At 37.3% G+C, this 60,948-nt stretch overlaps 1 protein-coding gene across 2 annotated transcripts; it reads right to left on the bottom strand.

Moving 5' to 3' along the window:
• Positions 1 to 1,030: 1,030 nt before the first annotated feature.
• LOC109073574 (kinesin-like protein KIF26A) lies at positions 1,031 to 48,577 on the bottom strand. Of its 2 annotated transcripts, XM_042746523.1 has the most exons (14): positions 48,452 to 48,577; positions 44,412 to 44,891; positions 36,905 to 37,068; positions 21,485 to 21,674; positions 17,298 to 17,489; positions 16,080 to 16,173; positions 15,067 to 15,329; positions 14,011 to 14,191; positions 12,769 to 12,928; positions 12,045 to 12,207; positions 8,182 to 11,209; positions 7,373 to 7,563; positions 4,820 to 4,970; positions 1,031 to 2,648 (listed from the first exon to the last, which is right to left on the bottom strand). In XM_042746523.1, exons 2-14 carry the CDS (start codon positions 44,730 to 44,732, stop codon positions 2,467 to 2,469), a joined length of 5,280 nt encoding a protein of 1,759 aa, XP_042602457.1. In that variant the 5' UTR covers positions 44,733 to 44,891; positions 48,452 to 48,577; the 3' UTR covers positions 1,031 to 2,466. The 2 variants fall into 2 exon arrangements, with proteins under 2 accessions (XP_042602457.1, XP_042602458.1); XM_042746524.1 differs by lacking the exons at positions 36,905 to 37,068; positions 44,412 to 44,891; positions 48,452 to 48,577 and adding an exon at positions 24,466 to 25,313.
• Positions 48,578 to 60,948: the final 12,371 nt, after the last annotated feature.

The following is a 60,948-nucleotide window of genomic DNA, read 5'->3' as shown; positions in this document are numbered from 1 at the left end:
ATTCTGCAGGCTTTTCTGCTGGAACAGATTCGGTGTGCTTCTAGTCAGCAAATTTGAGAGGGTCACTTGGTGACTCTCAGTGACACATTATGACATAAATGATTAGTTGTCTTCAGAGATACTGATTAAAACATCTCGATCCATTTGATGAGACCATCTGCTGAGGAGAACAGGAGAGAGCAGTTGGAATAACCCATCAATAGAATCACACAAAGTGATTTTACCCTGTTGGGCCTTTGCAGCTCTCAGATGTCTTCTGCGTCTATAGACTCACAATGCCCAAGAGCCTAAATGAATCACAAAGCCAGTATACCATTGTTTATAGAGCTGAAAACTTAATGAAGATCAATCTGTGGTATGATTAAATTCTCAAATTTGTTTTGGCTCCAGCCATCTGTGTAGGAGCATCTTTTCATCGCCCCTGTGACCAGTAAAACATTTAACAAGTCCACAGTGGATGCTTGCTTTAATGTCAAATCATCATTACTTTACACAGTCTCTTCTCCTGCATATGTGAAATGTGATCTTGTTCATACTGTTGGTAACTTGTACTGTGTTATTATACTGGCATATTACATTATACACTACTATTTAAAAATTTTGGATCTGTAAGATTTTTTAAAGTTTTTGAAAGAAGTCTCTTAAAGCTAAAAATACAGTCAAATCAGTTATAAAACTTTTCTATTTTAATATATTTAAAATAGTTTTAAAAAGTTTATTCCTGTAATGGCAAAGCTGATTTTTCAGCAGCAATTACTCCAGTCTTCAGTGACACATGATCCTTCAGAAATCATTCTAATAATCTGATTTGGTGGACAAGCTAAATTTCTTATTATGAATAAGAATATAAAACGTAGATGACATTATTTTTAAGTGTTATCCTTTGTTAGAAAGAAGTATTATGGAATTCATTCAGTTGTGCTGTCTGCTTTGCAGCACAAAATATTTGTGCCATTTGTACACTGGCCTTTATAACAGAAGAAATCTTAATATTCTTTTATGTAGAAAAATGAAATAGCCACACAAAGAATTATAAAGAGGAAACATTCTTTTTATTCATAACTTTATGTTAATGCAAACTTAAGAGTCTATACATGGTTTTTAAAAAGGATAAAAAACTGTACAATACAAAGCAGGAACACTGATAACGTCATAGACATTGAAAAAGTCTAAATGCTTGGCAAATCTGCTAAACTTAAATTATTAGTAGAAATCACAGACTAACATACAAAACAAAGAGGAAAAATGTAATACATTTTACGAAGAACAAACAAAAAATATCATGCGGCAACTTCTCTGTTTAAATAAACAATCATTCAACAACAAAAACAAAGAAAGAATTTTAAGATGTAAAAAAATAGCCACATTTTCTACTTCAAACCCTTGCAAATCCCAATAATCTCTTCTATTTGTTTCTTTATGAGAAACAGCAGTCACACTTCTCTCCAGAGACACTTTAAGGATTGACACGACAAACAAAAATCATCAAACATTAGAGGCTGAAGATAAATCACGGGACACAGTGAGGAGAAGGTCCTGTGCTGTGATATTGTCAACAGATGATAGCCGTTTGTATATCTGAACATATTCATTTTCAGTGTAGAAAGGCATCATTTTTTGAAGTTCAGGTAGATAGAGTGAATTTGTTTACCATCCTAAAAGAAACCAGCTTAAGGCTGGATGTTGCATGATCAGAGAAGAACAGACACATGCATACGTTACAGTATGCATACGATACAGCACACACTGAAATTCATAAGTACAAACTCACTTCGGTTTGATGTCCTGAGAAGTGTTTGAGACAAGCTCTAATTTCTGATTTGCCACCAGCTGCACCAAAAGTAGTAGATCTGTATCAGAGAGCCAATCATTATGCAGAGCGACTGTAACTAAATGAGACAGACGACAGTGCCACTGCTTCAGCATCTTTATCCAATCGAGTGACATCACATCAGTCAGGGGCAAGCACGTTTCTGCAATATGCTGAAGAAAGAAGTTGAAGAGTTCTAACTGTGGTCATTTAGGTATAAGAAAAGGCAATGGTATGGGGAGTTTTTTCTTAACTTTTTATAGTGTTTAATACTTAAAACTATATTTTACACACTTTAGCTCTTATAAATACACTATACGCTGCATTGCAATGCAAAATACTTTGTTTTTCAAAGTGTACTTGGGAAAGTTGGTCTCAATACTAGCACCAATCATAAAACAAAGATAGTTCTTGGGATTTTATTTTTATTTTTATTATTATGTATTATTATTATTTTTGGTTTAAGGCACTTCCTGGTAAAGTTTAACAAGATCTCAGGACACGGTCTTGCTCTTATTCTATTCAGTCTTTTTAGTTTCTCAGCATTTCAGGGAGTTTCTAACCATGCTTATTCAATATCTTCACTTGTCTCAATCCCAGAAAAAAACAAACAAACTCACAGCTAGCTTCAATACAACATCCTGTTTTGTTCTCTCCTAGACCTCCATCTCCTGTTGTCCACTCTGTCCTGGGATCATGGGCACAGCGATATCGAAGCAGGTTTCCATCATCACACGAGACTTGCATAGGTTGACACAAAACTCCAGGTCTCCTGTGGCCTGAGCCAGAGCCTCCAGGTAGTCCTGCGACTCCTGGTCCAGATCAGGGTCCACATCAACTGATGGAAAAAAGGGGGAAAAATGCAAACAAAATTATTATTTTAAAACTTAGGGATGTAAATTTACCATTTATTTTGACGTTTAATTAAATTAATTTAATTTTAAAAAATGTTTTAAATAAATTACATGCCATGGTAGACCAATTTAACATTCTAATTTTGTACAAAATTCTTTAAATAAAAGAAAACTAAAATTCAACAATATGGACAGAAAATGAATAACAATGTATACTGACTAAATTTATGTTTATGTTTTTAAATCTATGACTAAATAATGTTTATTCAATGAGTTACTTGTCCACCACAATAACCTAATGTTTAATTTATCTTTATTTGGTGACTTTTTTCAGTAAATAATCATTTGTGTGGTAAATTTGTTTTTAATTTTAATCTAAATAATTAATTTGAATGCCTAAATAAAATGTGTATAAATATAAAAGTCAAGCAATCTCTAAAATAAATACACACATAGAAGCCCCATTATTGTATTACATAACAAAGATGTGACTAGGTGCTGTGCAATGCAGCCCTATTGATACACCTAGATTGATAGTTTTATCATTCAAGGCATAAACAAAAATCTCTGCATGTGATGGTTGGTTGGTTTTGTGTGTGTGTTTGTGTGTGTGTGTTCCTCATTTTACTAGGCTCTGAAGAGGGGCTGATTTATACAGCATGACAGCCCCGATCACAGCTTTACCCAAGACAGCATTCACACATGAATGGTAAACATCACCTGGCCAGTGGGCAGGTAGTGATTGCAGAAGAGAAAAATAATACCTTATTGATTCAAGAACACACACAGACACACATATTCACTCCCTCTCTCCATGCAACTGCCATTTTCTCTACATTATTCCTTTACATCCTGAGATTTTTCTCCCACATACTGTTTACAAAAGTGTTTCTCCTTACAAAGTGGAGACAGATACTTTGCAATATCAAGGTTGTTGTATTGGAGCTTTGTAATAGTTGTTATTCAAATACAGAATAAAACAGACTCCTTGCTGCTGGCAATGTTCTTTTTCATTCTCGGTAGAGTAAACAGTACTACAGTAATAACATGATTCAGCTTCATTTTCTTCACATCATTTTCTTGCTCTGTTTGATACTGAAGGTCTTTACAAATGTATTTGAAAAAAATCCTGAAATATAATAAACTGAGTCTAAGATCCTGTCATTGTTTTAAAGTCTGTGTCCAGAGTTAGCTCTTACAGTTTAAGCGTTGAAAGCAGTTACACAATTACACTTACTGTACATAAGCTCAACAAATTGTTTGTCAGTTTACATTTATGGAGAATATTCTAAAAAGCCAATGTTATCCATTATTGTAATACATTGTCTCAGGCAGCAATTCAAAGTAGCCAATGCTCAAGACATTTCTGTGAATGCACCATTACCTCAGCATTTTCTTGTAAATCCTCTGGCACTAAGTTAAAACACTTAAATTAAAGTCATAAAGGGAGCCATTAGTCTACATCACATTACTGGGAAACTTATGCTGTGTAAGATGCATGGTAAAATTAACCATTCCTGACCTTGATGCATGGTAGAGTGTCACAGTAAAAATGCCAAAAGAAAGTCCTTTTGGCTAAAGGCTTCTGAAATGTGTACCATGTATACCACTCCACTAAGTTCAGTCAAATAAAAGTGTGAATAATATTTTTGTGTAATACTTAATAATATTTAGTGTCACATAAATTAGAGGTTTTCAAATTGAGGTCAAAGGGGCCACAAGGGGACCAGTAGAAAATTAGCATCAACGAGGCAAGTTAACTTGTCAACTTGAGAGGTTAAATATGCTTGACACAAATTTTCAGCTTTTTAAAGTCAGAAATCATTAGATTAATTACACTTATTCTGTTCTATTGACAGTCCTAGTTTTTAAACAATAAATAGATGGAAAAAACTGTATGAACTTAATACAAAGTAAATATTCTCCAGATGTTTTTTTAATAAATTGCTTTGAATTTAGTGCAGTAACAACAAAATTGCAGGATTTAATTTAGGATACAATCATGTGTAGCTGAGTCATACAATAAAATATATGTTTATCATAATACTTTAAAAAAGGTGTCTTTCATAAAGGGAAGGTCATCATTTGATATTCATTAAAATAGAAAATGTGTGAAAACCCCTGACATTAGACAAAAATACACTTGGGAACTTACATTCTCCCATCCATTTGCTGGGGTCCAGCATGAGACGAGTCTTGGCGTCCTCTAGCTCCTTTTTCAGCTTCTCGTGCTTGGCTCTTAACTCCCTGATCTGCTGCTGCCTCTTCTCCAGCATCCTAAGGCGGGCGTTAAAGTACTGCAATCCCTGCAAGTGTGGAACAGCAGTGTGAGAGTTCAACCACAAACCTCTTGCACCTATTACATGCACCTGCTAGACTATGTGTGGCCGTCCTCAAGGCCGATTTAAAGTGCAATGGCTTAAGCTGAATTGATTCAATGCTCGTAACCTGTACAGAGGATTTAGGTCCTCAGCCCTTTGGTCAGATTAATTAGGGCCAAGCTGGAAATAAAATTAGCATCCAGGTTAAATGCTTGCTGGTCTTCAAGATGCGCGTTTGCTTAAGTGATTAATGTTCAAGAGGAACATGTTAGGTTGAATTACAGTATAGATTACCCTCCTCTTATCATGTGTATTGTGTCACTACCAGGTGGCCATTAGAAAGTAAATGAAAATGCAAAATAATTTCTTTTCTGCAAATATCTCAGGTTTGTCAACTACAGATGAAGACAAACTCATTCAGTCTTTTATGCTATGCCCACTGCAAACAGAATTTAATTTCACAAAACATAAATAAACTTAGCAGTTATACAAATTCCTACCCACATACATACAGATTCACATAAAACAAGAGGTTGAACAGCCTAATTCTTCATGAGCATCTGCCAGACTCTAATATGCGGGCTGAGATCATTTTTTCTTAATTGAAAATAAATCAGAGCGTCATTCGACTGAGTTAATGTCTTTTCCTCTCGTCTTCTCCACACAATTGCCTGTGTGATCAGGGTTAGAAACTCACAGAGAAATGGTTAATGATCCATAGACGTGCTGTGTGGAGTGGGCTATAAAGACCGATCAGGCGGGCCACAGATTGTGGAGCCACACCTCATTCATCACAGGCACCCCTGACCCCTCCCCAATGCTCTCTCTCTTTCTATCTCTCTCACCATCTCTTCCTCTCTCTGGAGAGACCTAAGCTAATCTCACTTCTTTCTGTCCTACAACACCAGTCATCCCTGTCTAACTAAAGCTATCAGTCCAATCTAAAATCAATTAGCCAACATAAGTAATTGTCACAGAGATAAGCTTCATTCCTGACGGCTGCACTTGTCACGAGATGTGAGAGAAACATCAGAATCTAATGCTACAGTATGATGCTTTTAGACAGAGGCAGACAGTAACTAAGTACATTTACTTGAGTATTGTAGTAAAGTACAGAGTATCTGTACTTTACTTGAGTATTATTTTTTCTGGAAACTTATGACTTTAACTTCACAACATTTAAAAGACAAATATTGTTCTTTTCACTCCACTACATTTCTGTCAAGGTCCTCGAAGTAGAAAGTCGGCACTTTGTAGCAGCTTTGAAAGTCAGTGGGTGATTTTTTTCTTCTCTAAAACGTGACTTATTTTTTTTCAGACAGTTTATCAGCAATCACTCTTGTAGGGCTACATTAGACAGCATTTCTAACATTTTTGTTTTGATGTCAAATAAGTCTTGCTGTTTTACTTTTTAGTTAAAGCAGTGTTGCTATTGTAAAGTTATACAGCTACAGTTGTGTTGCTGGGTTTTAAAGCAGGTTTGATTTTTTTTTCTTCCTTATCACTCTGTATTTACAGTAAATTTCACTGTCCACTCGGTTCAAATGTGGATGAATGGCTACACATAGATGTTTGCACACACTACCAGAGCTGTGTGAGATCACTACCATCCTGCTTTTGTGGGGGTGGGTAGGGGTGTTAAATATTATTATACATTTTTTTCCCCCATAGGTTTTTAACATTCTAAAAGCTCTTTATTCCAAAGATACTTCAAGCTAGTCAGTGTATTCAGTAGGTGTAATATATTGTAAGTTGCTTCAGAGGTATTGCAATTAGTACATACAACAATAATAAAACAGTGGAATGACATAAAAAAGGAAATTTACTTTTGGTACTTAAGTACTTTTAAAAGCAAGTACTTCTGTACTTTTACTTGAGTAAAAATCTTTACAACTTTAATTTGTAATGGAGTAATATTTGACCAGCAGTATCTGTACTTTCACTCAAGTAATGGAGTTGTGTACTTTGTCCGCCTCTGCTTTTAGGTTTAGCATAAATAAAACACTGATGTTACTCCATGCTGAGATTGTGCCACTAAAGACATGCTGAACACTAAAGTGAAAAGGACTGAAAATTAATTGTAGGATTGTTTTACGAAGAATAAAAATAAACTGAATAAAGTCATATATAGGGGAAATACCTTTACTCCACTTCTACTAGCCTGTTAGCCTCATGCTAAAAGTTTTGTTTTTAACCAATTACCAATTTTTAAACCTTTTTTTAATTTTTATTTTAACCAATGATTTAGCTTTTTTTGGCAAATAAACTACTTAAACACTACATGAACTTTTGATAAACACTTCATATATGAACCAGTATGAGACTGAATTCAGAGATTAGCATACAAACAGCATAGAATGCACTTGTCAGACATACTGTCTTCTTACCTCTGTCAACCCTTCTTTGCGTCTCTGAAGGCGTCCCACATCATCAATTTCGTACACTTTGATCTCAAAGGGCTCCTTCATAGCACCCCCCATTGGAGGTAGATCGACCCACTGGCCTGCTGCACCAACCTTCCTGCCCAGAGAAGAGGTGTCTGGCAGAGGAGCAGGAATCAGACGGCGTCGCTGCAGGCCTGGAGGGGTCACACAGGGTAATGCTCTTCATGTGGGCCAGAAATGAACAGCAGAGTTTGTTGCCATGCTTTTAAATATGTATGAGGCTTGCAAGTGGTTACAGGATTTAAAGCAAAAATTATTTTTGGGTAAATGCAGATTACAGAATAGGGTGAGTGCATATTAAACACCAGATATGCCTAATTGGGTTTATACATTTAAATGGCCTAAATATACTGGCTAGACAGGGATGCTTTATTAATATTTATTGTCCTGGTGGAATCTTAGGTAAAAGCTAAGGCACACTGTGCAACATCAATGGTCTTTTATGTCAGACTGTATGAAACATCATAGTGGAGATTTTGGCCCCATTTGTCTCCAATGACTGATTGTAGGGGCAGTTATACTAGAAGCCTGTGATGTAAACCTTGGCTAAGACACTCATGTAAAACCATTTTTGGATGGAAATAATAAGCAATTTTTTAGTCTTTTTAAATAGTCTAGATACTTTACAACACATTTTACAACAACCTTCACTGTACTACCTATTTTCCATTCTAACATTTGAAGGCCATTTAATAAATCTTGAATTTATCACCATTAAATAATGCCCTGAGTGGTTTCCCAGTAAAACTCACCATTAGATCTCTTTTTGGGAGATTTTGAGGCCTTTGTTCGACTGGACGTGGACACTCCACTCTCACTCATGGAATCATGGGCAGAAGATGCACTGCCTGTGGTTTCACTGTCCCTGATCATGCTCTCATAGCCACTGCTGCCTCCACTGTGATAAAAAAGCGCAGTGCGACCCATGGCAGGAGGCAGTTCACCACTAAGTACACTGCTGTTGTCACTACCGTGGCCACTACTATAGCGCTGAGGACGGCGAGGGGCTGTGATCTTGCTGTAAGGAGAAGGCAAAGGAGCAGCCAGTGGTGTCTCACTGGAAGTTCTAGCATCATTGTTGCCATCTGCTTGGTCAGAGCCCCTGAAGTGTTTCTTGGAGCTACCAACTGCTAATTCACTGACCCGACTGTTGGCTGCACGAATCGCTTGCTTTGTGCCCATTATAGTGCCCCTTCCTTGTTTAGTATTGGAGCTTGTGACAGAGCGAGTTGGGGGCTTTCCAGTTGGAGGTAGACTGGTGTTCCGAGCAGCTGAGACAGCAAGGAACTTGGTGGAGGAGCTAAGAGACTTTGAACCAGTACTCAACAAGGTCTTCCCTTTGTTGCCATTCCCAACAATGGATCTAGGAGTTATACTGGCTTTTATCTGTCCAAGCTTACAAATTCCACTAGTAGATGGAGGGGAAGTAACAGTTGGTGTAGATATTGAACAAGGTGTCCCAGGTTTTGGCACCATTTTAGCAGATTTGCCAGTGCTACTGATACTGATATTACTGTTTTCCCTTGATGTTATTGGTTTGGAACCCACTGAGGTTAAACTGTCAAACCTTTCAAGCGACAAAAGACTACCAAAATGCCTTCCATTGTCTCCTTTAGCACTATGTGATCTGAGACTAGAAGCTGTCTTCAGGCTGGATGACTTAAAGCTAAAGGATTCCCCTTTAAGTCGAACATCAAAGTCCTCCTCAGAAACCGATGCTTTGGAGGAAGACAATCTTGTTCCATCATTACCTACAGACTTTAAGGCACTAGGAGATAACAAAATGCGTGTTCTGTGGTCGAGGCTTGAATTTCGGACAGGTGGAGCAGGGGGTGACATGCTTCCGGACTTAGGGAGCATACTACCCTTCTGTCCATTAGCTCTCTTTCCTAAGGATGAGAATTTCAGGCTACCAGTTGTTTGAGAGGCATCATTACCCCATTTAATCTCAGAGGAGCTATGGGGCACTGAGACCATGCCGAGAGTGGTAGCTCCTCTCCTGAGCTGAGGCATCTTGCTCAGGTCCCCTTTCTTAACACTCGACTTCTCACAACCATCCACAACCCTTTGAGATGTGGACGATACATGCATTTTAGGAGGGCGAGGTACACTGTTGCTATTCCCACTTGTCTTTCTGGACGGAATCCCGCTCGTGCCATTTTTCGGTGGTTTGCTAACAGAGCTAAACTCAGAATTCCTGGCCGAGTGTAGCCCACTACTAGTGTGGGTCCATTGTTCATCTATTCTGCTACCTTGGCGTTGTAGCTCATGGCTATAGCTATTGCTAGAAGAAGCAGTTTGGGTGCTCTTTCTAGGGAGTGTCGAAATGTATGAAATCTGGGCAGACTGTGAAGTCATGAGTCTATTAGATCTTATCGACTTTGGACCACCAAGGGATGCTTTGGTACTGTCATGAGATAGAGGGCACTTAGATATGGACAATTTATCAATGGTTGCAGAATAGTCTTGTTCTGAAAAGCAAATTCCACTGTCACCCAGTGGACTATTTGTTCTTTGTTGGGAGAAAGACTCAGTGTGTAAACCACCAGGTAAATCCATCATGGAGCTGCTGACTGGTCCCTTGCGCACTCCCTTTGATATCTCATCACTACTTGGGGTACATATATTTGTCTTGCAAGACCAGGAGCCAACTGAAGAGTGTGCAGTTGCATGGCCAGCTGTAAATTCCTCCTGTGTCTTGGAAGTAGCACCTTGGTTCAGCTGGGACCTGTTCATCTGGCATGTGTACGCATCAAACTCATCGTTGATGCTGCTGATAATGCTAACAGGCCGTGAGTAAGATGCCAGGGCCTGCAAAGAGCAGTCTGTGTTGAAGTTAATGATGCTGGATGGTCTCCCATTGTCTGGAACCAGACTAGCAGGTAGCTCTTCGACCACCGTAAACACCAGCTCATCCTCTCCATTGAGCTCCACAGGCTGCTGCAGTGTAACTGTAGTCCTTAAAACATCCCTATCGAGACACCTGTTCCTAAGAGTAGCACGTAAATGGCTCACTTCCATAGGACTTCTACTGAGGTGATGGGATCTGTCAGTAATTGGGGAGTCATTGCATTCTCCCTGCCTTAGGGCTTGCTGGCTCATACCTACTGGAGGTGTCCGTGTGGCTAAGCCATACTCGGTATTCAAAACTGAGGTCTTTGAGATGTTCTGAAAGGATGAAGAGGCATTGGGTTTTTGAATAGGTCCTCTACTAAAAACTTTCTCTCTCACAACAGGCTCTGAATCTTGTCTTAAAGTGGTGTTAATTTCAGACATTGCCCCATGCTGCAGGTACGCAGGCTTCTGAAGAGAACACTTGGCGGTCCTGTTTGATTCAGAAGCCCCTTCTGATACTTTTTCCATGCCACTTTTGGAAGCTGTCTGTTCGCCTTTTCCTTCACTGGTGAAAATAGATGTGCTCTCACTGCCATCAATACACTCAAGCCGTTCCTGTAACTCTGCAAAGGTGTTGCATTTGAGGTGGTCCCCATCAGATTTAGGTCCCTCTTTTACACGCTTCTTGTTCAGAGAGGGAATGATAGGAACAAATGCAGGTGGGCCTTCATTGTCGCTGAGTTCACGATCAGAGATAGGGGTCCCACCAGGCCCCACATAGATCACTGTATCACATGAGTGCTCACTGCTGGAGGAGTAATCTGGGTCACTGGATAACATTGCAGGGTGGTCTGGGTCAAGAGCCACAGTCCGAGGGTAGAAAGGTCTCCGTCTGATGTGTCCCTCTTCACAGGAGCTCTCCCCTCCAGAGGAACTTGATGCATACTGAACAAAATAACATACCAAACTGACTTCAATATATCTTTGCAGACAGCTCTTTCACAGCACACAATATATTCATAGAGACATCCCTTCATGAAACAGCATGTCAATATCAACAAAGGTGAAAAGTCCATACCAAAGGAGAAGCTAAAATAGTTGTCAATACTATGCATACGTTAGAAGGAAAGTATTTTTTAGGTTGATAAAATGTTAATATATTATGTCAAAACAGCTTAATTATGGTGAAAATTGCCTCTGTGATGGGAAAGGTTACATGCTGTTCTCCCTCTGGAACAAATGCATTGATTACATTTGTTGATTACATGACAGGTCACAGAGAAATTCTGCAGTTAAATTATCACTGTAACATTTGTTTCTCTGACAAAGCATGAATCATTATTTTAATTGTGAATGATTCTGATGAATAAAGGCCAAAATGTAATTTAGGAAAATGACAGTCCTGACCTACTGCAGAATGTATAAAGACAAGAAGAAAATGTAGAAAAAATGCTGATAAAAATAAAAACTTTTAGAAAATATCAGTTAATATAAGTCAAAATAAATTATTTACAAAAAAATATATTAAAAACAATCTGGAAAATGTTATTATTAATTCAAATAATTATAATATAGTTGCTAAGCATTTTTACAATAAATAGTGGTCCAAAACATCTTTTTCTCTTTTTAATTTTTTACTTTTAGAAAGGTTTATTGCAGGACTTACTGCCTTATATGATTATCTTGGTACCATGAATGAGTGTCAGTTATTTGTTAAAGAACTATGAATACATAAGCATACACTATTCAAATTATCAATACATCAGTTTGAATCACAAACCTTGGATTTCTTCTTTCTCATGCGGTGAATACGGGAGGCAAGCTGCACAGTGGTGAGAGATTCAGCATAATTGGCGGGCGAGTCAGAGATGTGGGCGATCATGGTGGTTCTACAGTTGATGTTGCCCAGCGATTCCCTCAGCAGCATGGTAAGCTTGCTGTCCCTGAATTATACATCAAAAAATATTAGCCAAACAGGAAGCTAGGCTTTACAATGTTCTGCTTTTCCCCTCTAACATCACTGAGAGGTTGTCTTAAAATAGAGGATTATGAATCATTCTTGAATAAAAAGAATGCAAAGAAAATTATGCTCACTTTCTGGTGACCTAATTTGGAATTTTTTTATTTTACTCTGTTGTGGAGGATGTTTTTTTCTGGAGCCACATTTAAAAGAAAAAAGATACATTTTCTCTGCACACGTCACTGTATTTATTATCCCACCTTCCGGTGAGTATTTCTTTATTTCCTTTTAGCATAAATCCCTGACCCACATTCCTATCAATAGGCCTACATCCCACATCAAGTCCAATTCACCCTGGCTGCTTTCTCTCCCTGCAAAGCTGGCTAATTGGCTTCATTGATCTGAGGACTGTGAGAATGAAACCCTTGCAGATGCAGATAAGGAGGACTCAGTGTGTGCTCAGAGAAACATTACCACCATTAACAGATATATATCATCTCCCACTATTGGTTTATATTGATTAATTGAACCACAAAACACATACCTGTATGGCACATGCTTGGCTCCATTGGCCAAGGCTAGGATGACATTTCCAAGGGCACCCAATGACAGACACTGGCCTCTCCCTCCATCTCGCGTTTGACTCAAATCAGACTCACAACTGCCCAAGTCCAGAAGATGCAGACGGCTACGACTCCCAGACACTGCAAAGTTATACACAGCCTGTTAAAACAGAAATTGACTCCCAATGTTGAAGACTCTTTGGGCTTAAAATCCCATTTAAACGCAACCTACGAATGATGTCGTTGCTCTGCGCATTAAGCTGAGACAGAAGAAAGTATTTTATCATCAAAAAGGCCATAGGTACCACACATCACAGTGTTGCAGGGGACCTTATGAGACAGCAGTTAGATATAGGATCTCTGCTAGGTAAGTGGTGATTCAATATCCTTGGCAGTCCATCAAACAGCAAGCAATAAAAGTAAGTACAGCTAGTTAGATTACAGACCCATGTAGGTCACTAGAGTAAAATTCATTCAGCATTATTACAGAAGATGCATTTATTTCACACTGAGATGGAGGCCATTAACCTCACGTCGGCAGGATTTACAAAGCCAGCGCTAGGAACCGAAACCCTCTGTGGAGCGGGAATGCAAACGAGCTTCTCATTTCATGCTGGGCTCTATAAACATCTCTGCAGAAGAGACTCCAGCCTCATTACATATTAAAATCTATTCTGGCTAGTGTCAATGGCCAGAACCCAGACTGCATTGCAGCGACGGGACTGCAATACTAATGATTATTCTAATGTTGACATGCTGACTTGACAGGATGGCTACGCCCAGTAATGAAAATGTGCTAACCATTCTTGTTAGCATTCTCGTAGAGCCGTTATCAGCGGGACTAAATTGAGGTAACTGATACTGTCTGTGAACATGGAGAGCATGATAATGGAGAAGTCAGGTATCGTGCGCCCTCAGTAACAGTTTTCTCAAAATACTAATGATGCATGAAGATATATGGTATGAATTCTCAGACAGTTATAAGGTGGTATAACTAAATTTTTGAGGTGGAGGTAGACAGCCTTTGAAGTCGTTTTATTTTAAATCCTGGAAGTTAAGGTATGGCTGTTCAAAATTTTATTTTAGAATTTCTTCTCAACATTGAAAGTAAACTATTATGCTCTTAAAAGACAAACAAAAATATAAAAAATCTTCTGTCATAAATATCACATTTCAATAAGGCTTTCCTAAATAAATATGAAAATGAGCACAGTAAGCCATACTTCCTGTTTTGGTGCTCTTCTCCATACGGTACTGGGAAATGTGTAGGGTGAAGAGCATGTGAGAATTCCGGTGGTCCTCCTTACAGTCAGATCTGCTGGTGCTGCGTGCTGCCAGAGCTGCATCCAGGAAGAATGCTGCCCTCTCTGCAGAGTATGCCCGCAACTCGCTCTGGTTCTGCAGCTGGACGCATTTTAAAGTGAGAGTTAGACACAGTGATAAAGAAAGAGAATGGAGACAGAAGCAATTTGATGTTGATTAATTCGATTAAAGAAGATTTTCATTTTGACAGTAGTCAAAGAATGGTGACTTGCGATTATTGTATGCTACCGTTCAAACGTTTGGGGTCAGTATGATTCTTTTTATGAAATAAATTAATACTTTATTTGGCAAGGATCCATTAAATTGATCAAAAGGGACAGTAAAGACATTAAGAATGCTTAAAAATATTTTTGTTTTTAAAAATGCTGTTCTTTTGAACGTTGTAATCATCAAATAATTCTGAAAAAAAAATGTATGAGGGTTTTCACAAAAATATTAATCAGCACAACTGTTTACAACTTTGATAATAATAGGAAATGTTTTTTTCAGTTTTTTAAGATTTCCGAAGAATTCTGTGAAATTAAAGACTGGAACAAACATGTATTTATTTAAAAATATGTTAATATATATATATATATATATATATATATATATATATATATATATATATACACATATATATATATATATATATATATATATATATATATATATATAGTTATATTGTAATAAAAAAAATTTATAAAAAGTTCAATTGTAATAATATTTCGCAATATTACTATTTTTACTGTATTTTTAATCAAATAAATGCAGCCATAATGAGCATGAGACTTTTGAACATTAGAGTATATAAAAAAAAGACATTATGTGGCACCTAATTATGTTACATTTAATATTTTCAATATTTTTTTTCAATATAAAAACCTAATTTATCTATTTAATCTATCCCCTGGGAATCAAACCCATAACCTTGGTATTACTAGTGCCATGCTCTATTATTAACAAACTCTATGCACCTGTGATCCAGAGACCGGATCCTCTCGCAGGGAAATTCCTGCACCCTGACTGTCCTGGGAAGTCCCTGTGGAAAAGTCAGCCAACAGGTCTCGCAGCACCTCCTCCCTGCCACAGATTTCCACAGCAGACACGCGGATGGAGAATCGTGTGCCAGCTTTCTCTTTCCTTTCCTCGATGAGCTTGAAAAGCCAAGAGATAGCACAGGGTGCCACACCCAAGCTCTGTGTAGAGCTGTCCTTGCCGATCATTGTGTAGCTTTTGCCTGTGAAGTAAAAAATAAAATAAAAAATTGGCTATTGCTAATGAGGGATGCAAACAAACATTCAAAAGTTGTTGGACGACTGGAGATGTGGAGATGTGAGGAAGACAATACTATATTATGTTTTAATTGTCCTTATATGATTAAAGTGAACATTGACAGAAAAAAGGGAGCAGTGTTTGTCAGTGTAGAAATGATAAAAATTACACTGTCAACTGATTAACTTAGCTTGACTTAACTACATAATCATATAAGAGCAGGTCTATAATAGGATTTGTGTTAATAATAGTACTGTCTATGTAAAACGCCCCTAAGCTAATAAAATTAACCCTCAAGGATGTTAGTCATGAGAGAACATACCACGCTAAAGCAGAGCAAATGAGCAGCCAAGCTAACTATGGGGGATTGAAACAGCACGGTGGGAGGCACACAGTCTCTCACAGTTAGGGGCTGATCAACAAGAGAGTAGGACAGAGAGAAACTGAGAAACGCTTTTCAAACACAAAGTGTAAAATGAGGCCACTTTGTGTTCAACAAACGGCTATTACTGCTCAAACACATATGCCCTCCCCGCATTTTCCCTGCCTCCTTGTTAGGAAATTTCCAAGGCAGCCAAAACAGTGTATTTTGTGGTGATTTTCCTTTCACCTCATGTGACTGAAGGCTACTCCATCAAAAGTGCTTTCTGAACAATGCATTATTATAAAGTTAATAACTGTCAAATATGGGCTACTTGAATAGATATTTACTAACCGAGGTTGGCTTGACCAAAACAGAAGATGCAGCCATCTGCCCCGTTAACCACAGACTGGATAACCTCTGCCACTGTCCCTGAGCACACCTCCGCCTGAGGAAACAAACCCAGATTTAAGCACCAACTCAAACTGTTTTATTAGTTGACCATACAGTATTTATATTCAGACGGACAGATAGATTGACAGACAAAACCACTGAACAGTAGATTCAGATTCTTATAATGACAGACTTGCAGAACGATAGACAGGATATCAGACAGACAGATGGACAGACAGATACATAGTTAAAACAGCAGACAGACAGAAAGAACGACAGACAGGCTGGATGACAGACAAAACATCAGACAGACAGACAGAACAAAAGACAAACATGAGACAGAAAGAATGACAAAACGATAGATAGAACAGAAAGACAGACAGAGAGAGATAGAACAACAGACAATGTGACAAACAGATAGGCAGACAGAAACAGATAGACAGACAGATCAACAAACAGACCGCTATAATAACAGACATATAGACAGACAGACAGACAGATAGACAGACAGTCAGAGATAGAATGGCAAACAGGAAGAGAGACAGACAGAGAGATAGACAGAACATTAGACAGAGGGATAGATCCTTGCAAACTTGATCCTTGCTCATCCTTGCAAATTTCCCAAAGAGATGCAGAATACAGTAAAGACACAGATAAAGATTTCAAACCCTGGAATTATGTGTGTGTATTTTGCAGCTTGAGGAAAGCTTTGACAGTGTTGTTGTAAGAACCACCTCTGATGTGTGCTCGCTCAAAGCCTCTTGTGTTCCGAACAATGTGGGGTAGTCATTGATCATCAGACCTGATGTTTCTAGGACAGGAAACCCAAAGATTCCAAACTCCCAAAGAGTTCAGGAGGAAGCAGAGAAAAGAGCAATGTTATCTTTTCCTCTGAGATATCTTCAGGCGCTGTGGGCTCGGAATGATAACCCCAACTCACCAACCCAAACCTTTTATCTACCTCGCAAACCAAGAGAAACTGAATATCTCCCTAATGCATTGCTTTGATCTCAGCATGGATGTCCTGCTTGTTTGACATCAATTCTGTGAAGATTTTGTTCAAAATAAAATTATAAGTACAGACGGGAAATAGAGGATATCTCCTTGGTATAACTTGTAAAATGCTTGCTTTTATTATGCTGATTGCCAAAAATTGAAGCATTTATACCATTACTGTACCTGTGAAGCATCTTGGGTAAAGACAGCATCAAAGGTAAACATCTTTGGGGCGGTGGTAGAAGTGGAGCGTGCGCAGGTTGGGGGCTCACAAAAGGTCAGCTGTTTCTTATGGGCATCTACCTTGAGAAAGGACATGGATTCTGAGGTGTCTCGCGATCCTTTGGCAGGGCATATCCTCACCATTACTTTCACCTGCAAAGCACACAATTATATTCATAACATAATTATTTTCCTACATAATTTTATTTGTGACAAGTTCTTTTTGATTTTGCTTCTGAACATACGGCTGTAATTGCACCCTCCCACCCACTAATTCACACAATTATTGAGTGGTTTGAGAATAATGTCTTTCAGTTTCCTAGCCAAGAATTCCCCTCATACTGGCAAAGTTGAAAGCATGTAATCATCAGAAGCCCTTCTGCTCCCACACAGGGGACATCCTGCTGTAAAGTGTAGCTGGATTCAGAAAACAGATCAACCATGTTCTCACTAGACACTTTATAGACACTTAATATTTACAAATACATAAAATATATCACATTTTCCATGGAAATATTAGTAGTAGTAGCAGTAGTAGTAGCACAACTGTTATCAGTATTGATGATAATAAGAAAGGTTTCTTGAGCTTATTAAAATCAGCTTATTAGAATGATTTCTGAAAGATGTCATCCTGAAGACTGGAGATTTGCTGAAAATTCAGCTTTGCCATCACAGAAATAAATTACATTTTAAAATAGATTAAAATATATTCAAATGATGTACTTAACACAAAGGATGGATGCAACATTTATTCCCTTTTTACAGTCATAAACATGAATGATAGCAAAGCGAAACATGACTGAGGCAGAACAGTTCATTATTACACCTACTCAATGAAGCAATAATGTACTCGACTGTCTGTGTTTAACACCTTATTTTATAGCTCTGCCACTAGGGACACTTTCAGCACCAAACAGCCCCTGAAGTTTACAGTCCTCCACTGAGATAAAGAATTCAATTGGCAGAGAATAAGAATCTCTGTTCCCTGATCAGGTTCACTATGTTCCTTACTCATACTGACATGTTCAGCAGTAATGACTGTTGCAGACTAAGCTTTCCCTTCCAATAAATAGACAGAAGACCAGCAGCTTTTAAATGTTTTTGTTTGACATATAAGAGGTCATTGTGCTATAAAAAACATTATGTAAGTTTCAGAACTCAAAATTTTCTTGTTAATCTAAAAACAGCTTATATTGAAGCCAATTTGACAGGTGGTGAAATGTGCCACTCTATGATGTACGAGTGTGGTTAAGCGCCGCCTCCGCAGAAGATCAACACATGCTTCTACATCGCTGCCTGTTTAGCCCCACCCACCGATTCGTACACGTCATAGGTAAATGACAAGAGCGGCAAATGCAGGTCTACATAGAAACCAAATGATTAGCTTTATTTGATCAACTTTATTTTTAAAGAGGTGCCAGACTGCATCAGTAAGAACTTGGTCCTTTGTTTACTTCATTTTACTGCAGATTCGTTTACAAACAAGTCAAGATTCGATGGAGGATTTTCAGAAAGACTGAAACTAAAAGACAATGCTGTGCTGACTATATGTGCATGACAAGTGTGATTCCGTTTACTTCCAGGTCTATAATCCACTACGCCTATTCAAACAGCGCGCCCTGATGAGGGTAGTCAAAATAGGACAAAAAATAGCATTTTACTTCTAAATTGTGTTTTTTGATGTAAAAATCTTGATAACATTATAAGTGGACCTCAGAGAACAGTACAAAATAAAAAACAAAGGCATATCATGACCCCTTTAAAAGTCACTTAGTACCCTCGGCAAGATAGAACAAAACCAAATATAAAACTTTTTTTTTTTTTTTTTCTTTTTTTTTTTTTTTTTTACAAATTAGGGGTTGACATTGTAGTTCAGAAATTTTAATTTAGTAAGCTTGGGGATAAAGGTCCAATAAAAAAATGAAATGAAATAATTGTTTTAAAAACCCAACATAACTGCAACTAAATCTGACAGCAAGTGATCACCCTGTATTTAAAAACAATAGCTTATTATGATACAAATTCCTTTGTTGTTTTAATTACTATGAGTTTTAAGCATTTATCAATTATACAATTCAAATCCATTTTTTGAACTTGCAATAAAAAGGCAAATCAAGCAATTCCCTTGAATGCAAAAGCACCAGTGATGTGTCAATCAGTCTTTTCCACACAAATGTACTTCCATCCCCCTCACTGCATTAGCGCTGACTTCTCACAATCACCTGTTCCTCTCTACCTGCTGCCTTCTAAGCACTTTGACATTTCCTTCCTCCACAAATAATAAAAAAAAGAGTGTTCATACCCATTTCCTTCACAAGTGTCTCAAAATCAGCAGGCAACATACTTCAACTCAGTGGGGCTTACTAGCAATCACTTCACTATCTTTTTCTTGATAAAACTCATTAAAAACATGCAGCTGCCTGCCTTTGGTGTGATGTTAGAAAACTTTTAATGCCTATTGTGCACATTTTCTAATGCTGTGTTTGCACAATGCATCAATACAATCAGGTGAACAATTAAGGTAAGGAAAATGCTTTATTCACATAGCCCTCCAACTGCAGTGGATGAGGATGATGTAATAAGCTGACTCCTCCAGAGATGCATTTTGAGAAGTAACTCAGGTGACCTCACCATTCTTAATGAGCGAATCATCTCCCTGCAGACATAACGCCATATAAACCTGTACCACCTGCTGGTGTTTATGAGTCAGCAGTCTATTATAGTATCTTATGCTAACACACATTATCTTCTTACTTTCCCACAGAAAAGTCATCCAAAAGCAGACTCTAATGGGTCCCATCTCTTTGAATTTATTTAAAGTGCATCACCTGTGCTAGAGGAGGGTCATACATGGGTCAGTGCAATCTTTCATGGCTTTTAGACCTTCAGGGGGTGTTAAGGAAAGGATTGAGTTTGTTACCCAGAATAGCCGCAAAATGCTGAAATGCTCATGATGCTCTATAGAGTCCCATGAGAGAGTATATATGGAACTGTCAGTTACATGACAAGATGTAGCAGTATATGTACAGATGTTCAAGGGAAGACAGTGAAAGGGCATGACCTCAGCTCATTATGGTTAGTAGGTTAATATTAAGCAGATGCTCTTTATACAAAGTGACTCAAAGTACACTAATTGCAGAAACAGTCCCCCTGGAGTGACCTAGGATTAAGTGCTTTGTCTAATGGATCCCAACATGCTTTAGCATGACAGTGATCATCCAGTCACTGAGAATTATGGCATTTTTATAGGCAAAACATGTTCTGTTCAGAGTACTGCCTTTAAGAACACATTAGGGTGATCTAGGAATGCACAATACTGTGTATCGGCACCATGACTATTATTGGCCATAATTAGACTATTTTTATTTAAATGGTATTGGTTGATATTGGATATGTAATACTGTTTTTTTTTAACATTCAGATAACCTTTGCATTATGCTAATTAAGTTAATCTCAGAAATAATGTTCCAGATCACCAAAAGTAATGCTCGTACAGTAAATCTGGTGTTCAAATAATCCACGGACAAGACACAAATATGAATTCTTGAGTCGTTGGGATGTCATAAGCCTTTGTGCGCTCAGACTGTTCAGCACTAATAAACAGCTCTATTCTGAGAGAGAAATATGTCTTTCATTCAAATGCCCCCTGATGTCATTCCCTCGCCCTTCTGTTTTCATACATTGCTTTTCCCACTCCCACGGCATGTCAGTCACTTACAACAAGGAATGCTGTCTGGCATTCCGAAGGAGCTTCTTGGAATTTCAACAGCCTGGGAATCAGGACAACTGGGCCGACCCATTCTGTCACACACAGTCTGCTTTGATGGTAACCCGAGAGCTAGCCAAATTGATAAACTCACGGGGCATTCTTAAGCAGAGGGCAACTAGGGGTTTATGCAAGATGTCATTTTATTAATAAAGAAAAAAAAACATTCTCTACAATTTTGAAATGATGTATAAGTGGTCAACATGGTTTCAAGATTACCTATTATTCATTGTCAGATAACAACACCTTTGGCACAACCATAAACATCTAGGCTTTGATCATGTTTTACAAACCATTCCCATCCAAAAAACTCTAAAAAAAAAAAACTGGTATAGGAGACAAAAAAGCTTCTTAAGTTTTAGCAATGATGAATTTACTGTACCTTTCCCATTCCAGGGCTGTCCTTAACCTTTGACCCTGCCCTGAGGAGACATGGGGGTACAGGTGGGGGTGAGAGCTGCAGGGCAGCGCTGAAGCCATCAGTGTAGAAGAATGGCTCTTCTGGGTCAGGTGGGGAGGGCGGAAGCGGCTGAGGCTTCTTCCGTTTGGAGAGGTTCAGCTTCTGGGCAGCTCTGTGAAAGAGCAGCAAACAAAAAGTTTAGTCAAGGAGTAATTTCTAGGAGGTTTTTCCTGCATTGGACCTGCATTGTAATACTTCTCAATTTCTGTCCTCGAAAGATTTGAGATGAACACATGAATGGACGAGTAACAGTTTCCATGTCCATGACAATCCACAAGAAAACTACATGAGGTGACTCAAAGAATTAAAGGATGCATTTATTTTATCAAAAATACAGTAAAAACAGAAATGTTGTTACTTATACAGTTTAATGTAACTGTTATGTATTATAATATATTTCAAAATGTAATTTATTCCTGTGATGGCAAAGCCATTACTCCAGTCTTCAGTGTCACATGATCCTTCCAAAATTGTTTCAATGGACTGATTCGGCGCAAAAAAAAAAAAAACACCAAAAAAAAAAAAAACCTTTCTTATTATTATCACTGTTGAAAAGAGTTTTGCTACTTAATATTTTAAACATTGATTCATTTAAACATTAATATTTTAAACATTTAAACAGTTTATTTTAAACCAAAATCTTGTGTAATTATATGTGTTTTACTGTCACTTTTGATTCATTTAAAGCAAACAAATATTTCTGACCTCAAACTTGTGAACAGAAGTGAAAATATTACATAAAATTATTAAATATAAAATAAAATAAATTTAAAATTAAATGAGAAAGTGGGGTGCATAAACCCTCATAGACAGAGTGAAACTTGATAGAAAGAAAAGTTAAAATTAAAGACAAAAGTGTTTATTTTAGCCACATAATAAGTACAGGCATAAGAATGCTGACAATGGGTAGTTAAATCTGAAAAACCTTGTTTTTATGGTGTAATCAGAAACTACAGTCTTCATTATTCTAGAAATGTCAAATGTTCTATTTTTGGTTTTGGTTAGGCTGAAGTAATTATAATTAGCTACACAGTCAAAAGTATGTGGAGACTCAATTTAATTCAAATCTTCACCCAACGGCAGTGCCTGACCTCACTTATGTGCCTGTGAAAACCTGCATTCATGTTCAACATCTAGTCGAGAGCATTCCCAGAGGAGCAGAACCTTAAGGAAGGACAAGATTCCTATTAATGAAAATGTGCATATTGGTGTGATGTTTGATTGTCCACATGCTTTTGGCCATACATGTCTTGTAATAGTTAAAAGATGCAAGCTACCTAAAGCTGTGTGTGTTTTCCAGCAGACGTTTTTTTCTTCATGCCTGTTAGCATGAGGTTGAAGGGCTCGAGGAGAAAAGCTTGAGCTCATTAAATGCATCACTCTTCCTCACATCCTTTCTCTCTCCCCCTCCAACTCCTTCAGCACAGCCTCTTCAGGGGTGAAAAATCACAGAGAACACTGTGTAATTACAGTCTCCATGAAGGACACAAGAGGAGGCCCCCACAGGAAATGTGTATGCGCCATGCATTAAAAGGTGCGATGGGATGTGTGTGCAAACACACACAGATTACAGAAAGAAATTAGCACTTAGCATTATCTCTATGTGCATGTTTAAATGGGGGACAAAGCACACTTAAGTTAGCATTTTTAGATAAATTGCAAAAACTTTACTGACATTAAATATATCTAAGTTTATATATTTTTTGCATTATTTCATTATTTCCTAAAATATTATATATAGACACACATTTAAATAAAAATGTAAAAATAAATAAGTGTTGACAGCAGTGCATTTTGTATACTCACCAAAGCCAATTTTTATTCTCATTTGGCACTTGTCAAGTGTTAATTTTGGACTCTGGGTGTGAATGAGGGAGAGAGACTGAGAGTGAAGATGAAGAGCTTGTAATCGGGGGCATAAGAGGTTGCAAAAAATACTTGAGTGAGAGGAGGAGGGTTTTATTAATGTTAAACCCACCTATGGAGACAAAGCCTCTTCTTTGCCTCCTCCTCCACACACCTCACCTATTCACACACACACACAAGCATACAGCGCCTCCTCTAACATAAAGAGAAGACCCACGCCCACACATAAGGCAGAGCGTCGCATTCACCGCGTCTGGCTGCACGACAAATGCTTTACAAGCTCTTTATGAAGCACGACACAGTAACGCACACACAAAAGATTGAGATATCAGACTGGAGCGAACAGAGGTGAGTGACCAGAGTGGGTGAAAAGCGGCATGGTAGAGTGAGCTTCGATACACTAGGCTGGGCTTTATCTAGATGCACCCACCTGTTAAATCTCCCTTCCCCGCCCTGCAGTGAACAGTCTCCCTCTGGATTTGCTGTTGCTGCTACTAGTTTTACTGCAGGTGAGGTTTTAGGGTTGCAACTGAGAGCAAACCAATGCAGCTTTCTTTACTAAAGCACTTTTATAACCTTAATTAGCTTTTCAACAATAGAGCAGAATGTTAGTTCACCCAATAATGAAAAATTATATTAATTTACTCACCCTCATGTAATTCCAAACCTGTATGGATTTCTTTCTTTTATAGAATCAAACAAAATCTTTTTTTTTTTTTTTTTTTTTTTTTTGAAAAATTATCTGAAGTGTTGTTTTGGAAATACAGTGAAAATCAACTGATTGACAAAAAAAAAAACCTGAAACATTATGAATATCTTTCACAAATATCTTTTGTGCTTTACAGAAGAAAGAATGTCAGAGTTTTAAAAAGAGTTGAGGATGAGTAAATAGTGACTGCATTTACATTTTATCCAAATAAATCCTAGGAATCAAACCTAACATCCTTAGTTTGCTAGAACCAGTTAAACTACACAAACCCTACTGAAAAACGCTTATAACGGTCGATTAACAACTCAAAAGAGTCCACTATACTTACAGTTCTCTCCAATCCATTATCTCAGTTCAGAGGTTATATCATCACAGCGGTGAGAAAAGCAGCTTTTTAACTTGTTCATTCCAGACCCCGGTAAGAGCACTCCATGGCTCCCGGCACATGTGAGAGTGAGGTGGGGCGGGTGCGAAAGGCGGGCTGGAGACAGGGGGCTAGAGGTGTCTGCTGGAAGACGGGGCGATGTGATCACTGTCACTATCATCAGGGGTCCATTTCATGCAAATTCCCAGACGAGGAAGTGGATACAGGTGCGACAAGATGAGCGCAGCGAGAAGCAGATGTCAGAAACGCTCATTATGACCCTCAAAAGTTTTCTGCAGAAGGAACAGGTACGTGGCACTCCTGCAGAGAAGCATTTTCTGCCACACTCTAGTTCCATGGAGCGAGTCGCTAGCGATTGACTTACCAAAGTTTAGCACTTCCGTTCACCTGCCGGAAAAGTTTGTAACCCAAAACTGTAATCAACTTTTCACTTCCCTCCAAGGCAGCCTTCACTTCACCTCTGCATCGAGGCTGGGCGGGGGCACGTCATCCCTCTCTGCTGCACTCCTTTCCTCCACTCTTTTGCGCTCCTCTTCGCCACTCTCCCAATGACAGAACTCCCAGGGAAGGCAGTGGAAAAGGAAAATCCCCTGGGATGAGGGAAAAAGGAGTAGATTCCTGCTTCTGCTGTTGCTGGGAAACCCTGGCAGAAGTCCAACGGTCCTCTCCGTCTACGCTCCGCGTCTCTCTCAATCTGGTGAGTCGCTCTCACCTTCTCCCTCTCGCTTTGCTGCACTCGCTCTCTCCCTCTCCTCTCCTCTCCTCAGCCCAGCCCCCTTTCCATTCCCCTCCCAGACACAGTGTCAGTACACAGCTGCTGTGCAAAGCGCCACTGATAGGCAGCATGCTCCACACACACTTGTCTGCACACACACTTTCTCTCTTTCAATCACACGAACACACTTCGCTGACGTGCAAAGCATGCACTTTCACACACACTGGCATGAATACTTCATGAGTGCAGAGGAGCCCCCTTTCCTCATTCTGCTGGACTTCAAAGAGACTGAGTTAGTGTGTGTGAAACAGAAGCAAGGAAACAGTATAATAAGTGTCTTCCTGCTCTAACACATGTGTCAATCTGTTTCCTATTATTAACATTACAAAAAGAAACCAAAGAGCTTAGATGAAACTTATAACAGATGATACTGTGACAATAGAGTGATAATTTGAAAGGATAGGTCACCCGAAAATTTCATTTCAAATCTGTAATCTTTGGCTATACAATGAAAGTCTGTTTTGGCCATGCAAAGAAAGTCAATGGGGTCCAAAAAAATAAAAATCTTTTTTTGTGTTCCATACAGGTCATACAGGTCTGGAATGACATGAAGGTGAGCAAATCGTCTTTTTTTTGGGTGAACTGTTCCTTTTAGGAAGGTGATTAGCAGAATACAAATAAGGGCTGGTTGGATGGATGGCAGCACTGATGGATAAATCAATGAAGTAAGATAAAATAAACAAAGACTGCATGCGGGCTGAAGGAACAGGTGAGCTGCGCGATGTTAATGAGGACATTAGCCCGCAAGCAAAGCTACAGACCTGCACCGCTTTCACTAATAGTCAGAAAAAAATGCTGTTAACTATTAACCATGCAGACCCTGCCTTTAGGTGCTTGGGGAAAAGAAGTGTGCCAATTAACATGTAATATTTATGTGTGTGTGTGTGTTTGGAATGATGAATTGGTGAATGAGGTGGAATGAACGAAGAGGGATGTTCTGTTCCAACAGAAAGTATGACATATAGCCTTGCAGGACTTAGTCTGATAGCTTTGCTCAATAGTAGATTCACCTACTCTGGGTTGCCATTCCCTCAGCAATATGTAATATGGCCATTGGTCAAGCTGACAATGCAATAAGCTCAGAGAGTTCTGTGGTTTGTGGGTTGGTGAGTGTTTGTTTTGGTGTTTCTCTAAACTCTCATTTCTCCAAAATGTATTGAACTTTCCAGTTTTTGTGAGTTTTAAAAATAACTCAATATTCAGCATTTTTCATCCACAAAAACAAAGATGTGACAAAATGATTTAAATGTCAGCTGTAGCCCCTTTTACATTTTACTTCTATAATTTGATTTATTTGTATGTGAAAGATATTGGATATTCAGGAGAAAAAAAAATATATGATTTTCTGTTTTTATTATTAGGAAATTGTTTGATTGAGAAAAGTGGGTGCTGCATACCAATTCAAGAACGAAAGCTAATTTGCTAAAACAATACTTTAATATCTATTGTGATAGAGGGGTTATTACATTTTAAACATGTAATAAGCACCAATGAATTGTTCACATAATACCAAATACCCTACTGTTTAAAAGTTTGGGGTTGGTGAGATTTTTTTATGTTTTTGAAAGCATTTATTCAAAAATACAATAAAAACAGTAGTAATGTAAAACACTTTTGATCCATGTAATGTGTCCTTGCTGGATAAAAGTATCAATTTCTTAAAAGCACAAAATCTTACTGACCCCAAAATATCGAACACTAGTGTACATGTATTTCATGCTGACAACTGGCTTCTTGCCCAATGTACGTCAAGCAAGAGTCAACTTTGCCACCTGGTCATTAGCTAAGACAGCCTTTAGGTTTCTTAAGGACAATTTGTCACCAATCTCCTTAATCCACTAGCAGCCTATGTCTTGAAGCTCATTATGTGACTAGACGTCCAACATGTCCTTATTTTCTCCCACTTCATTCCTCCCCTTATTCTCTGGAGCAGTCAACTGTTCAGGAAAATCAGGCAAACCATGGCAGCAGATAAATCTAAAATTCTGACCATTAAAAAAAAATCAGGTGATATCACTTATGTCAGACATTTCTGCAGCTGAAAATATAGAATAGGCAAGAAGTCTTTGACCCAAAATACTGTTGAGCCTCAATATGGCTCTTTTTCAAAAACAGAATTCAATTTGAACTGTAGCAGCTTAAAATCGCAGGATGGGATAAAAAGCTATTTATCTAAGAGAAAATCTTCTTACAGAGTTTCTTTCATTTCAAACTACATAACTCATATAACCTTCAAAACTCCAAGTCATTTTAAGGCAAGGCTTTGTTGAGCCAGCATCAAAGTTTGCCTTGACAAACTTAAACACACTTTCTTAACTGTGGTTTCAGTTATGCCGAGTTCACACTGCACGATTTTAGCCCGATTTTTCACTCGCCGACAGGTTTTGCGAAATTGCCCACAAATGCCAGAAATCGGATGCAAATTGGTGCTCATTCATGCGAGTGACAATCACACAGTGTGAAATATCAAAGCATTGTGAAAAATCAAGCATTTTCCAATGAATTATATTTCAAATATCTATCAAAATCCCACACTGAATCAATATGAAGCCAGTGGACATTGAAAAAATGTTTCAAATGACTTGAAATGGGAATTCAGATAATACAGGGCAGCTGGCTCTGCAAACTGAAAGGCTGCTCTTAAACTGAAGGTTTCTGCTGAAGAACTTCAGCAAAGATAACTCAACAAGCAGAGAACAATTTAAATATACCTTAGACATTTAATCACTGTTTGATTAGTCCTGTTTGATTATAACATTTTTTGTTTTCCCAAAGTCATCTGTGACATTCTGGCTGGTAATTATTTGTTACGTTATGGCCAATAACCAATAAATGACCATTATTCAAATGCTCAATTATTTCAATGGGAAAAAATGTACATTATGAAAAATATATATTCATTTTGAGATTGCTAAAAAAAAATTATTAAAGTTTAACAAAAATGCATTATCTGCCAGAACAGATAAACTAGAAAAAAAATCTCAATCAACAGATAATTAATACAGTATGGATATACTGTGCATTCCTTATCATACAGTTTCATAACTGTATTACTTATTTGGGAGATGCATAAACAGCATGCACATGGTATCTCTATGTCCTGCAGTCTGCAATGTACAATATGTTAGTGGCATTCTTATTTAACATAATACTCTTTTCATGGATGATCTGCTGCTGTACAGTGTTTGGTATTCTTTCACAATGCATTTGTGACTGAACAAGGCTAATCCACTATGCTGTTTCTTTCCTATAAATCTCAGCGAATATATTCAACCTCTTAAATTATGAAAACACAGTCATCCTCCTCAGTCATGGCATGTAGGGTTTCTTTCATTCCAACTATATTCCCTTGGTAAGAATCAGCATGAAGCCACTGATTCATATATGAGCCACCATTGAGAGGCTTCAACGCCTATGGCTAGAAAAAGATCAGCTTAAAGGGCACCGTGGCTCAATAATTGCTGTGAAATCTAAATAGTGTACCCAAAACACCACGACATCACTCAACACCTTCTACTGCTTCCCGACACCTGTGTTACCTGCTGAGCTGCCGTGTTCTCACTCATTCAGCTCTTTGTCTTAATGTTGTATGGCAGCTGCTTTGAGCTCCTGTCATTATTGACTTGGGTATTTGTGAACTGTGCACCACTACCTTGCCCTGAGGGACACAGGAGCTTTTGTCATGTAGTGCCAGGGGGCTTTGCCTCCACAGATGATGGGGCAGCTCTTTAACAGCATGCTAGCACATCTGAGTTTGCTGGCAACTATTAGCATACACTCAGCCTAGCAGAACACATTCAGTTTCTGTTGCTGAATAGAACAAAAAGAAAGTAGAAGCCACTAGGAACCCGATTCCAATCAAAAAATCCCGTTCAATATTTTTGACCAACAACAGGTTGAGCAGTTGTTGGAGGCATCAGGAGCTACTGGGGCTCAGCTGCTTCAAGGATATGGCAGCTCTACTGATCGAAATCCCGAATCTCCCCCGTCTCCCCCTTAGATATAATATGGAGAAGGGGAGAGTTCAGACAGTGGGGTGGAGGCACAACCCCCTTCATTTTCAAAGGAATAGTGCCCAACTGGAAAACATCAAATAGTCCAGCTCAGAGACTCAAGGATCAGCTCTGTCAATATCTGCCTGCCATGTGTCCTTTATTGTTTTTCCTCCCCTCTTTTTCTACGCTTTTGAATGACAATGAAGCTTCATCTACTATATGCATAAAAAAAACCTCTCAAAAGGAGGTTAAAATGCAAAAGTAAGTGGTTAAAAATGAAAAGCAGGTAATCTCCAGTGATCTTATTAGCATTCGTCTATGATGGCAGAGTGTGAAATGAGAGAGGCAGGATTAAGGGGATACCTAGAAAGCAAAGAGTGCATAAAAAGTGGAAGGACAGAAAAAGTGTTACAGAGATAATGACAAAAAGAATTTCAAATAATGCTGATCTGAATGATAAAAATAATTTAAATAAGGTCAGACTTGTGTTCATTTTAAAGGCATAGTCCACACAAAAGTACTCCCTCTAATGTCATTCTAAACCTGACTTCTTCAAATAAATTAAATCATACCCAACTCATCATGTGATTTCAAAATGTAAAGTAAAAACAGCCTTTATAAGCAGTCTTCATCTCCTGCGAGTTACATGATTTAAAAAAGTAACTTTAAATAAAATGAAGCTCAGTGTTTGTGAAAGTACAGGAAGGTTATTGTTAGCAAAAATTCATAACATCATCTTCATAATTCTTGAAAAATTTTCCCCTCCAGTCTACTGTTGCACTTTAAGGGCTGACCTGGAAAAAAAAACAGCGTTGCTGCATTTGTTACCAATATATTCTCTTTCTTTTCCTTTATCTCTCATTTTCGCAAACTTTGTGTTGAGATGTTTCCACTGTTGATTCACCTGAAGTCTCTCTCTCTCTCTCTCTCTCTCTCTATCTATCTCTCTGTCTCTGTCAGCTGTTTCCTGAGTGTCAGAGTTCCACATACTCACAGACTGATGTTTAATTACCACTTAGACAGCATCACCTATACATGCCTATACATACAAATACACTCACACACACATCTGTGCGAGTACTGCGCTGACAGGCAGCGTTGGTGCTCAAAGCACCTGAGAATATTCTCTCTGTAAATAGCATTTTAAACAGACTTCATGTCATGAGCTACTTACTGCATGGAAACGAGGGATGAGGAAGGAGTGAGAGAGCAAGACAAAACAAGGCTGGAGGAACAAGGCTTGACAGGGAGTGATTGTGGAGAGAATTGAACGAATGAGAAACAAAAATAGAGTGATGCGGAAAAAGAGAGAAAATGTGAGCTATTTCTCATCAGACTTTTACAATTATTTATTCAACTCCATCTTTCTGTGAACAAACTGGGTCACAGGCTGAAACTTTGGCCCAGAATTGTCAACACAGACTGCCAGACCAGAGATATGGCTATATGCCCAACAACAACAAAACACACTCGACCTGAGAAACAAAAGCCGACACACAATACAATACATCCTCATCAGAAACATGATGAGAGATGAGAATGAAGTGCCTAGATTAATTCATAAAAGTAACTGACTGCATAATAAATATTGATCCCAAATTTCACGGAAAGCACTCCTAGAGAAGTGTTTTTGTTCTAATAGTGGTGGTCAGCACTGAAAAATGATACTAAATGCAAATAAAAAAATGCAACTAACCATATAATCAAGCAAAGTAGTAAATAAATGGGCTTATCAAACTTTACAAGAAAGGAGAAAACTCTTCTCATAACTTTGGCTATATCCAAGGCCACTGCATTTTTAAATGATTATTTCTACACATTTTTACATATTTGGGTGTAAATTCATCTGTCACCTGGAAGAAGCTTTAGCCACATTAGCCAAAGCAATGAAAGTTAAATAAAAGACGAAAAAAAAATACCATAGTTTATAGTAATGTTAATAAATATTCATATTTATTATAAATAGATACGTTTACTACTACACACAATCCATATAAAACAGAAATCCTCTTACATGCAAAACACTGGTCTTGTGATACAATTATTGTTACTCTTTTTGCCTTTTAAATTAAGCAAAATGGCACCTTTTTATGTATTTCATTTTGTAAGGGATCTTAGACAGTTGATAAAAAAAGATTCTGACCCACTTTATATTAAAGTGGGTCTTCGCTATGTACCTACATTTTAGGTAATCATGTAATACAGTGCACTTACTGTGTACAAACATGTTTTTCCATTGTGCTTATATTTTAAAAATACCTTTTGTATATATCTGTAATTAATTTCTCTAGTTACATCTGTAATTACACTGTCAACCCTACCCCTACACCTTTACCCACCCTTAAACATAACCGGACCCCCAATCCTGGCCCTAACCTTAACCATATCCCACCTCGATAGCAGCAAAAGTGATTTGCAATACAAAATCTACACAATAGGTACACTGTACCAAACAATTCATTATTTTAACGTAAGTACATTGTAGTTAAATACACCAAATATAAAGACTCCAACCAAAAAAAAAAAAAAAAACCTTCAGAGAGACATTTTTTTGCCAGTCCATTTATAAAAAATAAATAAATAAATAAATAAATAAAAATTGGCCAGTATCCCTTATAAAAAAGAGGATGTTTTACAGTTACATAACATCATATTTTATATATTATATATATATATAGTTTTTCAAGTATATGTATCTGTACTGCAGTAGAACTGAAATCCTGTTTTATCGACAACATATTAATAATTGCAACCATTTTTAATTTCACTGACAGTAAAGCCTAATGCAAATTGATAACAAAACAGAGAGAATACAAAATGAGGAGACTAGCAGTAAACAATGTCAGTTTATATTACGGAAGCTTTGTATTTATACTGCTATGCTGCAGTAAATCTTGTTGATTGAATTTTGTATTGAAGCTTCAATGCACCATCGCAACAAATTTACATATAAGCTTTTGCCTTTAAGAAGTTCTGCAGGTTATAACTTTTCCTAACCGCGATAAGCTGAACACATTTCTACAAAGTGCATATACTATCACACAAAGAGAGAGAGAGGTTATTGTAAACCTAAAAGCTTTTGTAAAATCAGGTAACAGAAGTTGTTAAAAGCAGAAATGCGTGTTCAGCCACATCAGTTACATGATGTATTCCCGACCCCTGCATTCATTACGAGCACTTTCATTCAGCGCAAACAGGTGTCGGCTCTGTTGTTCCCTGACGATTATGCATTTCAGCACAGCAGTCAGCAGGACAATAATGTGGTGCATGACTCCAGCAGATAATACACACTCAGCGTGCCGATGAAAGCCCATGGAACAGCACATGAGAGAAGCTCTCAACCACAGGGCGACATCAAAGCCGAGGAGAGACGGTCCTCATCCACAGGAATAGAGAAGCCACTCTGCTTTTATCTGTAAATCTTTAAAGGCAAGATTACAGCTGGCCTTCAGTCGTAAAAACCCACTTGTTCCTGGTACTTGGTTTTTGCACACCTCTGCACAATTCAGCATCATGCATGATGTGAAGTATATCACACACAATACATGACACATATATGTTTGCTATAAAACATAACACTGATCTGCTATATTCAGTCGTGATCCTAAAGATCATCAGAGCTGAGTGCTCACCTCTTCACTTAAGGTTATGCTGTGCTATTTCAGAAAATAAAGAACAACTTTATACCTGTATAAACCTCCAAGGCAAATCTGTGGGTGAGAATGTGTGTGTGTCTGTATCTGTTCTTACACTCCCTCTGGCGTGTTTACTAGACTGCCACTTTCATACAGATGAGAGGAAGGGAATCTGTCACAACAACCATCCTTGATCTGTATCTGTAAGGGAAACAACTGGGGTTAAAGGTCACAGAAACCACAGTATGCCTCCAGAGTCTCATGCTGAATTGAAAACTTTTATTCGCACAGACGCAAGGCTTGGATGGCCCAATAGGAATATAAGAATATAGGAAGCTCTAACTAGGTCATTCTCAAAAAATTTTGACTTTCCAAATAAATTAATAACTTATGAATTAATAACTTCTTCAAAATGGTGGAAGAATTTTAGCCTTTTCTTACTCTGAACTTTGATCGTAAGTACTCTTTGTATTTTTAAAGAACAGGTTTGATAATAACCATGACATGGAAACAATAATTTTTTTTTTTTTTATAATGTGTAATATTAATTTTGTTTATTACTAATGTATATTACTAACTATTTTTTTGTTTTTCGAATAAATAAATGGGACATGTTTTTTTTTTTCAGGCCAGGTTAAGCATTAATGCTAAAACAAAATGATTAAGACAGAAAACAGATAAAATGACAGATAGAACATTGAAGAATGACATATGGAATGATAGATAAAACAATATAGATAGAAAGAACGACAGACAGAACGAAAGACAGAACGACAGATAGAACGACAGACCAGTAGCATGATAGATCGTATGACAGACCATATGAAAGACCACTAGAAAGAAAGAAAGAAAGAAAGAAAGAAAGAAAGAAAGAAAGAAAGAAAGAAAGAAAGAAAGAAAGAAAGAAAGAAAGAAAGAAGAAAGAAGAAGAAAAGAATGAAAAACAATAAAACAATAAAAAAGTCAAAACTTAAATCTATGACCAAAAACTTAAGGGAAATGTTTGCCACCATATTTTGAGAATGACCTATTTAAGGAGTCTAGTCTCAAGTCTAGTCTTCAAACTTACTAGTTGTACTGATCCCATCCTGTCATTCCCCTTAAAATTGTCAACCAAGTTGACAAATTGAATTTTATTTTTTACTTTTAACCTAATCCCCTTAACATCCATAACATCTTAGCACATTTGCAGTTTTATTGTGTGTACAGTAGATTTACATATCATCTATGGTCCCATTCTGCTGTAAGTACAAACAAATGGAAAGCTGATACTAAGGAAAGGAAATATATAAATATTCAGATTCATTTTTAACAAAACATGCCTTCAATAGAGGAAAAAAAAAGCAACAGGGGGTCCTAAATTATATGTTTCTGATCACCTCTCCACCTCCTCTCTCATAATTATTTTGCCTTTTCTGCCTCTCTTTCTTTCACAACTGTGCAACCATGGCAACTTGCTTTTAAATACCCTGTGTGAGGTGTGAGCTCCAGGTGGAAGTCAAGGCCAGGGAGAGGACATGAGCCCAAAGCCTGACATTTGAGCTGCTCTGACTCGTATAATTGAGGAAAGCATGAAAACATTTTGCCATGAATATGGATATTTTGCCACAGGCAGTCTAAGCAATATTCAAAATGTCTATTTGTCAGTCGTGCCTCATTTACATAATAGCACATTCTTTCATTCGCAGGATTTTGGACTGACTGGGTGTACACAGAAATCACTGCCAAAAGCTTCCCTTATGACCCACCTTATTTATCAACCACTGTGTGCACTGGGCCTCAAAAAGACAGATGTGCTTTAGCTGACAGTGCATACTAATTCACTAGATTCGGGTCAACTCAAATGGAAAAAGATTAGCGGTAATACCTAATGATGCACACAGAAGCACAGGTCATACAGTGATCAATGTCTAAAATCAATGGCATGACTAACCCACTGCCTCTTTATAACTTTTTTTAAGGGAACATAATGGCCAAGGCAAACCCCCTAGGGTGATGTCTGTCAGTCATTTACAGAGGGTGGTACTGAAGGTGGTGAGATAGAGATGAGGAGCGCTGCTGTCAATAGGCTAATTGTATGCAGTGTCACACAGCAATTAGTGTCTCGCACTTCTGAGCATCTCATTCTATTCCCAGACATTCGGTCACAGACACAAACTCCTGCCTGTGTTTATTAGGTGAGCCACTGTTGTTGATTGTTGCTTTGTCTTTTTGTTGACCAAAATAATGATGACAAATAGAGAGACAGAATTCTTTATATCTGTATCTTTTTCATCCTCCCCTGTGCACCTGAGAACCTGCCTCAGTTTTTGATCAGTACATTAGTGGGAACCAAAAGTATGAGAGCATATTAGAAATATGGGATTCAAAATTCAATTTAAACCTGCTAATAAACAAAATTTTTAGGATTTTGACTTTTTTTTTTTTTTTTCAAAAACGTAATGAAAAAGAATAGGCGGTATTCGGGTAGACACGATTAACTGGTAGAAATGTGTCAACCCGACTATCGTCTCTATCACGGTTACATGCTCAGGTGATGTTGCTGTGTGACGTGATCACGAAAACTTATCATTTGCACGTTTCAAGCATTGCAGTTTAAAAACAAGTAATTTTAAGCCGTTGAAATCAGCAGCCAAAGAGAACTCATTTCGCTATATGTGCGTGTTGTCTCAGACACCATTTCTGAGTGGTGTTAGACAGGCGCGCAAATGAAGATGGTGCTCAGTTCTTTTTGCCGCTTTATAGGCCTTGAACAGTTAAATACACACACTTGTATGTGTCAGAATTCCTCGTAAACACAGTAATTTAGCTCTTAAGTGAAAGCAAACAGCTGACAAAGAAAACACTTGTAATCTGGGCAGCTCTTAAAGTGACAGCAGTCTAATATTCTTGCTGTCTGTCATCCTTGTTAATCAAATAACAAAAGAGAGAAAAACTCACTGATCTTGACTAAATCACTTTTGTAACTTAAATAAGAAGAAATATGCATTTGATTTACAAAGTGAAGAAAATGCAGCGTTTTTATACATTTCATTACTTTATACAATGTAGCATTTCATTTATATATATATATATATATATATATATATATATATATATACAGTATATATACACATATATATATATATATATATTATGTATATATACACATTATTTGTTTATATATACTTGTCCTATTTCATGTAATTCGTTTTTTATTCTTGTTTAATCACTGTCTGTTTACTTGTCTTTGGTGAGCTTTTTTTCTCTTTTATTTAGGATAGTACTCGTTTTTGTTTTTTGTGATATTAACACTGGTGACAAGATTTATGAAATTTCTATGGTATCAAAGATTCTGAAAAGCTAAAATAACTACATTTTAAGCAAAAATAACTACATGAGTACATTTATCTCATTACCATGAAATATTTTTTTTTGCTTCAATTAAAGTAAGATTAAAAAATGTAAATTAAATTTTTTTATAATAAATGTTTATTTTATTAAGTTTTTTATATATTTAGTTAATTGTATGTGCATAGATCGAATGTATTTTAGTTACACTAAATAATACATACATACATGTACTAGATACATGTTACACTAAAACATCAATCCTCAAGAACAATTTTGGCAAACAATTGGTCTGTTACATAGCGATTAACAATTATCCCTGTGGATACATGGCCAATCCAGCTCTGAGACCTCTGCCATTTGGATTTTGCACTCTCTCTGACTGCTAAGCCTGAGCATTGATCGATGACATTTCAACACATTAGGCTGAACTGCCTTCAACATTGCTGCAGTCTCCATGGGCACCAAGAAAGTATTGCCGTGACGTGACTGCCAGAGGCACTGGAGGATTCTGGGTCCTTGGGAGTGAGGGCCTGAGGAGGTGCTAAGGGACCACGACATTGAAACTGGAATCCACGGAGCACGATTAGTTGAATTGATGACTGTGCACTGTGTAAAACAGATCTCCAACCGGCTTTTAGGCTTACCTGAGGAAGAATGAGGCTGCTGTGCTGGTTTGGGGTGCTGCTGGGATGGCTGGCTGGTCATGGTGACTTGGCTTATGTCCTGATGGAGAAACCAAAGGTACAGCACTGGTCTGACTGAACCTGGAGGCTATAGTTGCCAAACTGTCCTTCTCTATAGTTGGACTCTGTTGGGAAATAAATCACAGAAGAACAAACAGTGTTTCCAAATGTTTCCTTAAAGCGATAATTCACCCAAAAATTAAAATCATTTACCATCATGTCGTTCCAAACCTGTATGACTTACTTTCTTCTATGGAAAACATTGAAGATAGTTTGAAGAATGATTCAACTGTTTTTGTCTATTCAGTAAAAATCATCGAGTTTGAAAACTACACTGACTTTCACTGTGTGGACAAAAAACACAGAAGCAGATTATAGGTTTGGGATAACATGGGTGAGTAAATGATGACAGAATTGTGACTTTAAGTATGACCAGAAAAAGTGTGTAGAAAATATATGCAATGAATTATAAATGTATAGAAGTTGTGATCGAAGCAAATGAATCATCATAACTGAGGACTGGGGGAATAACATAAGCTGGATGGCATTATGGAGAAGACAGCAGTAATCATCTAAGGATTAAATTGGCTCCTCAAGAAAACTTTGACAATTTTTCTGTCTATTTTAACTTAAAGTTAACTTTCAGAGAACTTATGGAATATAGTATTAGTTCTTAGATACATATATCCTTATATTCTTAGATATATATCCATATCCACTATCTATCCTAAATAGTTTTGTTACAAAACAAAGCAAACCACAGGATTAATCCTTCACTGTAGAAGAGTGATGAAATGGTAATGAATCTAATGACAAAATTTTTTTACCTATAATCCTTTGGCCACCATGTTGATTAAATGTGTCTTTGCTCATGACACGATTGTGTCTGGAGGAGAGTAGGTTACTGAAGAGTGTGTCTTACAGCTTTTTTACTATGCTCAGTCTTTGACTAACAGGATTACAAACACATTCCATAATACCACAAGCACAGCCTGCTATAAAGTAATGAAATCCTGTGGGATACTGGTGTCAAAAAGAAACGTGCAGAAGTAATGTGAATTCAGCCAAGCAGCCCATGAACTAAACAGGAAGCCATTTCTCAGTGGTAATGATAAATATGGCAAAACCATTTTCTCTTTATAACTGCTATAACACCTATCATCTACACCTTATGGGTATCTTTTTCATATAAATGCAGTCATGTTAGGCTATTGGCTGATGGAAACCTAGCAAAGATCACATACTGTCTAAAAAAAACTAGAAATCTGTACTCTTGAGAGAGGCACTCCAGGAACTGTCCTTGAGGAGTTTAATAAGAAGGTCCAGATCAAATGCACCTGCTATTTGTTATATTAGAGCAGAGCTTTCACACAGTGAGAAATGAGTCTTCCTAACGGTACAGGGACCAAAAAAAGCGTAATGCCCATTCAAGCCCCTTCAGACTTCTAAGCCCAGTGCTTTTGTAACACAGCTTCAATAAATATTGCATAAGTTGCACCTTCTGCAATTCAACAGCAAAGTAAAGCACAATGAAAGAGTCATTATCTACCCACATTCAAGTTGCTTGAAACAGATATGACTTTAAACACGGAGTTAAGAAACTGTCAAAGCTAATCTTTGTTAAATTTATCTTTTAAAAAAAGTCACAACTTCGGGTGTCAGAAATTCACAGCAAGAAAAAAAAAGACAATTTCATGTTTTAAAGTGTGGCATATTGGCATTTGTATTTTTTGCTATGCATGACTCTATATTTCATTAAATGAAATAAAGTTAATATACCTGTAATATAAATTTCATCAAATGATATAAAGTTATACACAAACTACCAAAATCTGCTTTTTACCTTTAAATGTACAAATAAACAATATAATACAGGTGGTAGAATAGAAAGAAACACAATGAGAGGCCTGTCCTGTCAATAAAACATAATGAAATGAACAGTAACAGATAACAGAAAATGTAAAACTTAACAATCTAACTATACAATATCATTTATGTTAAATATAAATCATATCATCATCCAGAGACACTCAGGGAATGTCCTATTACTGTTTTTCACTGTAAATTACCGTTTTTACTTGCAGAAACCATACATTTGACATTATTTTACAGTAAAAGTACTTATAATGTGATGTTACCATTTAATTTTTGACCATAATATGTATGGTAAGACATAATTTACAGTTTACAAAGGACAGATTTTTACTTTAGCACTTTTTTAAATTACAAACATTTTTACAGTGTACAATTAAAAAACACAGCAACAACAAAACAAGAGTTCCACTTCCCAGGCGTGCTGAATTTAAAACTACAGCACCAGTCTAACAAATCTTGGCCTTTCACAATAAACCAATACATTTCTAAATAACCTCTTTGTTCATGTGTTATTTCGTCTAGGGCACCAAGTAAGCCAGGACGCTCACTGTTGTCCCCTCAAATAAAAAAATAGGCACATGATGGCCCTGGAACGAACAGCTGCAGCTATCTCTACATCTTAAAATAACTTCATCTTTGCATCCTCAGTGTGTACATGTGTTCGTAATGTAAGTTTTAATTATTTTCCACCTAAAAGAAAAGAGAGCAAGTAGTACATGACAGCACACGCATACACACATGTACTCATGAATGCACAAGGATAGAGGGGAAATGAGAAGGCATGAGTACAACAGAATCTGGGAAAAGTGGAATAGCTGTGATCCGCTGACAGCTTGATGTAGAGATAACGAGCACAGAAAAATCTCTAGCACACACGTGCAGGGTCTTCTGCTCCAGAGAGACTCGTCTCAAACACCCACCATGGCTGTGTGCTAATCTACCTCCCTTCACTTCAGCCGTAATTACAGCCTCATGTCAGGGTCCACAATTAGAGCGCAGAAGGATGCCGAAAGAGGGACGATTTGAGATCAGAATGGACAGGCTGTGTTCATTTTTAGCAAATGAACAAACTCATCCTAACATCACAATGTAAGTTGCTAAATGTGACCAAAAAACAACATGTAAACTGGTAAAAAGCAAAAAATACAATACATATTAACCACTGAGTCATTAATAAATAATATGTATTGTTTGATAGTTCGCCAATGTATTCCGGGAAGAAGGCAAATAGGACTGAACCACATTACAACTGTTTAAAATGTAGGCGTATTCGAAGTCCAAAAATGAATCAATTAAACAAACTTTTAATGTTGGTTCTTCGACTTATATTGTAATGGAAGAGCTGTGTTTAAATGCATGTTTTGATTGCTTGTTCCTGAAAGATGTTGAAACTTCAAACAAGTAAATAAGAAAGAAAAGAAAAAAACAGAATAGTCAATTAAAGTGATTCTTTGGTTATTTCAGCATTATTCACTCACATTAAGAATCACTTTTACAGTGTTAAGTTCAGATACATCAGCCAGTGGAAAAACGAGGGCTCATCCATCAAACAAATTTGCTATCTTTATAATAGCCATGACATTCCATTTGAGTTTGTCAAATTAAGGTAAATTGCATAATGACCTTTCCCTGTAGTCAACATTTCAATACAGAGCTTTTCATTTCATAGTTCAGCATTGTGCTCTCTCTCTCTCTCTCTCTCTCTCTCTCTCTCTCACACACACACACACACGCACTAAGGCTCACAAGAGTGTGTTAGATGGGCACAGCTGTGTTCCAATAAAACCCAGCAGCAGATGGAGCTCAGTGACAGCAAAGAGGTCACATTGGACTTTAACTTTGACATTTATAGAGCATTCACTTGCACAAGTGGTGACAGGAGAGAGCAGCCCCTCTGAAACATTATTAATTATCAGCTTATATTAAATGTTGTCAGACAACAGCAATCCGCTGGCCACAAAAACAATTTATAAACCCTTAAACCCTGTTACCAACTCAAATATAACTTTACATCATTCTATTAAAAAATCACTGTAAGTAATGAGTGATTCTCCACTCCAAGACAGCACAGAAAAGGAAATTATATTGTTAAATTCAGTCTGCTGTTTTTGAATGTTGCAGAAAAGGCCCTTAACGTCCTTCACAGAATGAGACCACTGCCAAGTTAAAGCAGGGCAGCATGTGCAGTCTAGCAGACAACCATCCCAGATGGACGTCAGGTGCCATTTTTTCACCCCAGGTGAGACTGCAGTCCCATCTGTTGACAATTTGCACTTTTGGCTCCCTCCACACATTCAAATAAAGCTTGTGCGGCGCTCCTCAAGGCCTTAAAAGAGCCCGGCTGCCAGAGGAGGCCCATTAGTGGGCTGCGGGTGGCACTTAGGCCTGAGGACAAGCTGATGAGGCCTGTCCTACACTACAGAAAAACACAAGCTGGATGCTTCTAGCTGCCTCCAAGGTGATATTTTACTAAGTGGGATGTATGGATGAAAGATAATTTCCACTTCTGCTTTCTTGATGCAGCTTTGCAGTCTGCTAAAGGTGTCTTATAGGCTATGGTCTGCACAATGCTGAAGTATACAAAACAAAACATGAAAAAAAAAACACCTTTATGAATTAAAAGAAGGACAAAACACTTTGTCAATGTGGCTCTATTGAAATTCATAGCGCAATGTCTTTGTCTTCAAGGGTGGAAACGTTCTCCAGGGTACCAACAGCCTTGTGTTTCTGTGTGGTTTGGATGTGCTGTGACTTTCAAGGTCTAATTGCTTTTCATACCCTGTGAGATGAGGAGGAAGACAGCATCCATTGTGCTTCTTTGACACAGGGCCAGTCAGCTTTTATTTAATACAATATTCTGTATTATGCAGAGGTGTTACAGGAGGACTACCAAATGCAAAATCGTTGACATCGGAAAAAATAACAAGTCATTCATTCCAACACACGTGATGGCAGTGAGCCCATCTTTCATCAAGAATTTCATGTTATACTTACCAACAATATTTTACACACTGATTTATATTTCTTCCTTTTTTTCTATTTTTGACACAGTATTTTATATCCAGGATCCAGGAAAAATGTTCAGACTGTTAACATAACCACTATATTGACTACAGACAACTCACTTGCACACTGAATAATAAAATAAAATAACTACAGACACCAGACTATTTCACACTAAATAGTAAAATAAAATAGAAATATAATATAATATAATATAAAATATAAAGACTACAGACAATTTTACACTAAATTACCAAATAAAATGGAATAAATTGAAATAAAACACCTACAGACTATTGTAGACTTAATAAGCAATAATATAAAATAAAATAATAATAATAATACAGACAACATACCATATATACACTATACCCAAATATATATATAATAATACACCCTATATACTATTATTGATTGTTGTACTTATATAATATATATATAATAATATATATATATATATATAGAAATAAAATAATAATAATATATAAAAAAAAATTACACAGGATTATGGGAATTCCCCCACATGCTGCTTAGTATAACTTGCTTTAGTAAATCATCTATGTAAATAATTTATGTGAATATTAACTAGTGCTGTCAAACAATCAATCGCGATTAAACGCATTCAAAGTAAAAGTTTTTGTTCACATAGTATATGTATGTGTACTGTGTATACTTATTATGCATATATGCATAAATACACACCCATAAGTAAAATATGTTATCTTTATATATTAAATATATTTATTCATAATATAAATTATATGAATAAAATATATACATGTAAATACAAATATATACATGTAAATACAAAAAAAGTTTTTATGTTTTTTTAATCTTATTTGTCTCTCTAGCATCAGCCATGGCCATGACAAATGGCTCATCTGTGACAATGGGGTCACCGCGAGCCATCCAAATGCCTATCAAATTGCATTCCATATCAAGATGACTTAATGCTCAATCTGCTGACGGGAAGGTCAAGTAGAACCGAGAAGGCCAATACGAGACAAGCAGCGGCTAATCTACCTGATAATAATGTCTGGCTTATGCTAAGTCACTCAGCACACAAACATATCAAAGGTGAAATATTCAAATCGTTACTGTTTCTTTTGGGCTTTAATGAGGACTTTCATCTGTGGTTGTGGAATTTTGTCCTTTTTGAATTCCTGATGTGCCACACACATTTTCACAGCATGCAAAATCAATCTAGATGTCCATGATAACCTTGAAGCAACTTCTAACAAGGTATCTAATATTTGAAAAACATCTATAATACATTTTGTTTACCTTTAAACCATTCTGTTTGATTAAGTCACCTTAAGCCAGAACACTACCCTCTGATTGAGACAGACATTATCAAAAAGCTTATATCTTATTCTCTCAGCAGGGTTCTTGAGTCCTGTCATAACAGCCTGATCCTCGGCCCTGAACTGGACATGAGCTCTATAATGGCATAAATATAGTCACATAAACCCCGCGATGAGGGACTCCTTTATGAAAGCTAATAAATAATTCTGCTCAAGGTAAAACCATAAACCAAATCACTAGGCCATAATCACAAAGACTTGTATATATGCAATGCAACCATGATGTGCTTTGTGGCCCAAAAGGCCCTCAGCAGACACAGCCCACACAAGTGGCCTTGGTGTCCAAATTGGACCAAGGACCATCAGAGACATTCTCTGTAAACTTTTTATAGGAGTTGAGTTTGTACTACTCAGATTTGGATATACTGTATAGCCAATTGATCACTTGAACATTGAAAATTTGGGAAAGTAGCAATAAAAAATAAATGTATAAATCAACAAAACCATTTAAAAGATTGGGGTCAGTAATTTTTTACAAATTTATTATTACTTTTATTCACAAAGGATTTATTAAATTGATCAAAAGTTACAGTAAATGCTTTTATAATGCTACAAAAGATTTCTACAGTTTTTTTTTAACCTACTAGTTATCAAAGAAGCCTTAAATGAGCCTTGAAGGATCATTTGACACTGAAGACTGGGTTAATAGCTGCTGAGAATTCAGCATTTTCATCTCAGGAATACATTACATTTAAAAAAATATATATGAAAATAGAACAAAAGCTATTTTAAATTGTAATAATATTTCAGAGTATTTTATATTTTGCACAAATAAATTCAGCCTTTAATTTGAAGCCTATTAAAATTATCACAAGTCACAACGTGTACTTTTCTGTGTGCTTGTGGACTTCTTTCAAAAACATAAAGAACCATGCCAACCCAAAACAGTTTATATATACATTTTAAATTTTTATATATTTGTTTTTAACATTTCTTTACGTACAATGGTTTTTTTTTTTTTCAGGCAGTTCCTGCCAAATGTTTGACTAGTGGGTCTATTAAATATTAATTACACTGATGCATAATTAATATTCATGAACCTACCTCTTTTGTGTCCCTCCCACTTTTCTGATAATTTCTACACTATTGATCATAAAGAGGTTGAAATACTTACTAAGAAAGATGCTTTCCAATCAGCAATTTCACAGTAAATATTTTTTAACTTCAAAAGTAGAATATTCAGATTGTATAACATATATAGCTTTAGAATAGCAACTCTTTCTTACCAATGAGCGAAAATGTTCTGAGGTGCTTGTCACACACCATACTCCTTCCAGGTAGTGTTGTGCATGTAGAGGAAGTGGAGTGACAGTGGCCAAACAGGTTCGTTTGCCACCCACTCTCGCTGCTCCATCTTGATTCCAACCCATTTCCTGTGTTTTCTCCCTGGACTGTGGACCACATGGATGCCCGGTGAGTTTTTGACTGCTAGAAACTGGAGAACACTGTGTGGGCCATTCCCAGGAAGCAGAGGGTGAGATGGAACTGTGAGATGCCACACGTGGTGGCAGCAGGCCAGAAAGGGGTCCGGGCTGCAGGTCAGGCATGTCGTCGAACGCCAGCCCCAGGGCAGAGTGGAGTGCCAGGCGCCTCAGGTAGTGAAGGGGGGTTCCACACACTTCACAGCTGCTCTGGGCACCGCAGCCCCTCGGAGGCCATTCCACAGTCTGGAGCTTGTCAAGAAGGAAGGCTGCAAAGCACGGGTCCTGTAAGGAAAGTCAGAAACATGACAAGTTTTTACAGCACAGCTGCTGAAAACGTCTTGGTTTTGCATTTTGTTCACACATTCTGGTTAAATTAACAGACTGATTATATTTTCAGAGCTTGTGCATAAATATTCTCCATTCACAAAGCAAAAGCTGGGCTTAATTTATAGTTGATTAGCTTGTCAATCATATGCAACACAGTATGATACGAGTAATAACCAGAGGCGGCAACACAGGCCACGTGTTGGCATATTTTATAATTACCAGCATTTAACATCCTCTGAGCTATGTAAATGAAATGTTTCATGAGAAAAAATAACACTGCAGTGGTCCTAAAATTGAACTGGACACTAAAGCTAATATATAAATGCTGAAATTCATTGAATTTGATAACTAACTAATTTATAGTTAATGTGATGTTTATAGTTAATGTGATGAAATTCACCTGTGGTTACTCTTCTGTGTGAAACTGAATATCCTCAAAAATCACTTTGAAATCAGTTGGTAGTCCAAATACTTTTTGGGGCCACTATAAAAATATTACCAAATATAAATTATGGTAAACTTTTAGTGAACTTGGGCATATAAATGTCACTACTAACAGCTGCTCCTTTTAAAAAACACAAACTCAAAGCTTTCGCTCCATGCATTGCAACATTGTGTGTAGCTTGATTTAAGGATTGCAATAAACTTATGCTGCCTACACCCCAAGTGTATATTTTGCAGGAGTGAAATGAAGGTCAGGGGCCAAAGCCCCGACCTCAGCACAACACTATACCATGATTGAGTGCTTTTGTCTGGGACTGGAGGACTTCTACAGCAGGTTCACTCACTAAGGGGGGAAACAGTACAACATTGGCATGCCAGATGCCTGCAATCTGCTTCAGCTTCAGTCTGCATGCAGACAGCCCCTCCAACCTGTTAGAGCTGCCTGTGGGCATAAGACTTTACATTTATTAATTTAAGCAGACTTGACTAACATCTTTACAAGGGAGTGCTATAGGGGATATAGCCTAGAAAACTGATAATATGTTCAAGACCGAGAATACAGAAAATGATACTGATAGAGCTATCGACACTGAATATGAATTAGTTGGAACTGAACAGAATAGTTCAAATCTGACTCAAAGATGTTAAAATAAAGTAATAAGAATGGAAAAATGAATTGCAGTAAGACTAAAATAATAAGTAAAATTAAATACAATTAAATTAAAAAATAAAGTAAAACTATTCTTCCACCAAGTAATATAGTTCATTCATACCAACTCCCTGTATTCATACACACTGTGTGATTACAGGTGTGCGTTTATCTTCATTTTACAGCTGCTTTGAAAGATGCTCATCCAATCAGAATTCAGAGTCAGCTCACATACTTTAAGAATTAGATTTTGGATGTTTGTATTTTCTGTTTATGATTTTATTCTGCATTTTTCCCCAGCACTTGACCAACTAATACTAGCACTTTTCTTGTCTTTCCTATTCTTGGAAAAAAAAAGAAAAGAAACATATCTACATGTTCTGTGCTAGACTAACTGAGACTTGCCATGGCACTTGTATACTGTTGTTGTTCTCTCGTTGGTCTGATTGCTTCTATTGTTCTCATTTGTAATTTGCTTTGGATAAATGCGTCTGCTAAATGATTAAATGTAAATGTTATTAGAAACATGAAGAATCTAGTCATAAATTGCTTTTGGAGCAGTTCAGTCAACATGTGTCCTCAGCAGCCTTTATGCATGTACATTTAAACACTGCGAATCGTAAAAATGCAAAATGACAGCTGCAGAATGCAAAATAACCAGATGACACAAATGCAAGCACAAACATGGCGTGTGTTAGTCCATCCACCCACTCAACAGACACAAGCTGCACTTGTTAAGTGCTAGTCACACCACAGCGCTATTGGAGAGGACCTTCCTTTGTATAGAGATTTAAAGCCAGGCTGCCGTCTGCATCCTTTATTGTGTCTGTGGCTTCTGGTGTCTTCCTAGGCAAACACATAGAGGTTATTCACGAGTCAATGGCTTCCTATGAGCCCATGCCCTCTGAGTTCCACCCCACATGTGTTCGCAGTAGCCACTGCATTCTGATAGATGGGACAAAGGGGTGAGGATGAGCAGACACACTTTTGGATGAAAACAACAATACAGATTTGCACCCCTCCACCAACAATGACCCTAAAAGGCACAATGGGCAGAGTGAAATGGATGTAAATTGTAGGATCTATAACTACACCTCTGATAAATCAGAAAGGTATTAGCAGTGATGGACTATCTATCTCTGTCCACAAAAATGAATTTAAAAAATGAGTAGATTAAACAAAGAGGAGTGTGACATACTGACACAAATAAATAAAAGATAGGATCACGGAGGCTGTCGACTATGATGCAGTTCTAGATATAAGGCAAAGAGAGAATTGAGGCCTTCCTTCGAACACTTCATCCATGCTCCACAGAGGGGAAAATTGCTGGTGAATTGCAATTTTCTGTTCCGTTAGGTAACAGACAGATGATGGAGGTATTGAAGGAAAAAGAGGAGAGTAACAGGAAATGGAAGGAAGACAGGCACGAATAAGTAAGGACTGTCTCAAAGGTTGGGTGAAATCCAGTGTGCACAGTAAAAGTGAATGACAGAACATAAGATGTTTGAGAAGATACATATTACAAAAAGTTCTGAACACATAATATGAGCTGCATGCAGAACGTCCTTAAACACGTTTTAAATCTGTGAGGCACAATAGAATGGAAAAGAACACTTGTGAAGTGTTTAAAATGTGTACCTATACAAAAATAAAACACCAAAATAAATTACACAAACAGCAATCACAGGCATTCTTTTAGCTGCATTTTACAGCAGCTTTGAAAGTTGATTAAACAGTCAGAAATAAGAATCCCACAAATCAATTAAAGAGTTATATCTAAAGCATGTTTAAATTATATTTGAAAGAATAAACTGACATTTATTTGTAAATTTTGACCAACCGCCAAGGCCCATGCACAGAATTGTGGGTCATCATACAGTAAACAGTGAATCTATCTATGCTCCCTTCAAAAGCCAACCAGATAAAGGCATCTTAGCACACAGGAGGACATACGAACATTGGATTTGGACATGTCTTGTGGTCTTCTAACCTTTCAGCATTTTTAGGCTTTCGGACACTGTCACATTCTTAACAAAAAGAGCAGATTTCTCACTTATCTATTCCACAACATGCACATTTATATAAAAACAACCACCAGTGCAACACATCAAGCTTTCATTTTCACATATATGTATTTATATTATTTATAATTTATATTAGCTTTCACATATATATATTATACTGTACATGCTGAAATACATTTATCAAAATAATGTGTCATTAAAGGCACCTGCCACACTTCAAACAGCTGGAAATTAAAGTTGGAGAAATTCAACAGCCTCGCCACAACAGACGTTTGTAAAATCTAAACTGTTTATCAGTTACTGAATGATCTCAAGACCAACAGATTTTTATACTTTTATCCACAATGCAATCCTAATGCAAGTTTTTTGGATTTTTCTACATCAAAAAAATGAATTACCTGCTTTTCCCAAACAATCCGAAAATGCTGGCTGATAAAACTTGACTGGTCCTGTCACTTGATCACTTCACGTTCTGGTAACCCTCTAACCAAGGCTTCTGGTATGCAGTCAGACCACAACTGACTCAACTCAGAAACAATTCTACTTACTCGCAGAGCAGTGTTGTAAATCACTTCACACAAACAATTGCAATTCATTCTCATAAGCATAGCAACAGACAGACTGCTTTGTGTGCTGGAGGTCATGGGGAGACTGGATATCCTTTCAGAAGACTAGGAATGAGCAGCTTATTTCAGAAATGCCAACAAGTACTGATGATGTAAACTTTAAAATGATAAGATGCTTAAGACATTAAAGACAAGAATAGGTAAGAAGATATTTAAAATGCCATGCAAATTGTCTTCAAACAAATGCATTTTACTCACCCTCAGGCCATCCAAGATGAAGATGAGTTAGTGTCTTTATTGGAACAGCTGATAAAAACATCACAATAATCCACAAGTTATCCACACGACTCCAGACTATCAATTTACATCTTGTGTGCTTGTAAGAAACAAATTTATCATTAAGATGTTTTTAACTTTAAACTGTTGCTTCCAGCTAAAATTCAAGTACTCCATCCATGATATTGCTTTCTCCAGTGAAAAAGTCATCTTTTCTCAATCAGGAGAGAAATATGAACTGATCATGCACTGTTTACACCTAAAAGGGACTGACTTTTTCACTGGATGAAGCTTTATTATGGATTTTATATGGATTTATTATAGATTATAATATTATTACAAACATTCGGCTTTTCACTTCACATGACATTAATCGATCTGCTGGAGGCATGTCGATTGTTGTGATGTTATTTATTCAATTCAATTCAATTCAAGTTTATTTGTATAGCGCTTTTTACGATACAAATCATTGCAAAGCAACTTTACAGAAAATTAAGTTTCTACAATATTTAGTAGTAGCTTATCAGTGGTGACTGTCAGTTTATGTGTATACGGCAGAAGTATCCGTTGTTAATCCTCTCATTCTAATGGCACCAACTCACTTAAGAGGATCCACTGGTTTGTGTAATGCTAAATTTCTCCTAGTGGGTAAGTAAAATTTCAGCAAATTTTTATTTTTGGGTGAACTACTCCTTTAAAGGTGCTGTATGTGAGATTTTGACTCTACTAAAGCATAAAAATACCATAATATATTTGCAGATATTTAAGAAACATGCTAAGTTAACATACTTGTTTATCTCCAAAACAATGCTACAGTTAGTTAGTAATTCTCCTTTGAAAATGTGCATTCCAGGCCGGAATGTCGGTATTTGTTTTGGATTGTGAAACCCGCCCACTGCCAGTATACCCAATTGTATTTCGACACCCCGGGTTGCCAGTTGGCGGAAAACACAGCATATTTCATTTAATTCATCGTCAAGTGCACTCGTTCCTGTTGGTTTAGTCAATCTGGCAACCTGCGTGTGCGTCAAGTCTGTGGAGGAGGGGCCAGGTGAAAAAACCCTCTCCAGTATTTTGAATTTGGACTGCAATAAACCACTCGGTGTCAATCCTACATACAGCACCTTTTATGTTTCTTAAAAAAGTCTCTTATGCTCACCAAGAAATATTGAAAAATTATTACAAATTTAAAAGAACTGTTTTCTATTTGAATAAATTTTAAAATGTTATTTATTCCTGTGATGTCAAAACTGAATTTTCAGAAGCCATTCCTCCAGTCTTCAGTGTCATATTGTCAGTGTATTATTAATATAAAAAACATAACTGAGCCTTGTGAGATTATTTTCCTTTCCTACAAAATTTGCCTTAACACTCTTTTCTGTGACACATGAAAGCATCTCATAAATGTAATAAATTATTTAGTCTCATGTATGACAGTCTTCAAAGAATCTCTCCTAGAATAAATCACCTTTGATCACCTGGATGCATGATATAGGCCTAGTAATCCTGCATAATATATAGTTTATTTTACTGTAATGACAAAACATTTAAATATTACACAAAGTCCATAGCATTGAAATTACATACATATGAATATTATATGCATACTCTGACACCTCATTTGCTTCCATTTGAGAACACTTTATTATTATCTAATCAAAATAACAAAATATGATAGTCACACCGGACAAGAAACACAGTGCCATAATTGTTGCATCACGGCTAGCACAACTCACTAGATTCACACATCGGATGTGTAGCGTTCAATAAAGCATGCCAAAAAAAATCAGTTTGTTTAAATCAATAAACTCAAGTTCACTTAAAGATGAAACAAAGTGGCCTGATGAGTTTGCATGAACCTATCATTTACAGTAACTTATATCCGTCGCTGGATACGAAGGCATGAAATGACCAGCTGGACATGACCCATCCAATTAGAATGGTAACCATCCTACATCTCCAAATTTGGTCAGACTTTGTTATTTTTGTGTCATAACTCTTAATCCACTTGAGCCTGCTACTAACATTAACGTCCTCTCAGCCCTGTCGGCAAACAGAACTCTGTTCTTTCTGTACTATTTAGCAACAAATTAATTACTTTTGACAAATTAGATGAAACATGTTATGGTGGTTTACGATATACACTGTTCCTGTTCTGTGCAGCGCTCAGACACTCCCCGTTCAAAACAAACACACGAGGCATCTATTGACTCTGCCTCTAAAGGCCGCTCTTGACTCTTGAATAATCACAGCAAACCTGCTCTGCCCTTCCGGTCAAGTTTATAGTGTCTATGGCTGCATCCAAATCACATATTTCCCACTGCACAGCAGGCACAAAAAGCAGAATGCCAACAAAATAAGTATGTTCGAATTCACAGTACTTATAAATAGTATGCAAAATACTCGGATGACCTACAGTACTACTACATACTGACGTACGATTCTGATTTGATTGGTATTTTTACTATCCCATGGTACATCACAAAAGATCTGTTGCTACGTCCATTTATGGCCCCCAGAAACTGATTTTGCTCCACAAACCCACAGTCCATTCCTGAATGTTATAGAGTTAAAACAATAGCTTTACTTCTGTTCTCCAAATCATGCAGCTGTCTTGCAGTAACTTTTATAATTTCAAAAGCCTTCCTAATCAGGATTCTCATCATGGCCCCTTTTATTATTTCTTCAGAGTACAGTTTTTCCCCTTGTGACAGTGAAAGCAGTTTATAAAAAAATTGCTTCTTTTCCCGCCAGTCATCAGTCGCTGAATTGGTCATTAACGCCGCACCAATGATTACAAAGATAACCTTTCTTTAACGGAACAGGCATAATTGACTATGAGAATGCAAGGGAGAAACTGGTAATGATGGCACTTAAATGAGCAATTATGCCCACTTATGATAACATCTCATCCAATAAGCTCCCATTATTCATAAGCAAGCGTCAAGATATGACAGCATTTGATTACATGGTGGGGTGGGCCGATTTACATGTTCAAGTGACCGTCTATAGAAATTCACTTTTTTATGACCTCCCAAACATTTACACGAACCTTGTTGTCTAATTTACATTTTAGGAGGACTAATTTCGTACGAGATTTTGTAACAAACAGGTTATGCCAGACAGACAAAATTACAGAACTCTACTTGAGTAATTTGGTAGCATTTATAGTCTCCCTAGTGGGTAGAATTTATGCCAAAGATTTTTCTTAATTAGTATTATATTGTCACTCACAAATGCTTTCCTGACAATATTAAGAAAATTACTGCAGTGTTTATAAATTACTTGTGTGGCAAGTTAAGTTCGTTAAGAAGGGGAAGGTAATAATATGCCCGCAACTTTTTTTGAGAAAGGTCATAAAAAGTTCACTGTACATTGTTGGACTGTGTGTGACAGAATACCAGAGTGGGGATTTACTTCTGGAAAGAATCGAGGGATGAAGCATGAATAAAAAAATGTAAAAACAAAAAAATACCCCAGCCACTCTCCCACCACAGTGACTTAGCAAAGACTTTGTTTATCCTGGGTTTCTCTTGCATTCAAGTCATCCGTATCAAAGCCGAGTTCCCTGTCACTTTAATGAGACAGTTACGTAACTGAAATGACCTACACATACATCACTGATGCGTTCAAAGCATTGCTGCCTCTGTGTAGGTTATTGCATAATGCGCTGGTGGATATATAGTTAGGTAAAATAAGAATGCAAGAAAGATTAAATCAAATCTACAAGCTGGTTTTTAAAAAAACAGAAGCCATTGGTGCCACTTTGATTGTTTCAAACAAACTGAAATTGAGATAGAAAGATATGTTTCGCCTTGGTTCAGCTCTGTGGTCAAATAAAGCGACTTTAGAGGGCTTAATTAACATTACACACAATCCTTCCGGCAGTGATTATGGAGCAAGTATGTCATCCCGTATTGAAAAATGTAGCACTCTCATAAGAATAATTAGTGTCCCACTGATGCATATCAGCCAAGACAATTAGCCAGATGATTAATACAATCATTCAGTGGAATGAGTCATAATAGATGAATAGAATAAATGAATTTTTCAGATGGTGCTAAAATAATTTCATACTTTAAACATAAATATTATCCTTAATTATCCATAAATATTATTCCCATATGCCTGTTTCTAACTGTTTGTATCTGCTGGTCACAAGAGCAGTTTACTGTGTTAGGGACAAGCAGATAAAGTAAAATGGCAGATAACTCTTTTGAAACCTAGCAGGGATGAATGTGGGGAAAAGATTTTTATCTGTGGTAGTTTTAAGTGTGTTTTTGGTCAAAAAGACATCTTTTGATGCAGGTAAAAAGGAAATGTTGACCTGGCTTCCTTCTAAGTGAAAGGCTTCTAACCCACACAGAGCAGAACAAACAATATTTGACTGCCAGAATGTACTGTCTGTAATGTAGAACTTATTATTTTTATGTCACATTGCTCTAGAATGATGACATATCTGTATAGTCACAAAGATAATTGGCAAATGAATATTGCAAGTCACTCTTTGATGGATATTTTTTCAACTGCATGTTACTAAATCAATCCAGACTTCTACATTTAGTGCTTCTGCTTGGTTTTATAGCTAATCTGTTTTTGCCACTGAGAATAGGTGATATGCATGCTCCAATTTCCCTATGATCCAAAATATTTTCATTCATTTTGAAGAGGCATTATTAAACTGCTTTTGTTTCCATCAGTCATGTGCCAAACATACTGTACATATTCTGAGTGATCAACAAGTGATTTTTGCTCCCAGAAGAATCCTTAGTTGTGACACTTGCGTGCACTTTAGAAATATTTCTGATATATTTATTTTGATTGGAAATACAGTACTTACTGATAGGAATGGTCAAAATTAACAGAAGCAACACTTTATTCTCATTTCAATTTTTACATAAGTGTTTGCAAACAGGGCCTCACAGTGTTGGGAAAAAATCTGTTTTCTTCAGAAATGTTATCACGGCAGACACATAGATTGTCTGATACATAGTGAGCGAGCATCAAAATCCAGATCTGCTCTGGCCCATGCCAGAAAATGAGGTGGATGGGTAACCTAAGTTTTCCACAACAGCGGTAGATACGATTCAATGTTCCATGTCACAGTGCAGTCAAAGTTCCTATTTTAGGTACCTCACCACAGGTTTCATCTTTTATGAACTTGTTTTTGAGCCAAGAAGGTCAAAGCTGAACATGCCAGGCCTCCAGTCAACAGAGATCAAATGAACAGTTCCACTCCTCCCTGTGTCCGCCTTGTAGTTTCCTGTTTTTACAGGGAATGTACAGTGATGGCAACACCTTTTTAAAAAAAAACAGTTATGCCTTACTATTTTTTTTCCTTTTTGAAGCACTGATTCTGTGTCCTCTCACATGTTGCCTCTGTTTTTTCACCAGGCCACCAGCTAAGTATCCTCATCTGTGTGCATTTTGTTGGACGTACATTCAAATATGTCTGTTTTCAAGAACATTGACTTCTTATCACCAAATAAGTAAGTATTAGAAATTACTTTATGCACCTGCAGCAGACCACCAATAAAACATTGCACATACAGAAGAAAACTGTTTTAGAAATGTCAATGAGATAATAAACTTCAGGCATTCATTTATTTTATATGCTGAATGTAAATGTCACACTAGGTCCAGTCAAATAAAACCGACAGGCTGCAAGCTGCATTTATACATTAAAAGATATTCTTGCAGGTGCAGTAAAAGATAAGTGGTGAAATAGTCAACCACAGGAAAGTGGGATTGACCTCTATATGCACCCTTTCTAAGAATGGCAATTGGAAATATTCACAGGAAGTCCTGAGACTCAACATTAGAGACACAATTAGACCAGTGTGTGGTTGTCCACCAAGGGCCGAGGCCCACTAGGGGACCTCAGTAAAGGGGGCCAAAGGATGACTTTTTAAAGTTATTTAAATTACTAAAATAGTATTGTGCAAAAAATAGTATAGAACAAAATCACGAAATTCTGTGTATTTTTCCCCCTAAATAACTTTTAGGGCCATTCTTGAAACTACGTGATTCCCAAAGTGAATCATAATTCATTACATTTTTAAACACTTAATAAAGGGGCAGGGGCCTTCAGATATTGTGTTGGACAATGGGGGGTCTTTTGAGTCAAAAAGACTGACTGCCACAGAACTAGAGGAAACCCTTTGTTGATAACAACAGGAGCTCAAAATGTTGTTTTATGAGCTCATTAACTTAGAGGTCATTGTAAAGTTTTAAAAATTTGAATTTATTATTTGCAATGCATTGTTTATTAACAACACGATACCTAAAGCGGTGGTTCTCAACCTTTTTTCACTCCAGGGCCTCCCAATGTCCAAGGAAGTATTTAAAGGCCTCATGACTTTTTCAGTGAATTGGAATTTTATTACACAATTTAAAGTATTTGCAATAGAATTAAAGAATTTGCTGTAGTGTGTCAGTAGGAAACTGTGGCAATGTCTCAAGAAACCTTGATGTAAAGAAACCAAGATGTTTCAAGAAACCTACCTGCAAAGCTACAGTACTTTTAAAAATGTTAGGCATTTGTGTAAAAATGCTGTAAAATGAGGATGCTGTCAAAAATAATGTCATAAATAGATTTTATTTATCAATGAACTTCCTTTAACTAAATTAAATTCACATTTGGTGTGACCATCCTTAGCGTTTAAAGCAGCTTTTGCCCTAGGTACACTTGCGCATAGTTTTCAGGTAGCTTTGCAGGTAGGTCTCTTGAAGCATCTTGGAGACGTTGCCAGTTCTTCTGGATTTAGACTGTCACAGTTTGTTCTATTTTTTCATGTCATTCCAGACAGACTGGATGATGATGAGATCAGATCTCTGTGTTGAGAACTGCCTGCTGTCAGACACCCTTGTGCAAAACAAAGATCTCACTGGATTATTACAATTAATAGCAAAATTATGTTATGTTATGTTATGTTATGTTATGTTATGTTATGTTATGTTATGTTATGTTATGTTATGTTATGTTATGTTGTGTTATGTTATATGTTATGTGGGCTAACATCCCAATTTTTTTTTGGAGCTTATTATCATGAGGTCATTGTAAAGTTCTTTGTATTTCTGATTACACAGTAATTTATTTATTTATTTATTTATGTATTTTTATTTTTTGGAATGTATACAGTGTCCTAAAAAAGTATTTAAGCAAACATAAGAGTGTTGTTGCATTATATAACAAAATATCAATCTACTGTAAGTGGCAGGTATTTTAAAGAAATGTACTGTAGCACAATTGGATTAGAGTGTGGGATTAAACTGTTGAAACTGAAATCTGTAAAAAATGAATTTGGACACTTGATTAAAACACTTTGCTAAGACACCTGTGTAAACTTTAAAATTCATTAAAATCACTTCAAAACCAGATGCTGGTTAAAAGAAATTGCTGATTAGTTCTTTTTTCTTTGCAAATGTTGCTTGTTTTGATATTCTGCATCTAATGCATTGCAATGAAATGTATACATTTTATTTGACCAACTGTTGATCACCACAGAACACACCTCTTGGGTCCCACTTTCAGCCTCTGTGTGTTTTTAAATACTAAAAAGGGGGTGTGCACATTATTTACAAGATATTAATCTGGAAATCAATACACCAGATTCTCAATGCATGACGTTTTCCTCTAACAGAAAAAGTATGAAGTCTATAAAACTTTTTAATTATTCCAGACAGCTTCCTTTTGATGACATTCAGACTTTGTACTCTAAGCTTAAACTCAGTCTCAGGTGTGAGAACACAGCTATCTCCAAAACACAGCTGCAGTGTGTCTCCCAAAACACCAAAATCTCACATTCTAATCTTTGAGCCATCTCTAATGACAACTAATCTGAAAATGTGACCGCCAGGCAGGCTGTGGCTGAAAGGAGATAAGGAGGTTGAAAGTGAGACAGAGACAACCTTGTTGCATGAAGTGACAACAAGGACAAACGACCGATGGAAGGGACTTAATCAAAGACGAGTTAACGCACCCACAGCAGTAATCACAAGTTCAAAGTAGCCGAAATAACACCAGGAAGCTTGTAATGACTTGTCTTGTATTTGCTTCACTGGACCGCTTGTAACCCTCCTCTGCTACAGCACTGGCATCCAGAACTCATGAGGAGAGAGCCGTAACCCTGCAGCTTTATTGCTCCGGTGGCTACTGAAAATGAGTGTGGTGAGAGTTATAAAGCCAGTGTGAACTTAAATATTCCAGCTTTGACAAGGCGTATGGGGCCTCTTTGGCAAACTGGTGCATAAAACTGTGGCGGTGCAGAACCGAAACGTTCTCTTGAGCATCCTTTAACAGATAAAGTGTCTAAGCTACTACCTGCTTTGTGCTAAGATTTTAGGATATTTGTCAATGAAGAGAAGCCTTTTTTGTGTGTGACTTGAGCTTTCATTGTGACTTATATGATGCACTTATCTCAGTGCCAGATGATAAAAGTTGATTGAGGTGCAGGTTCAGGGACAGAACTGAATTACGGCTACCAAACCACTGCATTGATCTGTTTCACAGCTCACTTAGCCTGTTATTCAATCTGTTCCAGTGTGCTTCTATCAGCTTACCGATCCCATATACTTGAGCTGATCCGGCCCACCACACTGTCAGACCCCCATTGCCTCAGGTTAATGACTCTGAAGGAAGCAATGGCAAAACTCTACAACACTTCCTTCAACTGTCTTTCTTAAGTTGGATTTGTCACCGTGTTGTTTTTTTTTTTTTTTTTTTTTTTTTTTTTTCAGCTGGCGAAGAAAGTACAACCTCTGCTGAGCCTTTTTCACAATGAAGTCGATGTGAGTGTCCGACTTCAGGTCCTGAGAGATGGTGGTGCCCAGGAATCTGAATGACTCTACTGCAGTCAATGTGCTGTTCATGATGGTGAGTGGGGGGAGTGCTGGGGGATTTCTCCTGAAGTCCATGATCATCTTCACTGTTTTGAGCGTGCTGAGCTCCAGGTTGTTGTGACTGCAACAGACAGCCAGCTCTTTAACCTCCTGTCTTTAAGCAGACTTGTCTCCATCCTTGATGAGACAATGACTGTAGTGTCATCTGCAAACTTCAGGAGCTTGACAGAGGGGTCCTTTGATGTGCAGTCATTCATGTAGAGGAAGAAGAGCAGTGGGGAGAGAACACAACCATGAGGGGCACCAGTGCTGATGGTGATAGTCCTGGTTGTGAGTTTGCCCAGCCTCACTAGCTGCTGCCTGTCTTTCAGGAAGCTGGTGATCTACTGACAGATGGAGGCTGGCAAAGAGAGAGATGTGTCAATTTGTCTGAGAGAAGGTCAGGCATGATGGTATTGTAGGCCAAACTGAAGTCCACAAATAGGATCCTTGCGTAATTCCCATTTTAAAACGCATAACTTTTGCTACGGTTACGCCTATCGTTTACACTACTCTGTCATTTTCGACCCTCAAAAACGGAGACATTTGAAAATGCTGCAGAAAAAATTAGGTTTTTATATTTAAGTTTTTCCTGGATTGTGAAAAGGAAAGGGAAAAAAAATTATTATTAAGGGCGTGGTTTTAAATAAGAAATATATTGACTTTTTAGTTTTGGGGCTCATTTCAATGCTAATTTTGTCATATTTTAAATTATTTTAAACAATCTTCAAACGATCAAAAGAATGAACTTAGAAGTTCACTAAGGCTCACTGGTTGAGAACCACCAAAAATCTTTAAGCATTCTTTGCAATTTGTGTTTTGATTTATTCATTATTTTGACTAATCTGATTATACTTTCAGCAACCAATAAGAGTGTATTACTGTTATTGTAGTATGTTTAGCACATTTTGTCATGTTTAAATCTGTTCTTCTGAATTTCACAATATCCAAATATCAGTTCAAATCTGAAAGAGAGCTGCACATTCAATCTGGGCCTGCTCATGATCCCTTTGCCTCTTCATGCCAGATGTGCTGGGTATGTGATCTTTTTTTTTTCCCCTGTGGGGAACTAGAATGACAACTGTTGGTGGAATACTATGGAGTTTTCCATGCTGGTGTTTCTCCCATTAACACAGGTGCTGATTTGTAGGGTCTCCGTATGTAGTGCAATACCCTGATTAGCTCCTGGCTTGGTTCCACAGCCCGGATGCTTCATAACCCACTCCTCACACATGTTCCCACTCACACATTCATCAGTCATCACGTGTTAGCTGTGAATGAGCACTATGGAGTGATTAATGCAAATGCAGCATTGATCTGAGCTCTGTGCTCAGATGTAGGAGTGCAGCTGCTCTTTACCTGCAGAACGACTCACCCGGCCTTTGAGACTCCAGAGAGAATCAAAGGTCACTCTCATTAGTTTGGACTCACCGGAGACAAAACTCCACAGTAGCATACAAAAGTGCCATGGTGGCCAGATATGCTAACATTTCATTAATGTGATTAATGGACATGCAAAGTTAAAATGTTGAAAAATAAAAAGGTTTGTATTATAATTATATGTATTATAATGTATGTAAAATGTATTATAGTAACTGTAAATATTCTATTATAGTTTTTGTTAACACAATTATGTTTTGCAATGAAATGTGATTATATGATTAATTTTGTTCTGTATGATTTTTAAAAAGAGATCAAATTATCATATATGCCAGGAGCATATTATTGTTAGTATATTTTTAATATATTGTTTAATTTGCATTCCACATAAATATTAAGCAGCACAACTGTTTTTCAACATTGATAAAAATTAGAAAAGTTTCTTGAGCAGCAAATCAGCATATTAAAATGGTTTCACTTGACTCTGAAGGATAGGGTAATTCCATTTTACTTATTCAATACAAATTATAAAACAGTTATTTTAAATTTTAATACAATGTGACAATATTATTATTTTTCTGTAATTTTGATCAAATAAATGCAGCCTTGCTGAGCATAGTAGACTTAAAACATTAAACTTAAAAACATTTTTTTTTTTTTTAATGAATGATTTTTTTTTTTTTTATAATTTTTTTTTTTTGTTTTTTTTTGTTGTTTTTTTTGTTGTTTTTTTTCATTGACTATTTTTTTTAAGAAAAACCTCTTAATATGCTATAAAAAGTGAAATATTTTGGTTCATTCAATAAGTGGACACACACAGACAGATGAGGATGGATGAATGACTAAGCATTAGGAAATGCAAGAAAGCCTTGTGATTCTCCTTCCATCCTTCAAACAGGTTGCTATGACAACCAGGTCCCATCAGTGTAATGGATTGATCTGTGATGGACAAGTTGTGACCCCTCGGGGCATGACATAATCAGCACAGGATGGAAGGGGGAGAGTGACAGAGAAGAGCACAGTGATGATATGTCATCTGGCCACGAACGCTCTGAAGATTACCTATTCACTACAGTAAATCACACTCTTTCCATGTCCAGACTTTGGAAGGAGAAATAACAGGAAGGAAATGGACCTAAATAATGAACCGCCTCAGTGATGGAGATAAACGAGGCTTTGACTGCACAGTAGATTACATCAAGTGCACAGATGATTTTTGAAACTGTCGCACACCTTGTGCAAAAGGATACTCAGAAGGGAAGAGTGTGATCCTCAGGAACCACCTCAGCCTTAGCCTTTTGCCCTCCACAATGTATCGCAGTCAGGGAAAACTAAAAAGAGTGCTTGCAGTGGCAAAAGGTCACGTGCTAGCAAGCTAAGGACAAGACGACTGGAAGAATAATCTCATAGAGGGAGGGAGAGACCCTTGCTATATAGACCTGTAAAAAAGGAAGCCATAATCCCCTTGGGAAAGTACCCCACTTGCTTTTCCCTATAAAATGCAGTCATGCCTGGCAGACTGACTGCTGAGACAGCAGGGACATGTACAGGTTTAAATTTTCATCACATGGACCAGCACACCATTCCATCCCAGTTTATTTCTTTGAGATTGCTTCACCCCCTCCAGTGAGACCACAGCCGGCCTCTTCTGAGACTTTTCCATGAATTTACGGTCAGGTGATTCTCCATAGGATGGTCCTGGCTGATAGTAGTAATCATCCTTTTTACCTAGAATGCACTGCTTGGTAAGTAGTCATCTCAATACCTTCAGTAAATATTTTCAGAGCTGGATG

Source organism: Cyprinus carpio, chromosome B20 (assembly GCF_018340385.1).
Source record: "Cyprinus carpio isolate SPL01 chromosome B20, ASM1834038v1, whole genome shotgun sequence".
In the NCBI taxonomy this organism is placed as follows: Eukaryota; Metazoa; Chordata; class Actinopteri; order Cypriniformes; family Cyprinidae; genus Cyprinus; species Cyprinus carpio.
Note: the sequence above shows the minus strand (reverse complement) of the source record. Positions and strands in the feature narration are given on the sequence as shown.

Excerpts from the sequence above, each read along its gene's own strand:
- LOC109073574 (XM_042746523.1), bottom strand. The coding sequence starts at position 44,732 with ATGCCTGACCTGCAGCCCGGACCCCTTTCTGGCCTGCTGCCACCACGT. Across the intron at positions 12,929-14,010 it reads GAAGAGCACCAAAACAGGAA|TGTCTGGGAGTCGTAGCCGT; the intron begins GTATGGCTTACT and ends ATAACTTTGCAG. Across the intron at positions 4,971-7,372 it reads GCAAAGAAGGGTTGACAGAG|GGATTGCAGTACTTTAACGC; the intron begins GTAAGAAGACAG and ends CCACACTTGCAG.